The sequence below is a fragment of the Dipodomys spectabilis genome, unplaced genomic scaffold (assembly GCF_019054845.1).
Source record: "Dipodomys spectabilis isolate Male_0828 unplaced genomic scaffold, ASM1905484v1 ptg000227l, whole genome shotgun sequence".
NCBI lineage: Eukaryota > Metazoa > Chordata > Mammalia > Rodentia > Heteromyidae > Dipodomys > Dipodomys spectabilis.
The window spans coordinates 2,988,479-3,060,567 of record NW_024870904.1 but is presented as its reverse complement, the minus strand read 5'-3'; the positions used below and the strand labels follow the sequence as shown (position 1 = coordinate 3,060,567).

The 72,089-nt window shown below is 39.0% G+C and overlaps 1 protein-coding gene across 1 annotated transcript; it reads left to right on the top strand.

The window, feature by feature from the left end:
• Positions 1 to 37,841: 37,841 nt before the first annotated feature.
• Positions 37,842 to 58,810, top strand: LOC122123278 (zinc finger protein OZF-like; the record flags this gene model as incomplete). The annotated part of the gene is made up of 3 exons (XM_042697642.1): positions 37,842 to 39,208; positions 57,907 to 58,076; positions 58,677 to 58,810. Coding segments are annotated over 3 exons (1,671 nt in total), but the record flags the coding sequence as incomplete, so codon positions are not given.
• Between the last annotated feature and the right edge of the window lie 13,279 nt (positions 58,811 to 72,089).

Here is a 72,089-nt window from a genome sequence, read left to right as displayed (position 1 = left end):
CCTAGAAGTTCCTGTCAGCAAGTCTAGGTCACATATCTAGGGGACCTAAGACTTGTCTTCCCAGACTGTATCCATTACACTGTGCAATAAATCTTTTGCCTCCCTACCTCATATAAGACATGCTAAGCTTGTCTCTTAAGGGTTTGTTGTGATTGTTGATGATCCTTTCCCCACATCATGACTGGGAAGGATTGTGTAGGAAAGTTTCATGCCTGATATTCAGTCCTCCAATGTAAGGTTTTTTTTATCCCTCTTTTAGTGGACTTTAGCTATTCCTCATGAAAATGGAGATCCTGAGGCACGTTTGGATGGATAGACGGCAACATGGGAGCACCTATAAAATATGAAGGAAAAATAATTCTTCCTTTCTGTAAAAGTTAAAAGTAAGTTCCTGAGAGGCAAGGACATAAGGATCAGGTAAAAATGGCTGCTTCCTAGACTAGCTGTGTCCCATAGTTGTCATTGTTCTTGGTTACATTTTTCAAACATTCATTTCTAAGTATTAGGTTTATTGTACTTGTATAAATAGAATTTACTTACTACATTATGTTTGAATTGTTCATTGCTCACAGATGTAAGTCTCATTATTATACAAATATCCTCTTACTTATATCCTCTTACTTCATTGATCACAGATATTGACTATTGCAGATCCTGAGCTCAAAGGTACAGAAGTATGGTAAAGTATTCAGGGATAGATTATGGTTCTGACTTCCTCTGGAGGAAAAGGTGAACCAATGGAAAAAGATGGAGCTTAAGCATAACACTTGTAGAATTCCTTTAGCAGGAGATGTGGTGCATCCCTCTTGGCTTCCACTATGCCCAGCGATTCCCATGGTTGTGATGATCCATCGCCCTGAGGGCCTGTGGATTTCACACCTTTTCCACAGTTCTGGTGGTAGGAGTCTCCCAGTATGTAAGGCAGGACTGGTCTCAGAGGAGTGACATGATCAGTGGTACCTTGCTTGCTCCCATGTTTGTCAGTTTGTGTGGACAAGCTCACCCTGACATCTTGAGCCTGGCTGCTGCCATGAGGCCTATTTGAACTAATGCCTCTCACCATCCCATACCTCTGTTTCAGAGACCTGTCCTGTTTCACCGTTTTGTATCATTTACTGTGCAAGCTTGTTTTATGTATCCATACATGCTAGTACTTGGGCTGGGTATGGTTTTCAAGGGTGGGGTGGTGTTTCATGCCTCTTGCAGGAACAATTGTGTTCTCACTAACTGCATGAGTAATCCTAGCTTACTATGCAATCCCCTTAACTTACATTGCATGTTCAGTTGATAGAACCATGGTATAATAAGTTTCGGTCTCGGTTTGCTATTGAGGTTCAGAGGACTCTTAGCCATTGGTGCAGATTTTGGGGAATATTGGTTGCCATCATTATTGCTATCCTGACTCTTTTGCTAGGGCTCCTGCTTCTCCTGTGATCATTGTAGAAACCATATATACAGAACAACATGTTAATACTTTAGTTTGAAATGTTTCTGGTTCCCTTGATATGCAGGTGGTTGTAGATAAAATGATTGTGATATGTTTTATGATTTGGAAACAGCAATAATGTATGTTGATAATCACATAGACCTGCTAAAGACACAGTTAAAAATAATGTGTCATGCTAATTGTCAGTACATCTGTGTTATCCCTCTTGAATATGATGGAAATATGATTTGGACCCATATCCAGTGACATATTTGAAGAATCTTGCCCTCTGATAATATAAGCTTAGATATTATGCATCTTCAGGGTCAGATATCTGGTATTGGTCACTCTACCATGCAGGCTTAGTTGTATCAGTTCTCCATTACCTGAAGGGATTCACCTGGGGAAATAGCACTCTTTTTGTTATTTCTTAGGCATTTTCCTGTTTATTGTTTTGGTATTTCTTTTTTCTTCCATTCTTCCTGAGATGTATGATCTGCTGATTTTCCAGGTTCAGGCTGATAGACACTTGCTCAATTTACAAAATGAAAAAGGGAGAAGTGGTGCAGACCCTGAGGTGCCAGGAGCTGGCAAGGTGTGAGCAAAAGCTCCACAACCACAGACTCCAACCCTCAGGGCTATAAGTACTTGCCCTTTTTGTAGGAGGGAGTGTTCCTTTTAGCTTCTGGGCCTAGGGGCTTACCTCTAGGTGTTTGTTGGACAAAGGTTGAACTAGAATGAGGAAAGATGCATATGGTATGCACTTGTTGACTCAGTGAGTACTAGAACAATGTGATGCAAGCACTGGACCGATCTAGAAAGTGTCTATAGCTAAGGTTATTGCTGGAATAAAGAGAGATTCATCATTGGCCTTCTCTCAGTCTGTTCCATTATCATCCCATTGCCCTTCCAAAACACTGTTGGTGTTGTGGCTGTCCCGCAACAGTGGTAGAGTACTTACCTAACATGTATGAAGCTCTGGTTCAAGTCCTCAGTACCACATACATAGAAAAAGCCGAATGTGGAATTGTGGCTCCAGTACTAGGGTGCTAGTTTGGAGCAAAAATTTAGGGACAGTATCCACGCACTGAGTTCAAGCCCCAAGGCTGGGACATAAAAGAAAAGAAATGCAAGCTGGGTGCTGGTACCTCATGTCTTTAATCCTAGCTATTCAAAAGGCTGAAACCTGAGGATTGCAGTCCAAAGTCAGCCTGGGCAGCAATGTCTGTGAGACACTTATCTCCAATAAAAACCAGAAAACCAGAATTGGTGCTTTAGCTCACAATGTAGAGCACTTGGCTTGAGCTGAAGGGCTAAGGGATGGTTCCTAGGCTCACAGTTCAAGTAGCATAACCAAAAATAAAACCAAACAAAACAAAAGGATAAAGGAATAAAGAAATTCATCACAAATGTAGGCTTGAACAATGAAAACTATATTTCAGGGATGGGAAGATGGTTCAGGGGTAGAGTGCTTGCCTTGCATGCATGAGGCCCTGGGTTCGATTCTTCAGCAGCACATAAGCAGAATAAGCCAGAAGTGGCACTGTGGCTTAAGTGGTAGAGCACTAGCCTTGAGCTGAAGAGCCGAGGAACAGTACCTAGGCCCAGAGTTCAGGCCCCATGACCAACAAAAAGAAAAGAAAAGAAAAGAAAACTACATTTCAAGGTACTGTTGGAAGCACCCCAGTTTTATCTCTTTGTCTCTCAGGAATTTAGTTTTAGGGAGGATTTTTTTTTTGGTTGTGGGGCTTGAATTCTGGGCCTGAGCACTTATCCCTCAGCTCTTCAGCTCAAGGCGAGCGCTCCACATCTTGAGCCACAGTGCCACTTCCCAGGAATTTAGTTTTAAAGAATGAAATTATTTTTTCTTTATATTGTTAGAGGTGCTTTTAAGTTGAAGTCTATACATTCAAATATGCTCTTTGATTCCCATTTTCATGAGGAATAGTTCTGGTCCACAATAGAGACATGTTGAACCCATACACTGGAGAACTAAAATCAAAAGTGAAAGTTTCCAATCCAATCTTGCCCAATTATTTTTGATGGAAGGGATTACAAAAAATCACAATAAACATGTAAGAGACAAGGGTAGGTTCTTTGATAAGAGAGAGGGAGACTGTTGTAGACCCTAGGGTGCCTGCCAGGAGCAGACCAAATGTGAGCAAAGGCTTCAGGGCCATTGACTCCCACCCTCAGCACTGCAAGTCCTTGCCCTTTATTGGTTTGAGGAAGTGTGTGTTCTAGCTTTTTGGCCTGGGGCTTTAACTGTCTGGAGGCTTGGGTGGAAAAGATGTATTGAAATAGAATAAGGAAAGATGTGTGCTGCTTGCAATTTTGGGCACAGTGGGTCTAGACCAATATTACTCAAGCATTTGAGAAATATAGCTGAACTGTGTCATCAGCCATCTCTCTGTCTCCTTAATTATCATCCCACTGGCTCTCAGAGCCTTGCTTGTGCTCTGATGGGATTGCGGCAGGAGACAAAAGATTTATTGCACATTTTAATGGATAAGGTCTGAGAAGACAAGTCTGAGGTCCCTTAGTTATGTAGCCTAAAGCTACTGAGAGGAACTGTTAGGATCAGAGAAGAGGTAAGAAGTCTAAAGAGATATTCACATGCAAAATGAAAAGACAAAAGCAGACTGGTTTGCAAGTGATTAAGCTTCACATCACCATAGCCTAGCCTAAACTTCACTGTTCTATCCCTCCTGCATTCATCTCTGACCCCCCTAACCACTATCTCTTTGAAGGGAAATGGAGGTGATGTGCCATGTTCATAAGAATCCCTGTAAGGAAACTTTTCACTACTTACTTGAACAAATTCTTAAAGGAAATGCAAATAGAGCAGAGCAAATGCTCACAGACAGTGCCCAAGTTCTGAGTTCAAGTCATAGGACCAACAACAAAACAAAACATAAAATCCTTAAATGAAATGCAAAATTCAGACAAAAACAAAAATTCATTTTATTTAATAGATAGAATTGGGGAGTTTCTGCAAAATTAATTGTTAGATTTTATGAAATCCAAATCACCAGAAGTATTATGCTGCATACTCACCTAACAATCTCATTGTGGGAATTGTAGTCTCCATGGAGGATATTTTCTTTGAAAGTCCTGGGTTGGTTTTGTTTTTTGGAGGGTGGAGGTGGGGCAGAAGATGCTCCTGCGCATGTGTCTCCCCGCCCACCACGGGCGTTTTAAGTCTGCCTCTTCCTGATTCTTTTCCTTTGCCTGGCTGCTGGAAGTGCCCTGAAGTACAGTTTGGCCTTCCGCAGGTGGGAGCCAGGAGTCTGGTGCCCAGCTCTGTGCAGTGGAGCTTGGGAGCTGTAACTTGAAGGAATCTCAGGCTTTGGAACTGATGTCAGGTAGGAACTGTGTGATTGCCGCGGGAGTCTCCCCTCCACTGGTTTCTGTTTGTTTTTCTGTTTCTGTTTCTTTGGTGGGGCGTGAACTTTGTGCCCCTAAGCAGCATTCCTGAGCTCCTCAGCACAGAGGGAGAGCTTTATACTTGAGCCAAAGCGCCTACTTCCCTCTCCACGCTTTTCTCCAGTCTGGGGTTGATAATTTGCATGAGGCTCAGGAGTTTGTACTGCCATTAGCCTCTGGACCTTCAGATGCAAGAACCTGGTTTCCAAATGTCTGAGAGCAAGGTGGGTCATTGTCCAGACGAGGAGAGCCCAAGAGCTGTGCATTTGTACTCCAAGACCAAGGGATACTTCTATTAACACATGTGATTTTATTTGCTTTTCCCAGGTGTAAGAGGAGTACAGGAAGAATTCTAGTGAAATTGTGAGATGTATGCCTGCCTTGAGTCCTCTTACATTGCACTTGTATTTGGGGCTTCTGTGTTGTTTCTCCTAGAGATAATTTGATCTGTTTGGCTTGAGTTTTTAATCTCCTGGGTTGAGCTCACAAGTATTTGTACATGACCCTGTTTCTAGAGACAGTTGTACATGGGATATTGGAGTAGTGAGTGCTAGTACTGTATTTTTAGGAATGAAGCCTAGCAATGTTTGAAGCAGAGCACCCTATGAATAGGAATCTCCATCCTAAATGGACAGACCTTGTCAATTCTGAGAGGCCCTAAAGGGAAGAAGAAGAAAAGCACAGCAAGGGGAAGATGTTGCTAGCTTCCCTTGCCTATTACAAAAATTGTTGCTACTTCCCTTAGCACCAGATTCACCTGGTACTCTTTCGTATACCACTGTCAATCACTTTGTGTTGTTGCAAGATTTAAACTAATTTCCAGGAATTGTGATGCGCTGGACTGAGGAATAAGCCAGAGCCATGTTATGAGAGGGTACCTGAGGCTGTAGTTTGGGATGGTGGGATAATTGTTATGACAAAGTATCTACTAATGTAGTAATCCCTAATCCTCTTCTTAATAGTTTATTCAGCCTGTTACCACTATGATTTTTAGTGTGCAAACTTATGTTAAATGTCCCATCTAAGGATTTGCTAATGCTAGCTCTTATTGGTTGGTTTTGCCTGGTAGTACAGAAAGTTTTGGTCAGGGAAATTTGGCCTTAAAAGAAAAATCACAGAAGAAAACTTGAGGTAATATGTCTTACTCAAGGTTGTATGCTTTGTAGGTGTTGCTTATCTTCAGGTGTGTCACTCCTATATGGAGTATTTTATATTGTATCTTTAGGATGGTCAAGGTTCTTTCCAAGACTGTTTAGGGAAATGAACATTAGGGACTTCTCAAACCTGGGTTTACCTCATCTTTACTCATGTCCCTTTGGCCAAAGCATGTTAAATGGAAATTGCAAGTCATTGCATAGGTGTGCAATGGGTACAGTGAAATGTGCCATTTGACAACCATTGTTGGAATATTATAACACAAGAAATATCTTCTGTAGACATTTTTTCTCTAAATTGTGTGAAAACTACATCATACATGCTTTCCCTGGTGTTAAAATATGTAAATGAATGAGGTAGAACACAAATTCCAGTGGATTCCTAGGATACCATTGCATTAAAAAAAAGCAGTTCCTACATACCGAAGTACATTCAGTAATAAATACTTTTAGTGGAAATGTGATATGTTTTTGCTTTCAAGTATTCAATAATATTTGTGGGAACATTCATTTTTTCGAACTTAGTGTACATAAACATAGAAAATAGTTGGTTTAATAATATCTATCTGTCAGGAAATGGACTGCATTTGTGTTTCTTGGAAACTTTAATGCTGTGCCTGAGACATTAAAGATTCTTCTAGGACAACTTTATGGTTTTGCAGCCCATGTATCATGTATGCAAGAGAAAATTCTGGACCCCAAATCTCACAGATTCATTTCTGAATGTGTGATTTGCTTTATATCCCAGCCGTGCTTCTAGAGTCTTCTGTTCATTGTCAGCAGCAAGACAGAATGAATGGATCTCTGGTGAGTTTTTTTTATTTCTCATTTGTTTTCCATTCCATTATATGAACCTAAAGATTTCCAAGAATTACAAACAATGCCAACGACACAGATTCAGCCTCAGGAATGTATTCATAAATCAGAAAAAGATGGCTTGTAAATTAGGAGATAAAGATTACTTGTAGGTTTAGCAGATTAAATGGTTATATTCTTTCTAAGTTGAATTCAGATTGGCTTCAGAATGTCTAGGTTTCTTCTTGTCATAACATGTAGTCATACCTGTTATATGATGTAGTGTCACCGAGCAGGTTACATCTCGTGGAAGGTGAAGGGTAGATTTCAACCAGATCTCATCCTCATGAGTAACATTAAACTATCTCAATGAAATTTTCCTGGAATTGCTGAAATAGTGTGGTCATACGCACCTTCGTGTGTTCTTAAGGAATGATTAACCTATATGTACTTAAATTACTCTCCATATATACTTCTTGGACTACTTCATGGTCTTGGTCTTACTTGAAGCTGAGGCTATATTTGTTGCTAAAGTTTATGTTCTTTTTTCAAAATCTTGTTTGTTTTCTAAAGTATCCTCACAAGATTTCTTTCCTCTATAATCTCTCTCTACTTTTGGTTTTCTACTCACTTGTGTTGGTTATTTTTCTCTTTCTCTCTCTTTGTATCTATCTTTGAATCATTTTTTCTTACTTTTCTCATTCTCTCTTTCCTCCATATGTCTCTCAGTTTTTTTTTTTTCTTCAATGATCTATCTGGGAGCTAGTTTTTCTTAGTGGTCAGCTTTATGTTGCTGACATGGCTCTTAAGATTGACATTTTTCTTACCCACTGTATAGGAAAATTGTTGCCTAGAGAGTTCTACAGGATTCCAGAAACAAAGAAAATTAGAGAAACACAAAAACATAAACAGATAGACTTAGGGGAAACCAGGGTTCTAAAGGCTCTCTGGCACTTGGTCTCTGGTTGCCAGCAAGCAAGCATAGTTCCTTGAGTTCACACAGGGAAGATTACCATTGATAAGATGCAAAATTGAAATATCTATATTAATATTACAATCTGAGCCACAACAGGTTGTGAGGAAAACATGTTTCCTTATTCTCCTGAGACAGAAGACTGGTGCCCAGAGAAAATGCAGACATGAAGTTCACCTTACCTAGCCTTCAAGGTGAACAGCAGCTCAGTTTCAGATGCTATCTTTCCAACAGTAAGGAAAAGGCCTGCCCTCCAGTCTCTTAACCATCTCCAGAATTCTCTTTTGCGCCTTCTGCAGCCAGCTCTCAGTGCTCTCAATGCTGTCAGGCTGGAATTCCAACCTTTCAAACCTTTCCCCCCTTCAGCTCAACTTCAGAGTTCCATACAGAAAAGGACATCCTTCCTCCAATTGATAAACTACAAGAAAATTTGATTTCACCTGATTCTGTTATCTTTGCTCTAACTTCATTTGTCGTGGTACTCAGTTTTCTTTTTCCATACCACTACTTTTAAATATTTTCATTCACTGCCAGTATAAGATAGGTAGTTTTGATAAAAAAAAAAAAATAATACAGTGATGAGATTTTCTCTATTAGAAATATCATTTGTTGAAAAATCTCACAGATGTTTGCTCAGGAATTGATTTTGATCTCTGAGGAATTTCACTATTAACTAACAAAAGTGGAAATATATCTTTAGGGATCTACTGGAGAAATGACTCAGGAATATTTAACACATTTGACCACTTGGTCATAGTTATCATTTTTGTCATCTTGAGTGTTCCTTTAGTCTCTATCAATTTGCCTTCACCTTCCATGAAGGCCTATTAAAATGAAAATCTTCTCAAGGAACATTTTATTCCCCTCCCACCTATATTTTGTATTGTAGAATGTAGAGAAAGTTTACAAAACTTCATGGTAGCAGTTCTTTTTTACATAGGAAGGAAATATCAGGGTATCTAAGACCACATTTCAATATTTAGTATTTAAACCAAACATGGATAACCTAGGATATTTTTATGTGGGAACCAAATCAAATCTTATAAGGGCCCAATAAATCATTAGCTACTTTCTGGAATACTGTTATTGTTTTATAATATTCATGTGGACACTGCTTTTCTTTGATCTAGTAATGTTCTATGTTCTGTATACCATGTGATATCCTGAATGTGTTCTGCTTGCTTATGAGAGTACTTGTTAATAGAAGGTCTAAATAGGATTTACAGTGAAGCAGTAAATGTAAATGAAGAGAAAATCTTTGTTTAATTCATTGTTATGCTTATATGTACTAAAATTTTATAAAAAATAATAATATAATTTTTTAGACACCACCTTAGACTTAATGTCATCATGCCAGATTATTGTCTCCTTAGAATTTTTATCTTGTCTCTATTGCTAGAAGCAGAAATGTGTTTGCATACATTAGGGAATCTGTAATTTTTATTGGTCTTGGGGCTTGAATTCTCGGCCTGGATATTGTCCCTCAGCTCTTCAGGTCAAGGTGAGTGCTCTACCACTTGAGTCACAGTGCTACTTTCAGTTTTCTGGTGGTTTACTGGAGATAAGTGTCTCATGGACTTTCCTGCCTGGGCTGGCCATGAAACTTGATCCTCAGACCTCAGCCTCCTCAATAGCTAGGATTACAGGCATAAGCCACCAATGCCCTGCAAATCTGTGTATTTTAATGGCCAGGTTTATGTATTGTCAAATATTTCTAATTTGCTATTTAATTTTCCCTGTGAAAAAATAACATAGCCAGCTGCAAACATTTAATGTAAGACAAAAGCATACCTGCAGCATAATGAAATTCCAGGTTGGAATTCTCATGACCCAGATCTAATTTCTTGATGGAAATGTGCCATTACAGAAGCTGATGTCATTTGATGATGTGGCTGTGGACTTCACCTGGAAGGAGTGGCAGGATCTCGATCCTGGTCAGAGGGCCCTTCATAGAGAAGTGATGCTGGAGACTTATAGCAACCTAATGTCCTTGGGTGAGCAAAGGTCACTTTTATTTGTAAGATCAAGTGTTTTTATTTTAGTAGACATTTGACTATGGTATTTAGGTATAAGATTCCAGTCCATTCCCAGGTAAAGAACTGCTAGTATAAAAGCCAGCCAAATTCAGGTTGGGGAGCTTGATGTTGTTTGCCTTTCACACTACTGCTTGAGACACAACTCCATTTTGGATTTTGTTTTGGGATATATTCTTAATTTCCATGCCCAGGATGGTTTCAAGCCTGCCTCTTCTAATCTTACCTCCTAAATGTAGGGTTACAAGTGTAAGCCTTTGGACCATTACATTTTGTTAAAAAAAAAAGATTCCAGTCCATGAGAAGTGTCATTTCTTTCTAAGGGAAACTTCAACTTCATTATATGTAACTCAAGAGCTAATTTTATTCTCATTAGTTATGAAGGCAAATTAGTAGTTGGACAAAAGTTCTAAACTATGATCCACTAACAGGAAACTGACTTCCCAGACTTGGGGTGATTATTATAGGTGGATCTACAGACTAGATAGAATATACATTACTACTGTCAGTATTATCTGGAAGTCAGTAGTTGAAAGGGTGAAAGTGTGTATTTGTAAGCCAAACCTGACATAGGTTTCATTGCTTCAAGCTTGAAATACTAGATACTCTGTAGGCTGAAATCTGAAGATTTTGGTTTGAAGCCAGCAACTGTAGAAAAGTAAACATGAGACTCTTATCTCCAATTAACCATTCAAAAACTAGAAATGTATCCAAGACACAAACTAGTAGAATGCTAGATTTGAGCAAAAGTGCTGAGTTCAAGCCACACATTGGGAAAATAAACCCAAAGCTGCGGGAAAGTACACCATGGAGATGTTAAGAATTGAGACACCATGGGCTGGGAAGGTGGCTCAGTGGTAGTGCCCTTGCCTTGCCTGCTTGTGGCCCTGTGTTCGATTCTTTAGCATGAAAAAAGCAGGAAAAAAAGCCAGAATTGGCATTGTGGCTCTAGTGGTAGAGTGCTAGCCTTGAGCTTAGGAGCTGTGATACAGCTCCCAGGCTCAGAGTTCAGGCCCCACAACCAATCCCACCTTTCCAAAAATAAAACAATTGAGATACCAGATTTAGGAGCAACCCAGTGAACAGGATGTCTGCAACATTACATTAATGATGACCCAGCAAGAGCAATAGTTCTCCACTATTTCTTAGTCACAGGGCACTGTGTTCCTAAACCTATATTGATTGTGAAGCTGGAGCAAGGTGCAGAACCATGGACAAGAGAAGGCTCAGAAGAGAATTTCACAGGTGAGTTAAAGCATCTTGAATAGTGATGTTGGGTCCAGAACCCAGTGGGTATGTTTATCTTGAGCTGTACAGAGCAATAGTATTCCTAGTGCCCTGAGTCATGTATGGAAAAGAAATTGGTGATCCTTTGTCTCAAGGAATTGTCAATCCAGAATTCTCGTGGAGACAAACTGAATTTGATGTTCCACGTAGTTAATGTTAGCAATTCTCTTTATCTGTAGAGAAGTTATTCATAAAGTGAAGAAGACAATAAGAAATGTAGTAAGGAGATCTCATTTTATTTTAAACTAGTATTTTGCAGGTAGGAGGAAAATAGGATCAGGACAATTTCTCATCAGTGGTGCTGGGCATAGAGGGAGATTCAGAATGGAAGCATTAAGAGTATGGAGATGAATAATTTGAGTAAATATTTCCTTGAGAAAAATATAAAAATCTGAAATACAGAAAAACATTATTTTCCATTGTAAAATGTCAGTACTACTTTCTTAATTACTACATTGCAGAGAAAAGTATATATTCTGTATAAAGCAATGCTTTGATATTTGAAAATCTAGTAGCAGAATTTGAGGAAATATCATTATAGTAAGGAATTTGTGGGTCTTATTTATGTTTTTGTCTATTTTTCTATTATTCATTTTAGATGCCCCAGAAATGGAGGATGTGATTAGCACCTGCCAGGAAAGTCACAAGAAGTTTCTCTCTGAAGTAGCAATCCTGAATAGTAACCAAGGGGAGGAAAAAGTGAGACTTATAAGAAGTTTTCATTTGAGCTCCATACAGAAGTCAGAACTGATTAAGAATAATGGGAACTCCCTAGGGATAAGGATAGAAAAGTCACTGGCTGTCAGAGCATGGGTATTTTCAGTGAACCCGGTAAGATGTGTGCTGCATATAGTACTCATGTGTCTTCTGTAGTTTACAAATGTAAACAGTGTTGAAAGTCTTTCACTGAGAAGAAACACCCTGTTGTCCCTCAGAGAACACACACAGGAGAGAAACTTTATGAATGTAACATGTGTCAAAAGTCTTTCACCCATAAATCAAAGCTTACTGTCCATCAGAGAACACATACTAGAGAGAAATCTTATGAATGTAACCTTTGTGGAAAGTCTTTCATCCATAAATCAAATCTTACTGTTCACCAGAGAACACACACAAAAGAGAAACCTTTTTTTTTTTTTTTTAATTTAATTTAATTTTATTTGTGAACATACTGTACAGAGGAGTTACAGTTACATGGGCAGGATAATGTGTACATTTCTTACCAAGCATTGCAGCCTCCTCCTTTGTTTACCCTTCACATCCCTTCCCAGCCTCCCCCCTCCCCCACTAATCCCAATCCTTCTCCTTCCTCCCCCCCCAGCTTTTGAATGTAACATTTGTGGAAAATCTTTCTCCTGGAAGGCATATGTTACTAGACACCAGAGAACACAGACAGGAGAGAAACCTTATGAATGTAACAACTGTGGAAAGTCTTTCCCCTGGAAGACACACCTTACTCGCCACCAGAGAACACACACAAAAGAAAAACCTTTTGAATGTAACATTTGTGGAAAGTCTTTCTCCTGGACGCCATATCTTACTCTCCACCAGAGAACACACACAGGAGAGAAACCTTATGAATGTAACAACTGTGGAAAGTCTTTCACCAAGAAATAAAACATTACTCGCCACCAGAGAACACATACTAGAGAGACATCTTATGAATGTAACGTGTGTTGAAAGTCTTTCACCGAGAAATCAAAGCTTACTCGCCACCAGAGGAGACACACAAAACAGAAACCTTTTGAATGTAACATTTGTGAAAAGTCTTTCTCCTGCAAGGCATATCTTACTCTGCACCAGAGAACACACACAGGAGAGAAACCTTATGAATGTAAGATGTGTGGAAATTCTTTCATCAAGAAATCAAATCTTAATGTTCACCAGAGAACACACACCAGAGAGAAACCTTATGAATGTAACTTGTGTAGAAAGTCTTTCACCCATAAAAGAAACCTTACTGTGAACCAGAAAACACACACATTAGAGAGACCTTATGAATGTAACATGTGTGGAAAGTCCTTGTCTTGGAAGTCAAGCATCAATGTCCATCAGATAATACACACAGGAAAGAAACCTTATGAATGTCATATTTGGGAAAGATTTTCAGCCAAAAGCTACAACTTTCTATCCACCAGAGAGCACACACAGGAGAGAAATTTTATGATTGTTACCTATGTCGAAAGTCTTTCATCCAGAACATACACCTTTCTGTCCATCAGAAAAAAAAACCCACCTGAGAGAAATGTTATGTATGTAGCAGGCATGGAAATTCTTTCACCTGGAAGGCACACCTTAACATCCATCAAAGAACACATGGAGAGAAACCTTATGAATGCAAACAGTGTGGAAAGACCTGGAGGTCACAGCTTAACACACATAAGTTGCTTCACATAAATGAAATAACTTAGGATTGTACCAAATGGGGAAAGTCTTTGATCTGTAAGAAAATTGAAATTGCAATACAGAACCAATACAGGATAGAGACCTTATGATATAGCAGATGTGGAGTCCTCGAACTACAAGACACAGCTCAGGGTTCATCATAGAACACATAAAATACACAGACACACACACACCCTCACACACAAAGAGGAGAAAAATCGTATGTAGAAAAAATGGAAAGGTTTTCTAGAAAAAGTCATAACAGTAGTAAAGTCTTTCTTGGAGGGGTAACAATGCTCAATAGAAAATGTATTCATGACCTAACTCATATAATGGTATAACCAATCTATACTGTATCTTTAGAATAAAATATATATTTAAAAAATATGATGGATTAATAAAGACTAGAATCTCTGCATTTTTTCTTGGGGGAGAACCCCAAAGTGTGTTCAGTGCTTGCACTTTTCTTTAATTAATCACTGGTGATGAAAAACTTGTGATTGATTCACTCTTAGCCCATTTATTTGTTCTGCTGAGTGAGCTATAATAAAAGACCAGTGTGGACGATGTGTCGCACCTGTGTTATCTCATAGAGGGCCAAAGTAGATATGACATTAGGGGAAATAATCAAGCACACAAAGATATTGATCAATCTCTCACAAAAATTGAAGTTAACAAAGAAATAAAACCATCTGCCACTTGAGCTACAGCATCTCTTCTAGACCCTGAGAGGAAGGAAGGAAGGAGTAGGGAAGTGAGAGAAAGAAAGAGGAAGGGAAGGAATGAGGAAGAAGGAAGAAATAAACTATTCAAAAGAAGAATGTTTAATTATTGGTGAATGTGAGAATTATTGTTTCAGAGGTGGAGCTCAAGAAATATGGCTTTTACAAAAAGAAAATTTTTGAATGTTTACAAAATGATAAAGAGGATGTAACATTTTATAAATTGATTTACTAATTCAGTAATATTAAGTAAGGAGGTCAGGTGTGGCTCATGCACTATTGGCCACATGGTAGATGGTGGGGTCTGGCACCTTGTTTTCATGCAGGGGAAGGAAATGACCCATCCATCACTTGCCTCCCAACTGATGGGTGTGGCTGGATCCCTGCAAGCAGGCATGGGCCTTTGGCTGATATGTTACTCAAACTGATAGTCCAGTGCCTGGGACTGGGAATTTCCTGTAGACCTGCCTCCTGCTTAGGCCCTATTTAGGCTGGCCCAGCAGTGGCACCAGATGCCATGCCACATGTCTCTTTAATCCTGTCCTGTGTGCCGTCTCCTGGCTTGTCTCTGGTCATCTTAGTGTCCCAATTCAGCACTCTCTTGGTGCTGATTGGTTTCTTCGTGTTGTTTTTATTCCCCCGACCCCTTTCTGTCCTGTTTCCAAGCTGTCTAAGTGTATTTGTGGACTGCATGTCTTTGTTACAACAGGCTGCTTGCAGACTGCTAGCTGTGTAATAGACTCCAGTATTCCATCTAAAATAATGTGGCTGCCAACAAATATACTGTTTTCTTTTACAGAAACACAAAGTTTGATCTAACATTAGAATTTCTAGAGCCAAGATAGATGCCACTGTATAGTTATGTAATTAAAGATATCCTGGAAACATTTAGAAAAAAATGTTTGTTACATCAGAAAGTGCTCAATTAATAAACCAAGTCCAAGACTCCAGATCCTATATAAGCCAATCATTCTAGATATGTCCAGAGCTGTTTGGTTACATGAAGAGCTCTACTTTCACACTTTCATGAAGGAATGTTATTGTGCCAATATGAGGTGTTGAATTCAGGAACTGAGTTGAAGCCATCCAGAGCTGGCTTCAAAGGAGATTCTCTCATCTTGGCCTCCATAAAAGCTTTTTCTTTTTGCTTATGTGGTGCTGGGGTATTGAACCCAGGACCTCATGCATGCATGGCAAGTGCTCTAACACAGAACCACCTTCCCAGGCATAACCTTCTGCTTATTTACAGAGGCCTAGTAAAAAAAAATGAGATTGGGAGGCACCTGTGCTCTTGGCCTCCCTATTTGTACCACACACACACACACACACACACACACACACACACACACACACACACACACACACACACACTCTATCCATTTGGAAATCGCTCATTCTCCCATGTTTACAAACTGTATGCTTTCTGAGAAGGGATGGTTCACAGACTGGAGTCCTACCTAGACCTGTTATATACCTCAAATTATGAACCAACATACCACATTCATTAAAAGTATGCCTGATGATAACATATTTTATTAATGTTTTGTATTATTTTTGTTATTATCATTTGGCCAACACTTTGCTTGAATTCACAATTAAAGGGACTTAATGCTCACTGAATTGGTAAAGTACCCTTTCCTCTTTTAATTTCAGACCAGCAATTAAAAATGAGCTATTACACTCCCTCATGTGTGGAATCCTAACTACTCTGGAAGCTGAAATTAGATAGTTTTGTAGGCCATCCCATGCAAAAGCTCCATGAAAATGGTATCTTAGCCAATAAAAGCATGGCTCTGGGTATATGTGCCTATCTTTTTTGCTACTTGTGATATGTAATTATAAAATTAGTGTGTTGAAAGGCCCAGGCAGAGATGCAAGACCCTAATGTGAAAAATCAGTGATGCAAAAGGGCACCTGGCATAGAAGGTAAAGGAAGCCTCACAAATTTTTGCCCCTGAATTCAACCTGAGGACCAATAATAAGATACGTGTAACCAATACATTCTTCCAAATATTTAGTGGAAGAATTTGGGTGTGGTTTACCCAATGATAGGTAAACAGTCCTTTACCAAGTGATTGCAAAAGGACCTTTGCATATGGCTATATATATGATGTTATGAATTTTATATCCTGTTATGTGGACACCATGAGTCCTGTTTGGATCAAGTAATTAAGATCTCCTGATCTAACAGGGCACTGGTGCTTCACATCGGGATTCTTACTTGCTCAAGAGTATGAGGTTTAAAGATCACAATTGAAAGGCAAACTAGGTAGGAATTGCTGTAAAAGTGTTATGGCCAATTATCACCAAATTTCCCACAAGTTGTGCTGTGAATGAAGTTGATAGACTGTCAACACTTTTGTTCCTTTATTACCAAAGCTCAGGGACAGTACCCAGTCCCTGAGTAGAAAGAACTCCAAGGCCAGGGAAGATATTTTGTAAAATAGGTTTTAGGCCCTCATGCAGAAAAGTTACCATTCTTGTTTAAGCCTAAAGTCATCCATAGAGTATAGTCATTATCCTCAATTGAGGATGATATTGAAATGTCTTATAAGCCAGGGGAATGATAGATTGTATGAATATTTTGGTTTCTTTTGTCAAGTGAATCCACATACACAGACCTTTATGTTTCTGACTAGTTCATAAGTCCTTGTAGAGGTTCAAGATACTATGCAGGACAATGTGGTTCACGTCTGTAAAGTGCGGAATGAGACCTTCAAAGAGAGATCTCAACATATAAAATGTGGCCAAATATTTCAGTATACTTGAAACAGCATCATAAGAAAAGAGGTATCAAGTAGTGATGGTTTAAGGTCCCAGAATACCAATATATTTGAACGAGAAGACTGTGATCTTGTGCTGTGTGCACATAGATGTAGGAGAAAACCTCTTTTCAATCTGAGCTGTTCAGATGTGTTTAAGCATTTTTGTTGTTTTTCCCTTTCTGATTGCACTCTATTTCAAGGCCACTCCCAGGGGTGAATGACAGGATATCTAATTTCAGCTCATTCTAAAAGCTGTCTTCAGAAGAGAAGTGGTGAACCATGACTTAGGTACATATTCACCCTAGACACAATCACGAAGAGTGGGTTAAGTTGCATAAGTTTTCAGAATGTCAAGGTTCCTACCACATGGTTCATCCTGTAGCCCTTTTCAAAATTAGGCTTTAGAAGAGTTCTGCTTTTGTATGAAGATTTCAGCTCTAAATTAGATTATTTTCAATAGCCATTCAGTGACTGTTACTGGATAAAATAAACTCATTTATTTTAGAGAAAATTCTGATATCATCAGCAGGGGCAGTTAATATGATTCAAAGTCAGGACCCTGAAGAGTCTGCTTTCCAGAGTTCTAAGTATTTAACCAAGAACCTCCAATTCCCAATCAATCTTGATCCCAATGAGAGAACAAGATGTTAGGTGAAACCTTGTTTCTTCCTCAGGTTAACCTGGAATGATACACCATAGAGTGACTGTAAGGGAAAGAAGCTGGGATACTAAGCACAGTGGGAACTGAACAAAGCTATCATAGGATTTTCACTAGACCCTCAGGGACCACCCAAGGCCCCCTCCCATTAAGTTGAGTACTTATATCTATAAGTTTTTCCAGCTCTAGGTCATTTTTCCTCTCATAATTAGCTTAACATTAAGTGTACATTTTTTCTGTTCCCTCAATGAATTGAGAAGTTCTTTGAAAATTGTCTTTCATTTTTCTGGATCACTTAAACCCTTGTATGAAGTCCCTGTTGTAGAGGTCTCAGTACTTTGAGCAGATGACTACCTGGAGCATCCACAGCCAACCATCTTTTGCCTCACTTGTATATGGAGTCTGAACAAAACCAGCCAAAACTTTATATGTATATTTTAACTTAAATATTTGTTACCAAAAGTTTGATGTGGAGACTTCATCTGGTGTAGTGAAAGTTGGTTGGGCTCATGGTCTATGCCAGAACTCAAAATGGAAGGTACACAATAGAAAAGTTTGGTAAGAAGCCAGCTGAGGAGAGGAGGGCAGTGCCAAAATCTTTATGCAACAGCAAACCATGCAAGCCCCATGGGACAGGAGTGAGCTGCCCAGAGCAGGGTATGTGCTCCCCATCAGTCCACCACCAACACAGCATGGCCCCTGCACCATGGGCCAAGGTGTGCAGGTGTTTCCTGCAGGGTGACTGTTGACACAGAGACCTGTAAGAGAAGTCAGTGGCCTAATGTAATAGTCTTGTCCTAGGAAGATGATACAATTGCTTGTGGATAAGAAGAATTGGTAATAAAACAATTGTTAGATGACCTAGTAAAAATTCTTGAGCATGTGTGTGTATGTGTATGTCCTAAGAAGAAAACAATTTGAAAAGTAGTTCAGAGAGAACTCAAATGACAAGTGTGGGACTTGAGTGTAAAACAAGATATATCCATGAGAATCACAAAAAATAAGTGAAAAGGAAGGGTTTCCTTCACTAATTTTTACCTAACCTTACAAATTCCATTATGTTCAAAATAATAAGGGCAGAAATGTATCTTTTGATTCTTACTGTTGTACAACAGCTAGTTTATAAGTGACAGCAGAGGCATAAGGTCTGTTCTGTGTGTGGCCCCTGCACTCACTGGAAAGGAAGACAATACTGTTGAAAGTGATCTGAAGTGATTGGAAATAATATCTTTTAGATTGCAAAGGAAGCATTGACTAATTTATATGTGCAGACTTTTTGTTTTGCAGGTCTTTGGGCTTGATCTCAGGGCTCAGGTGCTGTCCCTGAGTTGCTTTTGCTTAAGGGTAGCACTCTACCACTTGAGCCACAGCACCACTTCTGGCTTTTTCTGTGTATGTGGACCTAAGGAATAGAACCCAGCTCCTCATTCATGGGATGCAAGCACTGTACCACTTAGCCAACTTCCCTGTCCTATAAGCAGACTTTTTTTATGTTAAAAGAAGAAACAATAGGTTGGTATGTAGCATCCACCTTCCATGTGCAAGTCCCAAGGTTCAACCCCCAATGTGAAAGAAAGTTGAAAATGGAATGACATGAAGTATTCAGTTACAAATAGAAAGAAAAAGAGGAACAAAGGCCATGAGTAAGTAATGAGGTTTTTATTTGTTTGGGATTGTTTCTTTTTCCTTTTAATTGTTGGCTGTGGGGTTTGAACTCAGGGAGGGCCTGGCATATTCCCTAAGCTTTTCACTAAAGGCTAGCATGCTACCACTTCCAGCCAGAATGTCACTTCTAGTTTTCTGCCATTTAATTGGTGATAAGTCACAATGCATTTTCTGCTGAAGTGTTGCTGAGAAATGGAACTCAGTGCCTCATGTATGCAAGGCAAGCAATGTACCACTGAGCCACCTTGCAGCCCCTGTACTAGCATTTTCATAGGAGTTTATTAGGCCTTACCTATTTGTTTGTTTCACAGATTCAACAAACCATAGAACCAAAATACTTGAAAAATATGCCACCTATAGTAAACATGCAGTCTTTGAAAAAACTGGCATTATCCTAATAACAATGCAGTGTAACAACTATTTAGTAGGATTTAAATTGTAGTAGGTATCAGAAGTGATTTAGAGTGTATAGAAGATTGCCTGGAGATTATATAACAGGTGATTTGCACTGTATCGTAGGCTGTGTGCAGGTTACATGAAAGCAAACTGAGAAAGAAGTATCAGATGAGACAAACAAAAAAATAGCAAAGTAATTACTAAAATGAAACCATGTTTATATTGTAATGTAAAAATAGTAAATATATCAGGTTCTATCTGATTTGAACAGAAGAAAATACACTCATAAATCTCAATAAGCTATTCAAGGAGATATACATTAATTATCAAGAAATCAAAATGAATCAATATAAGGATACCCTAAGCAAAAATCAATAATGAAAAATACAAATACTGATAATATGAGAGGAAATAAACATCAGCACAAACTGTGTTACCACAGATACAGAGCATTGGTAATAACAGGTATATCATAAATCTGTATAATAAAAATTTTATGCTGAAAAGTAAAGTCTACAAAGACATGGTTAAAAGGCCAAAGAATGATGATTTCTTTAATCTATCATTATGATTGGAGAACTGGTACTCCACTTTTATTTTGTCGGCCGTGGGGCTTGAACTTGGGGCTTGGGTACTATCCCTCAGCTCTTGAGATCAAGGCGAGTGATCTACCCCCTAAGACACAGCGACACCTCCGGTTTTCTAGTGCTTTATTGGAAACAAGTGTCTCATGGACTTCCTGCCCATGCTGGCTTTGAAGTGTGATCCTCATATCTCAGCCTCCTGAGTAGCTAGGATTACAGGTGGTAGCCATTGGTGCCCGGCCTCTAATACTCCTCTTAATGACTAAAAAAACAGACAAGATGTGGAAGGCATTATCTTTACCTAAATGCTCTTTATAAAGCACAATGGTGTTATATTTACCAAGACAGACACACTGAGAATAGATCTGAAGACAAATTGTCCAGAAATCAGTATGAGAAAGGAATCTGTTATAAACACAATAAAATTCAATAATATATTTCTCATAAGCTAGCAGTAAAACAGATGGAAACTAGAATAGATCTGTATCAAATGTATGCTATTACTATAATGTATAGAATATTAAAGGGAGCAACTGTCTTAGGTCAGTTGTAAAATCATAAAAAGTGCTTTGAATTATGTATGGTGTATTCACTTGAATATCTTCTGGAGGGTGTGGTAGAGCCATAGAATTTGAGGGAAATAGGGTGATGAGAATATAGTATACAAGTCAGGAGTAGAGACAGGAGGGAGGGATTGGGAGAGAGTGAAGGAATGGAAGATACTATATGAAAAGAATTTATTAATTTCTGTATGCATCATCTCCATAATAATATTATATTACATTAATAATAAAACAATACCTCCAGCATAAACGATTTGCTTGGTGATGAAAATCTACCAGAGTTAGAAGAACAGTTGCAATTTTTAGAAATGTAACACAGCACTCAATTTGCAAGATAAACTATTTCAGTTTAGGTTGAATATTAACTCTACATAAACCAGTAACAATAATCCTTTCATTGTGGTATCCAATTAAGTGTTAATGTTAAATGTTGAGGTAATAAAAACACAAGACAAGCACTTCTGGCTCAAGACTGTCATTTTACCCTAACTATTAAGGAGGAAACTGAGGTCTGGAAGTCAGCCTAGATAGACAACTCAAATTAAGCAGCTAATGAACAGGTTAGAGGTAAGGCTCAAGTGATAGTGCCAACAGTGAGTGAGGAAGCTGACTGTCTGAGACCTGAAGTTCAAGCTCCAATAGTAGCTCTAGAAAGCCATGGTGGAGTCTGAGGTATGTGTATTACATGTGTTTCTAAATTAGAAAACTAATTGTTGTGAAAACTGGCAAGTCTTCATCTCAGACATAAAGAGAAAAGAAAATGAGTGGAGGAGGGAGAGAAGGGAAGCCAAAGGTCAGGAAAAAGATGGAAGAAGAGGAGACAAGAGAGTAGTGGAGAGAAAGGAAAAAGAGGGAAAGGGAAAGGAGGAGGAGAAGACAGGAGAGGAAGAAAGCCTTATGGCATTAGATTTGACAGTAAATCTTAAAAAATAAGACACCAAAAGTGACTCATGCAACAAAGAGACAAACAAACAAATGCCAGGCTCTGGTGGCTCACACCTGTAATCCTAACTACTCAGGAGAGCCAGATCTGAGGATCATGGTTCAGAGCCAGCCTGGGCAGGAAAACCTGTGAAATCTTATCTCCAATGAAACACCAGAAAGCCAGAAGTGGTGCAGTGGCCCATGTGGTAGAGTGCTAGGCTTGAACTGATGGGCTGAGGCACAAGCTCAGACCCAGATTTCAAGCCCCATGACTGACAATAAATAAATTAATGAATGAGGGTTGGGATGGTGGCCCTGGGTTCCATTACTCAGCACCACATAAGTAGAAAATGTCGGAAGTGGGGGCTGTGGCTTAAGTGGTAGAGTGCTAGCCTTGAGCTGAATAGCTGAGGGATAGCACCCAGGCCCAGAGTTCAGGACCCAGAACTGACCAAAAAATAAAACAAAAGAAAGCCAAGAAAATAAATCATAAGTAAAAATTAAAAAATAAATACAAAACCAAAAAAAAAAAACAAAAAAGATTAAGTGCACATAATCAAAATCTTGTATAATGAAAAGAACTATCAATGAAGAAGCAAAAGCATGGTAGGAGAAAATATTTGCATATGTCTTTAAATAGATTCCTAACAAATCTGAATTAGAAAATATAAAGAAAATCCTACAAGTAACCCCACACAACAAAATCTAATTTTAAAATAGGAAAAAGATTGAAGAGATGTTTCTAAAATGGACATACACAAATAGCTGATTAAAATATAAAAGTAGTATCAATGGTCATGAGAATAATCCAAATCAAAATTACAATAAAATAACTATTTTACACATGTTAGTATGGCCGTAGTTATTAACCAAACACTAAAAATCCTTCCAAACTCCAACAAAGCTAGGAAAGTTGTGACAACAATGTGAACCTTGATGCATTTCTCTCAGGTATGTAAAAGTATCAAAGATGGCACAAAGAGTCCTAAAAAGAACTAAATATACAATTACATAGAAATATGGTCCAGCACTTCTACACTTGTACGTACCTTAGAGAAAAACAGAGATTTCTATAAATACCATCAAAAATACAGCCTAAGTTTCAAAAAAGAAAAATACTACAAGGCAGTCCAAGAGTATTTACAGAGACAATTGAAGTACTTATAACACACTCGGGCCTGTACAGCAATCAAAGTTATGTTTGAACACACTATTTCAGCAAATCCAGTAAAACTTCATTAGGATAGTCTAATGTTGTGTATGAGAATGTGATGTCTGACCAGTTTCTAGCCAACCTTTACTTCCATGAGAAGTTACCTCCTAGGTGTCATTGAATCACATAACAAGTGGAACGACTTTGTCCTGACATTCAAAAATGAGAAACAAACTAAAGCAAACCTGCACTTAACTTAGAAGGCAAGTTTTGATAATCTGCTAAATCTCCAAGCCATCTTTAGCTTTTTTAGAAACATGTTTCTGAAGCTGAATCTTTTTCTTCTGTTCTTCAATCTTGGACACCCTTAGGTTCATAAAATGGAATGTCAAACAGTGAGAAGTAAAAGAATCTCATCAGAGATCCTTCCATTCTTTCTTGCTGTTGACAATGAATAAAGATTCTGGAACCATGGCTAGGAGAGAAGACAAATGAGAGCGTCAGAAAAGAACCTGTGTGATTTTACCCTAGAAGTTCCTGGTCAGACCATGATAGGTGGGTTGGAAAAGCATAAGGCCTTCTTTTGGGAGAAGAAACATTCCTGAATCAAGTAGAATATTAAAGTATCCAGTAATGACAAATCCACAGAAGATTAAAGCCTTATGTGTTACTAAACACTATTAACAGAAAATACACCCCAAAATGTAGATCCATAAAATGGAAAAAAACCACAACTTATTTAGGTATGTGCTTTTGCTTATACTTGTTGGTTGATGAAACAGGAAATTTTATTATCCAGCGTTCAGTTTATTTTTCCCATTTACCCAGAATAGTAATTGTTAATATAAAATACATGAACTTTGCAGTGACATTTACAAAAAGCGAAAATTTATTCTGTTTACTTCAGTGAGGTTGTTTTTGATAGGAAACACAATATGAATCTTTTAAAAGCAGTGTTTGCACATTAGTACTGGGTTTTTCTACATCATAAGAATATTTTCTTTCTTTGAAAAATTAAAGTGGAGCTGGGAAGGTGGCTCAGTGGTAAAGCGCTAGTCTTGCATGCCTGAGGCCCTGGGTTGGATACCTCAGCACCACATAAGCAAAAAGAAAAAGCCGGAAGTGGTACTGTGTCTTAAGTAGTAGAGGGCTAGCCTTGAGCTGAAGAACTGAGGGACAGCACCCAGGCCCAGAGTTCAGGCCCCACGACTAGACCCCAAAAAAGAAGAGAAAAATGTAAAGTGAATTTATTATAGCCTAAGTGTTGATATTCACAATACTTAAGATGAGGAGTGTTCCAAATTTCAAAGTGGGATATTTTCTGTGTGTTTTGGGATTTGGACTGTCCTCATCCACATTAGTGACTGAACAATCTGCCTTAAAACTGGCAAGTTTTCTATTTCATCTTATTTCTATTTCATCTTATAGAATATAATCTGAATTTAAAACAGGACATTGTAACTAGGCTCTCATGTCTAATGGCTGTAATCTTAGCTTCTCAGAAGGCTGAGATCTGAGGAAAGTTAATATTATCCCCACCTTTGCTCTTCAGCTCCACCCAGACCTGAGCTCTTCCCAGACCTAGAGTTCCCTCCATACTGCTGACCACTCCCTCCTTCTACCCACACCTACCTGAGCATGTACCTGCCTAACTTCCTGCCCCCAGCTCCTGTTGCTACCTGAAGACAGACACGTGCATGTGCTCCCTCTCCTAGGAAATATGGTCCTTCTACTAAACCTTATAATAATCTTTCTCCTGTGCCTGCTTGTAGTACCCTGGGATGCACATGATGGATCTCTACATGGATCACAAAATGAAGCCATTGGTAAAACAATGTCTGAGAGACTAATCTCCAATAAAATAGCCAAAGTAGCTGGAAGGGGAGGTGTGGCTTAAGTGGTACAATATTATCATTGAACCAAATAATTTCATGGTTATTTTCCAGACCTTGAGTTCAAGTATCAGGACAAGGGCACACATATCAAGGTCATTGTATTGTATTCAAATTATATTTTAACAATTAAATTGGAATACATAGATAGGAAGTCTCTCTCTCTCTCTCTCTCTCCTTTTTTGTTGGTTGTGGGGCCTGAACTCTGAGCCTGGGAACTGTTCCTCAGCTCCAAACTCAAAGCTAGCACTCTACTACTTGAGCCACAGTGCACTGCCAGCTTTTCCTGCTTCTGTGGTTCTGAGGAATCAAACACAGGGTCTGATTCATGCAAAGCAAGCACTCTACCACTGAACCACCTGCCCAGCCAGTCTCTCTCATTTTAAGTGATGTAAAATAGACTAATTATATTAATGGAGAAATTGTAATTTGTCAAGAAAGGACACAATAATTGGAGTATATCTGTGCCAGGTGCATTTTGAAAGTTTCAAACACCATAGGAAGTGCAGAGGGTGAAAAGAAGATCACTATGTTTATATAAGACATATTCAAGGAATGTTTTCCATTCATTGGCTTCAAATCACAAAAACCAAGTTTATAAAGCCACATGGGTGAGTACCAGAATCTCTAGGTTCAGTCTGTAGACTCTCCTTGTCTAGAGAGCCAGAGGATTCTCAGCCAGTTTCTTGCACCTGCAGGAACAAGTGCTAATGGCAGCACAATTCCATTAGGCCATAAAATATCATCAACCTCAGACTGGGGAAAGATGCGAAGGGCAGACTTTGGCTGGCAACTCAGATTGCTTCAAGTTACAGCTCCCAAGTTCCTCTGAAGAAGAGACACTGGGCTTCTTCCTTTTGGCTCTGACTATGGAATGCAAAGCTGTACTTCAGAGCACTTCCAGCAGCAAGGCAAAAGGAAAGAAACTTGAATTTACAAACTAAAAACACCAACAGTGGCCAAGTAGGTTCAAGAGCCTTACCCCGGCCCCCCTCCACTCTTTCAAAGGATCTGTACCTCAATAGAAACCACAATTCCCATAACATGATGCATTCAACTAGAGGAAGTAGGCTTGTTACAGGGTTTGGACTGGCACCAGACACTTTGTCCTAAGTGTGCATGGATGCATGGGGACCTTTCTCTCCCAACTGCGGGAACTAAGGTGAGTTTCTTCTTGAAAAAATCAGTTTACCTCCTGAATCATTGTGAGATCAACCAAAACAAAGAAATGTATTAGGATCATTAGATAATTTGGCTTTTTAATTCTTAGTTTTATTAATGTAATTGAGGTTATGAGACTCCATGCTTATTGATTTTGTTTTTGTTCAAAAGTATGTTCCTCTGAATATAAATTAGGTCACTGTTTTGCCTTAAAAATTTGAATATCTCCCCTCTCTCTTTAAAAAGGTATTTGTAGCTGGGTGCCAGTAGCTCATGCCTGTAATCCTATGTACTAAGGATGCTGAGATCTGAGGATGCTGGTCCAAAGCCAACTCGAGCAAGAACATTCATGAGCTTTCTCTCCAATTAACCACAAAAATACTAAAGTGGCCTTGTGGTTCAGGTGGTGTAGAGCTCACCATCAGCAGAACAGCTCACGGATACTGCTCAGGCCCAGAGTTCAAGCCACAAGATCAGGTATTTACATACACTTAGCTGATTGATTCTGGGATCATTTCCCCCTTCTCTAATATATATATATATATATATATATATATATATATATATATATATATATATATATAATATATATATATATATATATATTTATAATATATATTATATATATAATATATATATTTATAATATATATATATATATAAATGAATAAAATAGCAGAATTTTAAGGTAGACATACTTTATAATCTTAGAATTAAATAGATTGGTCAAACTCTACCCATTATTTTTCCAGAAACTCCCAAATTCCCTCTATGCAATTTTAAGGAGTTTTTGGTTATTTGCATATGAAATTTGCCTTTCCTTTAATATTTTTTCCCTCCTTTTGTTGTTGGTCCTATGGCTTGAACTCAGAGCATGGGCACTGTCTGTGAGCATTTGCTGTGCTCTACTTGCCTTTCTTTTCTTAATTGCTTGAGGAAACTAGTGAAAAGTTTCCTCCCAGGGGTTTCTTAGAAAATGGTACTCCTCCTCCAAGACTCTTCCAAAAATGGTGATCAGGGTGAATGTGGGTGGAGACAGAGTCCAGGGTAGGTCTATGTTCATGTGAAGCTTGATAACTTGATCCAAACCAGTCTGTTTTTGGTTTTCTGTTTTGCATATCCTGTTGTTTTGATTTTCTAACTGTTCTCTGATCCTAGAAGTTTCTGCCAGCTGCGGGTCCTCAAACTTGTTTTCCCAACTGTATCCATTACACTGTGGAATAAACCTTTTGCCTCCCTCCCTCATATCAGACATCCCAAGCTTTTCTCTTAAGGATTTGTTGTGATTGTTGATGATCCTTTCCCCACATCATGATTGGGAAGGATTGTGTAGGAAATATTCATGCCTGATATTCAGTACTCCAGTGCATGGGTTCTCCATGCCTCTTTTAGTGGACCTGAGCTATTCCTCATGAAAACGGAGATCATGAGGCACATTTGGCTATATAGACGTCAACTTTGGAGCAACTATAAAATATGAAGGAAAAACAATTCTTTCTTTCTATAAAAGTTAAAAGTAAGTTTCTGAGAGGCAAGGAGATAAGGATCAGGTATAAATGGGTGCTTCCTAGACTAGCTGTGTCACATAGTTTTCATTGTTCAAGGTTACATTTTTCAAACATTCATTTCTAAGTATTTTGTTCATTGTACTAGTATAAATAGAATTTACTTCCTACATTATTTTTGAATTGTTCAATGCTCACAGAGTAAGTCTCATTATTTGTTATACAAATATTATATCCTCTTCCTTCATTCATCTCAATGATTGACTGTTCCAGATGCTTAGGTAGAAGGTACAAGTATAGTATGGTATTCAGGGATAGATTATGGTTCTGACGTCCTCTGGAGGAAAAGGTGAATGAATGGAAAACATGGAGCTCATGCATAACACTTCTATAATTCCTTTGGCAAGAGATATGGTGCACCCCTCATGGGTTCCACTAGGCCTGGAGAATCCTGTGGTTGTGATGATCCACCCCCATGTAGGGCATGTGGATTATGGAGAGCCATAATTTCACATCCACGGTTGTACTGGTGGAAGTCTCCCAGTATGCACTGCATAACTGGGCTCAAGGAGTGACGTGATCAGTGGTAACTTGCTGGCCCCCATGTTTGTCAGCCTGTTTTGACAAGCTCACCCTGACATCTGCAACTGGCTGCTGCTGAGGCCTTTGGACTAATGCCTCTCTCTAACCCATACCTCTGTATCGGAGACGTGTCCTGTTTCATGGTTTTGTATCAGTTACTGTGCAATGTGGTGTTATGTATCCATACATGCTGATAGTAGAGCTAGGTGTGGTTTTCAAGGGTGGGGTAGTTTTTGATGCCTCTAGCAGGAACAATTGTGTTCTCACTAACTGCATAAATACTCTGAGATTACTATGCAATCACCTTAACTTATGTTGCTTGTTCAGTTGATATAACCATTATGGTATAATAAGTTTGGGTCCCTGTTTGCTATTGAGGATTATAGGCTCTTAGCCATTGCTGCAGATTTTTTGGAATATTGGTTGCCAGCATTTTTGCTACCCTAAATGTTCTTGCTAGTGCTACTGCTTCTGCTGTGAACCTTATACAAACCATATATACAACACAACATGTTAATAGTTTGGCTTGATATGTTTCTGGTGCCCTGGGATGCAGGTGGGCTTGGATAAGATTGTGATATGTTTTATGATTTGGAAACAGCAATGATGTATATTGATAATCAAGTAGATGTGCTAAAGACTCAGTTAAAAATGATGTGACATGCTAATGGTTAGTACGTCTGTGTTATCCCTCAATATGATATGGGCCAATATCCAGTGACATATTTGAGGAATCTGGACCTTTGATAATTTTTTGGGGGGGAGGATCTGGTCATAGGGTCTGAACTCTGGGCCTGGGCGCTCAAGGCTAGCGGGCTACCACTTGAGCGACAGTGCCATTCTTGCTTTTTTCTTTTTGCTTATGTGGTGCTGAGGAATCGAACTCAGGACCTCATGCATGCAAGGCAAGGGTTCTACCACTGAGCCACACTGAGCCACCTTCCCAGCCCTCCTTTGATAAATTAAGGTTAGACATTAGGCAGCTACAGGGTCAGAAATCTGATATTGGTCACTCCACCCTATAGGTAGCACACCCTGCAGACTTAGCTGCATCAGTTCTCCATTATCTGCAGGGATTCAGCCTAGGAAATAGCACTCCTTTTTCCATTTCTTAGGCATTTTCCTGTTTCTTGTTTTCGTATTCCTTTTTCTTCCATTCTTATTGAGATGTATGATCTGCTGCATTTTCTAGGCTCCAGCTGATAGACACTTGCTCAATTTACAAAATAAAAAGGAGGACTTGTTGCAGACTCAGAGGTGCAAGGACTGTCAAGGTGTGAGCAAAAGTTCCACAACCATGGACTGCAACCTTCAGGGCTGTAAGTACTTGCCATTTTCATAGGAGGGAGTGTTCCTTTTAGCTTCTGGGCCTGGGGCCTTACCTGTAGGAGTTTGGTGGACAAAGGTTGAACTAGAATGAGGAAGGATGCATATGATCTGCAGTTGTTGCCACATTGAGTCCTAGAACAATGTGATGCAAGAACTGGACAGATATAGAAAGTGTCTATAGCTAAGGATATTGCAGAAATAAAGAGAGATTCATCATTGGCCTGGTCTCTGTCTCTTCCATTATCATCCCCTTGTTCTTCTGGAGCACTGCTGGTGTTGTGGCTGGCCCAAGCAGTGGTAGTATGCTTACCTAGCATGCATGAAGCCCTGGTTCAAGTCCTCACTACCTCATACAAAGGAACGCAAAATGTGGAATTGTGGCTCAAGTAGTAGGATGCTAGTCTTGAGCAAAAGAAGTTCAGTGACAGTGTCCATGCACTGAGTTCAAGCCCCAGAGTTGGGAAATAAAACACAAGAAATCCAAGTTGGGTGCTGGTTCCTCATGTCTGCAATCCTTGCTGTTCAATAGGCTGAAACCTGAGGATCCCAGTTCAAAGTCAGCCTGGCCACCAACATGTGTGAGACACTTATCTCCAGTGACCACTAGAAATCCAGAAGTGTGTTGTGGCTCACATGGTAGAGTACTTGAGCTCAGAGATCGTTCCCAGGTTCAGAGTACAAGTGCCATAAACGACCAAAAAAAAAAAGTATAAAAATATAAGTAAATGCATCAGAAATACAGGCTTGAACAATGAAAACAACACTTCACATGTAGTCTTGGAAGTACTCCAATTCTTTCTGATCCTTTTCTCCTTGCCCATCAGGAATTTACATTTTTTGAATGAAATTAAATTTTCTTTATATTATTAGAGGTGCTTTTAAGTTGAAGTCTATAAATCCAAATATGCCCTTTGATTTCCATTTTCCTGAGGAATAATTCAGGTCCAAAAAGGAGATATAGAAAACCTATACACTGGAGACCTAAAACCAGGCATGAAACTTTCCAATCCAAACCATCTCAATTATATTGTATGTAAAGGATCACCAAAAATCACAATAAATATTTAAGAGACAAGTATCGGATCTCTGAATATGAGAGAGGGAGACTGTTGCAGACCCTGGGGTGCCTGCCAGGAGCAGGCAAACTGTGAACAAAGGCTTCAGGGCCATTGACTCCCACCCTCAGGGTTGCAAGTCCTTGCCCTTTCTTGGTTTGAGGAAGTGTGTGTTCTAGCTGTTTGGCCTGGGGCTTTAAGTGAAGGGAGGCTTTGGTGGAAAAGATTGATTGAAGTAGAATGAGGAAAGGTGTGTGCTGTTTGCACTTTTTGGCACAGTGGGCGTAGACCAATATTACACAAGCATTTGAGAAGTATAGCAGAATTGTGCCATCAGCCATCTCTCTGTCTCCTTAATTATTATCCCGTTGGCCCACAGAAGTCTTACTTGTGCTCTGTACGACTGTGGCAGAAGGCAAAGATTTATTCCACAGCTTAATGGATAAGGTCTGAGAAGACAAGTCAGAGGTCCCCTAGATATGTAGCCTAAAGCTACTGAGAGGAACTGTTAGGATCAGAGAAGAGGTAAGGATTCTAAAGAGATTTTCACATGCAAAATGAGAAGACAAAAGCAGACTGGTTTGTAAATGATTAAGATTCACATCAACATAGCCTAGCCTAAACTTCACTCTTCTACTCACCTGCATTCATTCTGACCCCCAAACCACTCTCTTTGTAGGAAAATCAGGGAAATGTGCCATGCTCTTAAGAATCCCTGTGAGGAAACTTTTCACTAGTTACCTGAAGAAATTATTAAAGGAAATCCAAGTAGAGCACAGCAAATGCTCACAGACAGTGACCAAGCTCTGAGTTGAAGCCTCAGGATGAACAGACAAAGAAAAAACATAAAACCCTTAAATGAAAAGCAAAATTCAGAAACAGCCAAAAACTCATTTTCATTTAATAGATAGATTGGGGATTTTCTGGAAAAAGTAATTGTTTGATTTTGCAAAATTTAAATCAACACAAGGATTATGATGCATATCCACATAACCATCTTCTTATTCTATGCCAGTGTGTAAAATTACACTAATGGAAAATGACCCGTTATAAGTTCAGTGTCTATGAGTATGTTTGTAAGATGAGAGGGGAGGTATTAAACAATGTAAAGCAAAACTGAGATATAATTTACACTCAGCAGAACACAGGAATAGAACAAAAAGAAAGGTATGAGAAACACAGTCTCATAACTTCAATTTCATTATTAGAACTAAGTACCAAAAAGTCAATGCATCCAATTCTCCCCATATATATCCATTTTCTGGTTGGTCTTACAATATTTTACAAAGGAAGCAGTGGTTTTGAAGAAGAAACTCACCTTAGCTCCCACAGCAGGGAGAGAAAAGTCCCAATGCATCCAAGCACTCTTCTGACCAGAGGTGAAGCAAGGTGGCACCGAGCATTATGGGAATTGTAGTCTCCTTGGAGGGCTTTTGGTTTGAAAGTCCTGAGTTGTTTTTGTTTTTGGAGGGCGGAAGTGGCTCAGAGATCCTTTTGGGCATGCGTCTCCCCGCCCACCTTGGGCATATTAAGTGGGCCCCTGCTGGATTTTTTCTCTTTGCCTTGCTGCTGGAAGTGCCCTGAAGTAAAGTTCGGCCTGCCATAGGTGGGAGCCAGGAGGCAAGCGCCCAGCTCTGCGCAATGGAGCTTGGGAGCTGTAACTTGAAGGAATCTCAAGCTTTGGAACTGATGTTAGGTAGGAACTGTGGGATTGCTGCTGGAGTCTATCCTCCACGGGTTTCTTTTTCTGGTTCTGTTTTTTTTGGTCATTGGTGGGGCTTGAACTCTGGGTCTGCAAGCAATGTTCCTCACAGATTCATTTCTGAATACGTCATTTTTCTTGTATCCCAGCCATGCTTCCAGAATCTTCTGCTCATTGTCAGCAGCAAGACAGAATGAATGGATCTCTGGTGAGTTGTTTTTTTATTTCTCATTTGGTTTTATTCCATTATATGAACCTAAAGATGTTCAAGAATTTAAAACAATTCCAACCACACAGATTCAGCCTCAGGAACATATTCATATGGCTTATAGATTAGCAGATTAAGATTGCTTGTAGGTTTAGCAGATTAAATGGTTATATTCTTTCTAAGTTGAATGCAGATTGGCTTCAGAATGTCTAGGTTTCATCTTCTCATAAAATGTCATCAAATCTGTTATTTGATGTAATGACTCTAAGCAGGTTTCTTCTCATGGAAGGTGAAGGATAGCTTGCAAACAGATCACATCCTCATGAGCAACATTAAACTATTTCAATGAAATTTTCTTGGAATTGCTGAAATAGTGTTATGGACAGACACAAATTCATGTGTTGTTATGGAATGATTAACCTATATGTACTTAAATTACTCTCCATATATAGTACTTGGTCGACTTCATGTTCTTCGTCTTACTTGAAACTTAGGATATATTTGTTGCTAAACTTTATGGTCTTTCTACAAATTCCTGTTTGTTTTCTAAAGAATCCTCACAAAATTTCTTTCCTCTATTTTCTCTCTCTATTTTTGATTTTCTACTCACTAGTGTTGGTTATTTTTCTCTTTCTCTCTCTTTGTATCTATCTTTCTATCATTTTTTTCTTACTTTTCTCATTCCCTCTTTCCTCCATATGTGTCTCAGTTGTTTCTTTTCTTCAAATGATCTATCTGGGAACTATTTTTTCTTAGTGATCAGTTTTACTTTGCTGACATGGCTCTTAGGTTTGACATTTTTCTTACCCATTGTATAGGAAAATTGTTCCCTAGAGAGTTCTACAGGATTCCAGAAACAAAATTAGAAAATCACAAAAACATAAACAGATAGACTTAGGGAAAACCAGGGTTCGGAAGGCTCTCTGGCACTTGGTCCCTTGGTGCCAGCAAGCAAGCATAGTTCCTTGAGTGCACACAGGGAAGATTATCATTGATAACATGCAAAAATGAAGTATCTATATTAGTAGTACATTCAGAGCCACAACAGGTTGTGAGGAAAACATGTTTCCTAATCTCCTGAGACAGAAGACTGGCTCCCAGATAAAATGCAGACATGAAGTTCACCTTACCTAGCCTTGAAGGTGAACAGCAGCTCAGTTTCAGATGCTATCTTTCTATCTTTCCAACAGTAAGGAAAAGGCCTGCCCTCCAGTCTCTTAACCCTCTCCAGAATTCTCTTTTAACCCTTCTGTGGCCAGCCCTCAGTGTTCTCATTGTGGTCAGGCTGGAATTCCAACCTCTCAAACCTTTTCCCCCTTCAGCTCAACTTCAGAGTTCCCCACAGAAAAGTATTTTCTTCGCCCAACTTATAAACTACAAGAAAATCAGTTTTCTCCTGATTCTGTTATCTTTGGTCTAACTTCATTTGATGTGGTATTTGTTTTGTCTTTCCTTCCCACTACTTTTGAATATTTTAATTCACTGCCAGTATATGATAGGAACTGGTTTTGATAAAAAAAAAATACAGTGACAAGGTGTTCTTTATTAGAAATATCACTTGTTGCAAAATCTCACGGATTTCTCAGGAAATGATTTGGATCTCTGAGGAATTTTGCGATTAACTAACACAAGTGGAAATATATCCTTAGGGATCTACTGGAGAAATGACTCAGAAATATGTGACACATTGGAGCATTTGTTCATATTCATCATTTTTGTCATATTGAGTATTCCTTGAGCTTGTATACATTTTCCTCCACCTTCCATGAAGTCTATTAAAATGAAAATATTGTAAAGAATATTTTATTCCCCTCCCACATATATTTTGTATTGTAGAATGTAGGCAAAGTTTTCAAAACTTCATGGTAGCAGTTCTTTTTTACATAGGATGGAAATATCAGGGTATCTGTGACCACTTTTCAATATTTAGTATTTAAACCAAACATGGTTCACCTAGGGTATTTTAATGTGTGAACTCAATGAAATCTTATATGGGCAAAATAAATCATTAGCTACTTTCTGGAGTACTGTTAGTATTTTTGAATATTCATGTGGACACTGCTTCTCATAGGTCTAGTAATATTCTATGTTCTGTATTCCATGTCATATCCTGAATGTGTTCTGCTTGCTTATGAGAGTACCTGTTAATAGAAAGTCAAAATAGGATTTAGGGTGAAGCAGTATATGTAAATGCAGAAAAAATATTTGTTTAATTCATTGTTACCCTTATATGTACTAAAATTTTATCAAAAAATGATAATACAATTTTTCAGACACCTCCTTAGACTTATTGTTGTCATGCCACATTATTGTCTCCTTAGAGTTTTTATCTTGTCTCTATTGCTAGCAGCAGAAATGTGTTTGCATGCAATAGGGAAACTGTAATTTTTTATTGGTCTTGGGGCTTAAATTCTGGGCCTGGTTCTTGTCCCTCAGCTCTTCAGGTCAAGGTGAGTACTCTACCACTTGAGTGACAGTGCTACTTTCTGTTTTCTGGTGGTTTATTGGAGATAAGTGTCTCATGGACTTTCCTGCCTGGGCTGGCCTTGAACCTAGATCCTCAGACCTCAGCCTCCTCAATAGCTAGGAGGATAAGCCACCAGTGCCCTGCCAATCTGTGTGTTTTAATGACCAGGTTTATATATTGTCCAATATTTCTAATTTGCTATTTAATTTTCCCAGTGAATAGATAACACAGCAAGCTGCAAACATTTAATGTAAGACAAAAGCATACCTGCAGCATAATGAAATTCCTGATTGGAATTCTCATGACCCAGGTCTAATTTCTTGATGGAAATGTGCCATTACAGAAGCTGATGTCATTTGATGATGTGGCTGTGTATTTCACATGGAAGGAGTGGCAGGATCTGGATCCTGGTCAGCGGACCCTTTACAGAGATGTAATGCTGGAGACCTATAGCAACCTAATGTCCTTGGGTGAGCAAAGGTCACTTTTTCTTGGAAGATCAAGTGCTTTTATTTTAGTAGACATTTGACTGTTTATGTTATCTACGTATAAGATTCCAGTCCATTCCCAGCTAAAAAACTGCTAGTATAAAAGCCAGCCAAATTCAGGTCTGGGAGCTTGTTGTTGTTTGCCTTGCACTACTGCAGAAACCACAACTCCATTTTGGTTTTAGTTTTGGGGTATATTCTGGGTTTCCATGCCCATGTTGGTTTCAAGCCTGCCACTTCAGATCTCATCTCTTCAATGAAGGATTACAGTTTTAAGCCTTTGAACCATAACATTTTCTAAAAACAAACAAACAAACAAAAAAACTAAAAATGATTCCAGTCCATGGGAAGTGTCATTTCTTTGTAAGGGAAACTTCAACTTCATTATATGTAACTCAAGAGCTAATTTTATTTTCAGTCTTTAAGATTTCTAATCAATTTTGTACAAAAGTTCTAAACGATGATCCAATAATAGGAGATTGACTTCTCAGACTTGGGATAATTATTATAGGTGGATCTACAGTCTAGATAAAATATACATTACTACTGACAGTATGATCTGGAAATCAGTAGGTGAAAGTGTGTATTTGTAAGCCAAACTTGACACAGAGTTTAGTGCATCAAGATTGGAATTCTAGATACTCTGGAGGCTGAAATCTGAAGATTTTGGTTTGAAGCCCGCAACTGTGGAAAAGTGACCATGAAACTCTTATCTCCAATTAACCATTCAAAAACTAGAATCGTAGGCAAGACTCAAACTAGTAGAATGCTAGCTTTGAGCAAAAGAGCTGAGTTCAAGCCACACAATGGACACAATAAACTCAAAGCTGGGGGAAACTCCACCATGGAGTTATTAAGAATAGAGAAACCATGGGCTGGGAAGATGTCTCAGGGGTAGACCAATTCCCTTGCATGCTTGAGGCCCTGTGTTCGATATCTCAGCACACATAAGCAGGGAAATAAAGCTAGAATTGGTGTTGTGGCTCAAGTGATAGAGTGCTAGACTTGTGCTTAAGAGCTGAGAGACAGCTCCCAGGCCCAGAGTTCACGCCCCACAACTCGACGGCCCCCCACAAAAACAATTGAGAAACCAGATTTAGGAGCAACCTTGCGAACAGGATGTCTGCGACCTTACATTAATGATGACCCAGCAAGAGCAATTGTTCTCCACTATTTCTTATTCACAGGGCACTGTGTTCCTAAACCTGAATTGATTGTGAAGCTGGAGCAAGGTGCAGAACCATGGATAAGAGAAACCTCAGACAAGAATTTTACAGGTTGGTTAAAGCATCTTGAATGGTGATGATGGATCCAGAGCCCAGTGGGTCTGTTTATATTGAGCTGTACAGAGCAATAGTATTCCTAGTGCCCCTGAGTCATGTGTGGCAGAGAACTAGGTGATCCTTTGTCTCAAGGAATTGTCAATCCAGAATTCACATGGAGACACACTGAATTTGGTGTGCCAGTGTAGGCAGTGTTAGCAATTCCCTTTTTCTGTAAAGAAGTCATTCATAAAGAGAAAAAGAGAATAAGAAATGTAGAAAGGAAGATCTCATTTTCTTTTAAACTAGTATTATGCAGGTAGGAGGAAAATAGGAGTATGCTAGGGCTGCTATCCTCTGATGGGGACAATTTCTTATCAGTGGTGCTGGGCATAGAGGGCGATCCAGAATGGAAGCCTTAAGAGTATGGAGATGAATAATTTCAGGAAATATTTCCTGGGAAAACATATAATAATCTGAAATACAGAAAAACATTATTTTGCATTGTAAAATGTCAGTACTACTTCCTTAATTACTACATTGCAGAGAAATGTATATATTCTGCAAAAAGCAATGCTTTGATAATTGAAAATCTAGTACCAAAATGTGAGGAAATATCGTTATCGTAAGGAATTTGTGGGTCTCATTTATGTTTTTGTCTATTTTTCTATTATTCATTTTAGATGTCCCAGAAATGGAGGATGTGATTAGCACCTGTCAGGAAAGTCACAGTAAATATCTCTCTGAAGTAGCAGTCATGAATACTAACCCAGGGGAGGAAAAAGTGAGACTGATAAAAAGTTTTCATTTGAGCTCCATACAGAAGTCAGAACTGATTAAGAATAATGGGAACTCCTTAGGGATGAGGATAGAAAAGGTCACTGGGTGTCAGAAAATGGGTGTTTTCAGTGAACCTGGTAAGATGAGTGCTGCCTATAGTCCTCATGTGTCTTCTGTAGTTGAAGAATATAAACAATGTGAAAAGTCACACACTGTTGTCCCTCAGAGAACACACACAAGAGAGAAACCTCATGAATGTAACGTGTGTCGAAAGTCTTTCACTAAGAAATCAAAGCTTACTGTCCACCAGAGAACACACACAAATGAGAAACCTTTTCAATGCAACATTTGTGGAAAATCTTTCACCTGCAAGGCATATCTTACTAGACACCAGAGAACACACACTGGAAAGAAAATTTATGAATGTAACTTATGTGGAAAGTCCTTCTCCTGGAAGTCAACTCTCACTGTCCATCAGATAACACACACAGGAAAGAAACCTTTTGAATGTAACGTGTGTGGGAAGTATTTCATCCAGAAATCAAAGCTTACTGTTCACCTGAGAACACACACAAAAGAGAAACCTTTTGAATGTAACATTTGTGGAATGTCTTTCTCCTGCAAGGCATATCTTACTAGCCACCAGAGAACACACAAAGGAGAGAAATCTTATGAATGTAACATGTGTGGAAAGTCTTTTACCAAGAAATCACAGCTTACTTTCCACCACAGAACATACACAGGAGAGAGACCATATGAATGTAACCTGTGTGGAAAGTGTTTCACCCAGAAATCAAATCTTACGGTCCACCAGAGAACACACACAAAAGAGAAACCTTTTGAATGTAAGATTTGCGGAAAGTTTTTCACCCACAAGGAATATCTTTCTACCCACCAGAGAACACACACAGGAGAGAAAATTTATGAATGTAACTTGTGTGGAAAGTCCTTTACCAGGAAGTCAACCCTCACTGTCCATCAGATAATAGACATGGGAAAGAAACCTTATGAATGTAATGTGTGTGGAAAGTCTTTCACCAAGAAATCAAAGCTTACTGTCCACCAGAGAACACACACAAAAGAGAAACCTTTTCAATGCAACATTTGTGGAAAGTCTTTCACCTGCAAGGCATATCTTACTAGCCACCAGAGAACACACAAAGGAGAGAAACCTTATGAATGTAACATGTGTGGAAAGTCTTTCGCCAGGATGGCATACCTTACTGTCCACCAGAGAACACATACTAGAGAGAAACCTTATGAATGTAACATGTGTGGAAAGTCTTTCACCAAGAATTCAAAGCTTACTGTCCACCACAGAACACACACAGGAGAGAGACCATATGAATGTAACCTGTGTGGAAAGTGTTTCACCCAGAAATCAAATCTTACTGTCCACCAGAGAACACACACAAAAGAGAAACATTTTGAATGTAAGATTTGTGGAAAGTGTTTCACCCACAAGGAATATCTTTCTACCCACCAGAGAACACACACAGGAGAGAAAATTTATGAATGTAACTTGTGTGGAAAGTCCTTTACCTGGAAGTCAACCCTCACTGTCCATCAGATAACACACACAGGAAAGAAACCTTATGAATGTAATGTGTGTGGAAAGTCTTTCACCAAGAAATCAAAGCTTACTGTTCACCAGAGAACACACACAAAAGAGTATCCTTTTGAATGTAACATTTGTGTAAAGTCTTTCACCTGCAAGGCATATCTTACTAGCCACCAGAGAATACACACAGGAGAGAAACTTCATGAATGTAATGTGTGTGAAAAATCTTTCACCCAAAAGGGTAACCTTACTGCCCACCACAGAACACACACAGGAGAGAGACCTTATGAATGTAACCTGTGTGGAAAGTGTTTCATCCAGAAATCAAGGCTTACTTGCCACCAGAGAACACACACACAGGAGAGAAACCTTATGAATGTAACACGTATGGAAAGTCTTTCACCAAGAAGTCATACCTTATTTGCACCAGACAACACACACAAGAGAGAAACCTTATTAATGTAACATGTGTGGAAAGGCTTTCACCTGGAAGTAAAACTTCACTGTCCATCAGAAAACACACATGAAAGAAACCTTATGAATGTCATATGTGTGGAAAGATTTTCAGCTAGAAGCTACACCTTACTTTCTACCAGAGAGCACACACAGGAGAGAAATCTTATGAATGTAACCTATGTGGAAATTCTTTCACCCAGAACATACACCTTTCTGTCCATCAGAAAAAATCCCACCAGAGAGAAATGTTATGTATGTAGTAGGCATGGAAATTCTTTCATCTGGAAGGCAAACCTTAACATCCATCACAGAACACAAGGAGAGAAACCTTATGAATGCAACCAGTGTGGAAAGACCTGGAGTTCACAGTTTAACACACATAAGTTGATTCACACAAATGAAATAACTTAGGATTGTACCAAATGGGGAAAGTCTTTGATCTGTAAGAAAATTGAAATTGCAATACAGAACCAATACAGGATAGAGACCTTATGATATAGCAGAGGTGGAGTCCTCCAACTACAAGACACAGCTCAGAGTGCATCACAGAACACCCAAAACACACAGAAACACAGACACATACTCTTACACACAAAGAGGAGAGAAATCATATGTAGGAAAAAATGGAAAGGTTTTCAAGAAAAAGTCCTAACTCAGTTTCCATCAGAGAACAGACACAGATGAGAGAAAATACAAATATATCAAATGTGGAAAGTCCTTTACTAAGTATTCATAGATCCAAGTTCATATAACACCCAGCAGAGAAATCTCAAAAATATTACAAATGTGGAAGGTCTTTGACCTGAAAGGAATATCTCAGTGTTCATGAGAGAACTGACTCACATAGGAGAAAAGAAAGTAGTGCATAGAACATATGTGAAATGACTTTCAATCAGAACTGAGTCCTCAGCATATGTGAGATCATACACAGGAGAGAAATTATGAGTATAGAAAACATTTTGCCAGAAATCTTATCTGTACAGGTATCAGAGACCTGGACACATGACAGAACTTCTGTAAATATAAACATGAGAGGAAGTCTTTCAACCAGAAGCCAACCTTCAGCAATTATTAAAATATTCACCCAGGAAAGAAACCCAATGTAGGAAAATCTTTGTCAGAAAACCTCTGTAAATTATACAGAGAAATTCTTCATGGCAGAGGTAAGTTAGGGGTGATGGAAACCATTCTTCACTCTTCAGCTCTCTTTGAGCCAACATTTGTCATTATGTTGAGTGTGGATGGTGTCCTTCAATATTATCCAAAGCATGTAGAAACAACCAGTCTCGACAAGGAATTAAGAAATTGAAATAATTCACTTGTGTCTTTTATACTAAGGAATGGTGTGTCAAGGTAATTTGTAAACTCCTCTTAGAAATATGAGTTCTAGCCCTTTGGGACTGGATTCAGATCATCTCCAACATGCTTATGGGAACAATAGATGAGTAAATACTGTTATGATTGGAGGCAAGAACATGAGAACAACCATATTTCTACTGCTCCCTTAAGTCTCCCTCTGTATGTGTGATCCATGCGTTATAGTACAAATGACTTACTTATTCCAGTTCAGTTTTTGAATGGAAGATCTAAAGGAAGATATTAGTCCTTATTTCAGTACATACATAGTAGTAAAGTCTTTCTCAGAGGGGTAACAATGCTCAAAAGGAAATGTATTCATGACCTAACTCATAATAGTATAACCAATCTGTACAGTATGTTTACAATAAAATATATATTTAAAAATATGATAGATTAATAAAGCCTAGAATCTGTATTGTGCCTTGGGGGAGAACCCCAAAGTGTCTTCAGTGCTTGCTCTTTTCTTTAATTAATCATTGGTGATGAGCAACTTGTGATTGATTCACTCTTAGCCTATTTAGTTGTTCTGCTGAGCAAGCTATTACAAAACACCAGTGTGGATGATGTGTCGCACCTGTGTTATCTCATAGAGGGCCAAAGTGGATAGGATATTAGGGGAAATAATCAAGCACACAAAGATATTGATCAACCTCTCACAAAAATTGAAGTTAACAAAAAAATAAAACCATCTGCCACTTGAGTTACAGCATCACTTCTAGGCCCTGAGAGGAAGGAAGGAAAGAAGGAAGGAAAGAAAGAAGGAAGGAAGGAAGGCAGGAAGGAATGATGTGAGAGAGGGAAAGAGGAAGGGAAGGAATGAGGAAGAAGGAAGAAATAAACTATTCAAAAGAAGAATGTTTAATTTTTGGTGAATGTGAGAATTATTGTTTCAGAGGTGGGGCTCAAGAAAAATGGCTTTTACAAAAGTTAATTCTTGAACTGTTTACAAAATTATAAGGAGGCTGTAACATTTTATAAATTGACTTAATATTTCAAGAATATTAAGTAAGGAGGTCAGGTGTGGCTGGTGCCCTATTGGGCACATGGTGGATGGTGGGGTCTGGCATCTTGTCTTCATGCAGGGGCAAGGAATACCCCCTTCATCACTTGCCACCCAACTGATAGGTGTCGCTGGTTCCCTGAAAGCAGGGGTGAGAATTTGGTTGATATGTTACTCAATCTCTTAGTCCAGTGACTGGGACTGGAATTTCCTGTAGACCTCCCTCCTGCTTAGGCCCTATTTAGGCTGGACCAGCAGTGGCACTAGATGCTATGGTACATGTCTCTGTGATCATGTCCTGTGTCCTGTCTCCTGGCTTGTCTCTGGTCATCATAGTGTGCCAATTCAGCACTCTTTTCCTGCTGATTGGTTTCTTGGTGTTGTTTTAATTCTTTTTTTTTTTTTCCTTTCTGTCCTGTTAGCAAGCTGTCTGTTTGTGGACTGCAAGTCCTTGTTACAACAGGCTGCTTGCAGACTGCTAGCTGTGTAATAAACACTGCAGTATTCCATCTTCCATAATGTGGCTTCCAACAAATGTACTGTCTTCTTTTACAGAAACACAAAGGTTGACCTAAATTTAGAATTTCTAGAGCCAAGGTAGATGCCACTCTATAGTTATGTAATTAAAGATATCCGGGAGGCATTCAGAAAAAATGTGTGTTACATCAGAAATTGCTTAATTAGTAAACCAAGACCAAGACTCCATATCCTATAGAAGCCAGTCATTCTACATATGTCCACAGCTGTTTTGTTACATGAAGGGCTCTATTTTCACACTTTCATGAAGAAATGTTTTTGTGCCAATATGAGGTCTTCAACTCAGGAACTGAGTTGAAGCCAACGAGAGCTCCTAGGAATCTAAAAAGCTAGGAATCAAAGCATGAGCCCTGTGGGCTGTTCTGAAGAAATCTTTCTCTGCGAATAAGAGGTTTCATTTAGTGCTTCACCTCAGGCTTCCTGTGCCTTCAACAATTTTAATTGTTCAAAGAGAATTCTTAAATCCTGGCCAGGATTCCATTTACAAGATAAGGACAGTGGACTTCACATTGCCAGATTTAGCTAGGTTGGTAGCTTACCCCCTCCCCTCACACTGTTCACCCATCTGCTTATCTACTGAGGCCTAGTAAAGAAGAAAAAAATAGGGGGATTAGGAGGCCCTTGGCCTTTCTACTTGTACCATACACACACACATACACAAACACCAGCTATTTGGATATAGTTCATTCTCCCATTTTTACAAACTGGATGCTTTCCGATAAAGGATGGTTCATGGACCGGAGTCCCTTCTACCTAGGCCTGTCATATAGCTGTCATTAAAACTCATGAACCAACATACCACATTCAAAGTAGCCCTGAGGATAACATTTTATTTTTGATTTTATCACTTTTGTTATTATCATTTGGCTAATACTTTTGCTGGAGCTCAAAATTTAAGGGACTTGCTGCTCACTGAATTGGTAAAATACCTTTTCCTTCTTTTAGTTTAAAATCAGCAATTAAAAATGAGCAATTACAGTCCCTCGTGTGGAATCTTAGCTACTCAGGAAGCTGAAATTACAAAGGTAGTATTTGTAGGCCATCCCATGCAAAAGCTTCATGAATATGGTATCTTAGCCAAGAAAAGAATGGATCTGGTCATATGTGCCTATCTTGTTTGCTACTTGTGATATGTAATTATTACAATTAGTGTGTTGAAAGGCCCAGACAAAGAAACAAGACCCTAAGGTGAAAAATCAGAGATACAAAAGGGCATCTGGTATAGAAGGTAAAGGAAGCCTCACAAATTTTTGCCTCTGAATTCAACCTGAGGACCACTAATATGATCTGTGAAAACAATGCATTCTTCCAAATATTTTGTGGAAGAATTTGGATGTGGTTTACAGAATGATAGGTAAACAGACCTTTACTGAGATTGCAAAAGGACCTTTGCATATGTCTATATGATGTTATGAATTTTATATCCTATTCTGTGGAAACCATGAGTCCTGCTTGGATCAAGTAGTTAAGATCTCCTGATCTAATGGGGCACTGGTGCTTCACATCAGAATTCTTAGTTGCTCAAAAATATGAGGTTTAAAATCACAATTGAAAGGCCAACTAGGTAGTAAAGGCTGTGAGACTGTTATTGCCAATTATCATGAAATTTCCCACAATTAGTGCTGTGAATCATGCTGATAGGTTGTCATCACATTTGTTCCTTTATTACAAAATCTGAGGGACAGTACCCAGACCCTGAGTAGAAAGAACTCCAAGGCCAGGGAAGATATTTTGTAAAAATGGGTTCTTTGGCCTTCATGCAGGAAAGTTTCCAATCCTATAGAAACCTAAAATACTCCATAGGATATAGTCATTGTCCCTCAATTGAAGTTGATATTGAAATGTCTTATAAGTGTGGGTAATGATAAATTGTCACAAATAATTTGATACCTTTTGTCATGTGAATGCACATGCACATACCTTTATGTTTCTGACTAGTTCATAGTTCCTTGCAGAGGTTCAAGTTACTATGTAGGACAATGTGGTCCACATCTGTAAGGTGTGGAATTAGACATTCTAAGAGAGATCTCAACATCTAAACTGTGGCCAAATATTTCAGTATACTTGAAACAGGATCATAAGAAAAGGGGTCAAGTAGTGATCATTTAAGATCCCAGAATACCAATATATTTGAACGAGAAGACGATGGTGTTCTACTGTGTGCACACAAATGTAAGAGAAATACTCTTTTCAGTCTGTTCTGTCCAGATGTGCAGAAGCACTTTTGCTGTTCTTCCCTTATGGACTGCAATTTATTTCAAGGCCACTCCCAGGAGTGAATGACAGGATATTTAGTTTCAGCTCATTCTAAAAGCTCCTATGTCCTGAGAAGAGAAGTGGTGAACCATGACTTGGCTACATATCCACCCTAGACCTAATCACTAAGAGTGGGTTAAGTTATATAATTTTTCAGAATGTCAACGGTCCTACCACAAGGTTCATCCTGTAGCAATATCCAAAGTTAGGCTTTAGAAAATTCTGCCTTTGTTCAAAGATTTCAACTCTAAATTAGATTATTTTCAATAGCCATTCATTGAATGTTACTGGATAAAGTATACAAACATAGTCACATCTATGTTACAGAACATTGTGATATCATCAGCAGGGGCAGTTCATACGAGCCAAAGTCATGACCCTGAAGAGTCTGCTCTCCAGAGATCTAAGTATTTAACCAAAACCCTCCAGTTCCCAAGCAACCGTGACCCCAATGAGAGAGCAGGATGTTAGGTGAATCCTTGTTTCTTCTTGAGGTTAACCTGGAATGATGCACTTCAGAATGGCTGGAAATGACAGAAGCTGGGATACTGAACACAGTGGGTACTGAACAAGGCTATCATAGGATTTTCATTAGAACCTCAGGGACCACACAAGGCCTCCTTCCATTACCTTGAGCACTTATATCTTTATTGTTGTCCACCTCTAGGCCATTTTTCCTCCCATAATTAGCATAGTATTAGGTGTACATTTTTCTTGCTCCTTTGAGAAACATCTTACCCTAACCTCTCTTTTCGTTTTCCTCAATGAATTGTGAAGATCTTTTAAATATTATTTTGTTCAGGTTTCTTGATCAGAAACATCCTTGTATGAAGTCCCTGTTATAGAGTTGTCAGTACTTTGAGAAGTACTAACAGCTAACCATCTTTTTTTCACTTGTCAATGGGGTTGAGCAAAACCAAGCCAAATCTTCATATGTGCATTCTAACTTAAATGTTTGTTACCAAAAGTTTGATGTGGAGACTTCATCAGGTGTGTTGGAAATTGGTTGGGCTCATAGTCTAAGCCAGAACTCAAAATGGAAGGTACAGGAAAGAAAAGATTGGTAAGGAGCCAGCCGAGGAGAGGAGCACAGTGCCAAAGTCTTCATGCAATATGCAAACCTGGCAAGCCCCTTGGGACAGGAGTAAGGAGCCCAGATCAGGGCCTGTGCTACCCATCAGTACACCACCAGCACCACATGGCACCTCTAGCATGGGACATGGTGTGCCCAGGTTTCAGGAGGGCTGACTGTTGACACAGGGACCTGTTAGTCAAGTTAAGCCAGTGGCCTAATGTAATTGTCTTGTCTTATGTAGATGATACAATTGCTGTGGACAAGAAGAATTGGTAGTAAAACTATTGTCTGATGAACTAGTTAAAATTCTTCAGGATATTTGTGTGTGTGTGTGTGTGTGTGTGTGTGTGTGTGTGTGTGTCTGTGTGTGTGTCCTAAGAAGAAAACAAATTGAAAAGTAGTTCAGAGAGAACTAAAATGACAGGAGTGTCAGACTTAAGTCCTCACCAAGATAGATCCATTACAATCACAACCAATAAATGACCTGTGGGACAGTGCCCAGGCCCAGAGTTCAAGCCCTACGACCAGCCCCCCCCAAAAAAAAATTACTCTAAAGGTGATATATACACATACACATCTGTACATCTATGTATATATACATATATACATCTATGTATATATACATTATTTGTGTGTATATATATATATATATATATATATATATATATATATATACACATAGATGTATATATGTATGTCAAAGTTACATAAGCCAGGTATTGAATTCATTACTTGATTGATTACTCGATTGATTTCATTGATTTCATTACTTATTGAACAATATGCATTTTTGCACAATTCCAACCACTTTTGAAAAGTGGCATTTATTTCCATATAAGCCAGTATAATATACCAATATTAGGTATTGATCTTATTGTCTGGGTACTGTCCCTGGCCATTTTATCTTAAGGATCTATCACTGGAGCCATCTATTAATTTCTACCCCTGGATTTTTAGGTGATTAATTGTAGATAAGAGTTTCATTGACTTTTCTGAAAGGGCTGGATGAAATCTCAATCCTCAGGTCTCAGGTTTACTACCATGAGACACTTGTGTCCAGCACCTTTAAATATTATTATATGCACTATGTTATTTGTGGTATGTTTTTTTTTCATTATTCATGCAGCTTGATCTCTGGGCCTGGGCTCTGTCCCTCAGCTCTTCAGCTCAAGGCTAATGCTCTACTACTGAACCCAAATCACCACTTTCAGATTCTTCTGTTTATGTGGTGCTGAGCAACCTAACCCAGGGCCTCATGCATGCAAGGCAAGCACTCTCCACTGAGCCAACTTTCCAGCCCCTAGAGTAGCATTTTCAAAGGAATATATTAGGCCTTACATATTTGTTTGTTGCACAGATTCAACAAACCATAGAACGCAAAGACTTGCCAAAGTAGGGCACCTATAGTAAACATGCAATCTTTGAAAAAACTGGCATTATCCTATGAACAATGCATTGTAACAACTATTTAGTAGGATTTAAGTTGTAATAGGTATCAGAGGTGATTTACAGTGTATAGAAGATTGTCTGGAGATTATATTAGAGGTGATTTGCATGGTATAGAACGATGTGTGCAGGTTACATGAAAGCAAACTAAGAAATACATGTCAGATGAGACAAACATAATAAATAGCAAAGTAATCACTAAAATGAAACCATGTTAATATTGTAATATAAAAATAGTAAATATATCAGGTACTGTCTGATTTGAACAGAAGAAAACATACTCAAAAAACTCAATAAGCCAAACAGACATACATTAATTATCAAGAAATAAAATTAAATCAATATAAACATACCATATGCAACAATCATTATTGAAAAATACAAGTAGTCATAATATGAAAGGAAAGGAACCTCAGCACAAATTGTGTTACCACAGATACGGAGCATTGATAATAACAAGCAAATTATAAATCTGTATAACAAAAGTTCTATTCTGAAAAGTAAAGTCTACAAAGACATGATTAAAAGGACAAAGAGTGATAATTTCTTTAATCTATCATTATGATTGGAGAAGTAATATTCCTCTTAATGACTGTATAACTAGACAAATGGTCAGTAGAAACACAAACAGGGATAGCATTATCTTTACTAAATGCTGTTTATAAAGCACTATGCACTTATATTTACCAAGACAGACACACTGACAATAGATCTGAAGACAAATTGTCTAGAAATCAGTATGACAAATAGATCTATGATAAGAATACAAAAAAATCCAACAATATGTTTCTAATAATCTAACAGTAAAACAAACAGAAGGAAACCAGAATGAATATGTAAAAATATATGTATGCTATCATTGTGATTTATTAAAGAGAGCTACTTTCTTACTTCACTTGTGAAATAAAAACAATTGCTTTCAATTATGTATGGTGTATTCACATGTATATCTTCTGGTGTGTGTGGCAGAGTCATAGAATTTGAGGGAAATAGGGTGATGAAAATAAAATATACAACTCAAGAGTAGAGATAAGAGGGAGAGATTGGGAGAGAATGAAGGCATGGAAGACACTGTATGAAAGGAAGGGTATTTTTTACCTCACTCATGACATATCTCTCTATACATCACCTCCATAATAAGATTAAATTACATTAATTATAAAACAATACCTCCAGCATAAACGATCTCCTTAGTGAAGAAAATCTACCACAGGTAGAACAGGTCCAGTTGTTAGAAAAACAATACAACACTTAATTTGAAAGATAAACTATTTCAGTTTAGGTTGCAAAATAACTCTACATAAACCAGAAACAATAAACTATTTCATTGTAGTATCCAATTAAGTATTAATGTTAAATGTTGAAGTAAGAAAAATCAAGGGAAGTACTTCTTGCTCAGACTGTCATTTTAGCCTAGCTACTAAGGAGGAAACTGAGGTCTGCAAGCCAGCCTGGATAGACAACTCAAACTAAGCAGCTAATGAACAGGTTAGAGGTATGGCTCAAGTGATAGTGCCAACAGTGAGTGAGGAAGTTGACTGACTGTGAGACCTGCAGTTCAAGCTCCAATAGTAGCTCAAGAAAACCATGGGGTATGTTTATTACTGTGTTTCTAAGTTAGAAAGTCTTCATCTCAGATATAAAGGGAAAAGAAGATGAGTGGAGGAGGGCGAGAAGGGAAGCAAAAGGTCAGGAAAAAGAAGGAAGAAGAGAGGACAAGAGAGTAGTGGAGTGGAGGGGAAAAGAGGAAAAGGGAAAAGAAGAGAAGAGAGATGGGGAGGAAAGTTTCATGGCATCAGATTTGACAGTAAGTGGTCTGGGAAGATTGCTCAGTGGTAGAGTGCTTGCTTATCATGCATAAGGCCCTGGGTTTAATTCCTCAGCACCACATAAACAAAATGTTGGAAGTGTTCCTTTGGTTCAATCTATAATGTACTCACCTTGAGCTGAAGAGCTGAGTGACAGCACCCAGGCCTACAGTTCAAGACTCACTGCTGAGAAAAAAGAAAAGAAAAGAAAAAAAAAATAAAGCAAGATTTGACAGTAACCCCATAAATAAAACTCCAAAACTACCTCTTGGAAAAAACAAACAAAAAAACAAACAATGTGAGTCTCTGGTGGATCACACCTGTAATATTAGGTACTCAAGAGGGTGAGATCTGAAGATCGGGTCTCAAAGTCAGCCTGGGCAGGTATAGCTATGAAACTCTTACTTCCAGTAAATCACCAGAAAACAAGAAGTGGTGCTGTGGTCAAAGTGGTAGAGTGTTAGTCTTGAATTTAAGAGCTGAGGGACAGTGTTCAGGCCCAGAGTTCAAACCCCATGACCTACAATATATAAATAAATAACTAATAAATAAATACAAATGAAAACCTTGTATATTGAAAAGCACTACCAATAAAGGAAAAAAAGCATGTATGTGAGAAATATTTGCATATATCTCTAAATGGATTGCTAACCAATATGAATTAGAAAATATAAAGAAAATCCTTCAAGTAACCCAGACAACAAAATCTAATTTTAAAGTTGCAAAAAGATTGAAGAGATTTTTCTAAAAATGACATACACATGTAGTACATTAAAATATAAAAGTAGTTTAATATCAGTAGTCATGAGAAAAATTCAAATGAAAATTCCAATAAAATAACATTTGATACATGCTAGTATGGACATAGTTTTAAATAAAAACAACAAAAATACTCCCAAAGTCTCAAAAAAGCTAGGAAAGATGTGAAAAGGATGTGAACCTTGGTGCATTTCTGTCATGTATATAAAAATATCAAAGATGAAGCCAGGTACCCGTGGTTCACACCTGTAATCATATCTACTCAGAAGGCTGAGATTTGAGGATCACGGTTCAAAGCCAGCATGGGCAGGAAAATCCGTGAAACTCTTATCTCCAATAAAACCACCAGAAAACCAGAAGTGGTGCTGTGGCTCCAGTGGTAGAGCGCTAGCCTTGAGCTAAAGAGCTGAGGGAGTACGGCTCAGGCCCAGAGTTCAAGCCCCTTGATCGATCTAACAAACAAACAAACAAATAATCTATCAAAGATGGTACGAAGAGTCCTAAAAAGAGCTAAAACATAGAATTATATAGGAATATGGTCCAGCATTTCTATGCTTGTGTGCAACAGCAGATAAAGCAGGGAGTACAACACATGCTTGGAGAATCACTTCTCAACATCTACTCACAATAAGCAAAACATTGAAGCATGTAAAAACAATAAATGTGTTCAAAGGAGAAAACTTTACTACATTTTATGGCAGGGATGAACTTTAAGTAAAATAAGCTAAATAAAACACACCAATCATAAAGGTACAGCCAAGGTATAATTTCCCTTACTGAGCTTTCAAGGATCAACAAACTTGTGGAGCCCAAATGTAGGATGATTCCAGAGACTGGGATAGAGAGGAACAGGAGCTGCCTATTAAATGATCAAATAGCTTCACAGATGGAAGATGAAAAGTGTTGTAGATGGATGGATGGAATGGCCTCACAACAGTGTGGCCCAGTGTTTTATCAATGAACTGTACACATAAGAATGGCTAATGTAGCCACACACAGTCTGAAACACAACTATTCTCCCTGGACTTGGGAAACTCAAGAAAGATTATTTGCCAGCCTAGGCTACATAAAAAGATGAAGAGCTTGCTTGGAGGTGGATGGGGGAGTGTAGTCCAGGAGATGGGAGGGCTGGGATGGTAGGGGAAAAACAAAGGAGAGGCAACAATGCTTAATAAGAAAGGTACTCATTATCTTGCTCATGTAAGTGTAACCCCTCTGTATGGTATTTTCACAATAAATAAACTTATTTAACAAATAAAAGCTTGCTGCACTACATAGACCTGTCATCACAAGGAACATGGAAAAATAAAATTTTGGATTCTATGAAGACATATGGGTGACAAACATATCTATTTTACCTCCTAAAATAACAAACAAACTGAAAGTGTTTGAACACATGCTCAAACAGTGTTTAGTTGGAAATACACACTACAAATAGCATTAATAACAAACAAACATGGACAAAAAGTACAAATTATTATAATCTGTGTAGGTTTTGCAGATGATTTCACTGACTATTGCTCAAATGTGTCACATATTCCTGAACCATTTCTTCCACTAGATTCCCAAGGATACATTGCCACACATGCTATTTAGTATTGAAGTTCCTGAGATTAAAGTTTACTACATAGCAAATGTATGTCAGAATTTGCCATTAGTGATATTTCAAATATGAAAACCATAGTCACTATTGTTTATTTTCACAAGCAGCTTCTATCTTATAATGTCAGTGAATACAAATATGTAAGCAGAACAACAAGAAAAAGGAAAACTGCAGGAACCACATCAAATGAGGTTAAGCCAGAGAAAGATAATAGAATCTGGGAAACTCAAATTATTTTATGTTTAGCAACAATTTTCCTTTAAAATGAGTGAGAAAAATGTCAATTTTAAGAGCCATGTCACCAAAAGAAAACTGATCAGTAAGAAAATCTACTTCCCAGATAAACCATTTGAAGAAAAGTAAAATTAAGAGAAAAATGGAGGAAAAAGAAGCAGAGAGAATGGAAGAGAAAAAGAGACAGAGAGAGAAATAGACAATGAGAGAAGAAAGAGAGAAATAAAACTAGTGAAGCCACATGGTGGTGGCTCATGCCTGTAATCCTAGCTACTCAGGAGGCTGAGATCTGAGCATAGAGGTTCAAAGCCAGCCCAGGCAGGACCATCTGTGAGACGCTTATCTCCAATTAACCACTAGAAAATTGGAAGTGGTGATGTGGCACCAGTGGTAGAGTACTAGCCTTGAGCTGCAGAGTTTAAGTATAGCGCCTAGGCCCAGAGTTCCAGAACCACGACTGAAAAAAAAAAAAAGAAATTAGGGATGGTAAAGGGAAACAAAGGAGGAGGCAACAATGTGTGATAAGAAATGTACTCACTATCTTGAACAAGTAATTGTAACCTCTCTGTATGGTATTTTCACAATAAATTAATGTAATGCAAAAGAAAGAAAGCTAAAAACATGAAAAATAGAATGAATTGGGAAAATAGGTAAGAGAACTCCTATGAGAGCACCATAGAGAAAAACAGAGATTTCTATAAATACCATCAAACTCAGCCTAAGTTTCAAGTAAAACAAAGACCACAAAACAGTCCAAGAGTATTTACAGAGATTAATTGAAGTACTTAAAGCTCACTCAGTCCTGTAGAATATTTGAAGTTATGTTTGACCACACTATTTCAGCAAATCCAGTAAAATTTCATTAGGATAGTTTACTATTCCATATGAGGATGTGATGTCTGAGCAGTTGCTAGCCATCCTTCACCCTCCATGAGAAGTCATCTCCTAGGTGTCACTGAACCACATAACTAGTGGGACAACTTTCTCTCACACTAGAAAATGTAGAAACAAACAAGCATAACTGCACTTAACTTGGAATGTCAGATTTTATAATCTGCTAAATCTCCAAGCCATCTTTAGTTGTTTTTTTTTTGTTTTTTTTTTTTGTCCGTTGTGGGGCTTGAACTCTGGGCTTGGGTGCTGTCCCTGTGCTCTTCAGTTCAAGGTGAGCGCTCTACAGCTTGAGCCACAGCGCCACTTCCCTTTTTCTAGTAGTTTATTGGATAAAAGACTCTCACAGACTTTCCTGCTCGGGTTGGCTCTGAACCCTGATCCTCAGCTCTCACCTCCTGAATAGCTTGGATTACAGGTGTGAGCCACCCGCACCTGGCTACAACTTTAGCATTTTTAGAAACACGTTCCTGAAGCTGAATCTTTTTTTTTTCTCTTCATCCATCTTGGACACCCTTAGGTTCATAATGCAATGTCAAACAAAGTGAAAAATAGAAGAATCTCACTAGAGATCCTTTCATGCTTTCTTGCTGTTGACAATGAATAAAGATTCTGGAACCATGGCTTGGAGCGAAGGCAAATAAGGGAGTCAGAAAAGAACCTGTGTGATTTTACCCTAGATGTTCCTGTACAAAACATGATATGTGGGCTGGAAGAGCCTTCCTATGGGAGAAGAATCATTCCTGTCTTAAGAAGAGCATTAAAGTGTCCACTAAAGACATATGCACGGGGGCTCGGAAGGTGGCTCAGTGGTAGAGCACTTGCCTTGCATGACTGAGGCCCTGGGTTCGATTCCTCAGCACCACATAAGAAAAAAGAAAAAAGCTGCAAGTGGCACTGTGGCTCAAGTAGTAGAGTGCTAGCCTTGAGCTGAAGAGCTAAGGTACAGGGCCCAGGCCCAGAGTTCAGGCCCCAAGACCAGACCCTCCCCCAAAAAAAGAACAGAAAAAAAAATCTAAAGCTCCTACAAAAGATTGTTGAAAAATTGAACCCAAAAAAGGAAAACATGTCACTTGTTCACTAAAAGTAATTATCAGTGAAATACACCTAGGGATATATAAACTATTTTTCTATTAATGTAAAGATATCTTAGAACTCCATTGATTATTTGTACTCTACCTCATTTATTTACATATTCAAACACATGTATGTTATGAACAGTATTTTCACACAAAGTTATAGAGATAAAATATATACAACACATATTTTTGTTTTATAATATTTCAGTAATGGTTGTCATATGGCACATTACCCTTTATGCAAATAATTAGCATACCTTGTACAATGACTTGCAATTTGAGTTTGAACCTGCTTTGGCCAAAGGTACATCAGGAATGATGATATAAACACAGACTGAGAAGTCCCTCACTTTCCTAAGTAGTCATATTAAGAATCATGTCCATTCTGCTGGAGATACAGGGCCTAATAAAGATGCAAGATAAAATGCTGGTCAGAGGAGTGACAAAATCCCAGTCAACCATCCCCAGCCAAGGCACCAGTAGATTGAAGTCTTATGTGTTACTACACAATCTTAACAGAAAATACACCCCAAAATATAGATCCATCAAAAATAAAACCAACAAATTTTATCCCTATGTGCTTTTGCTTGTACTTATTGGTTGATTACACAGGATATTCTGTTATCGAGTAGTGATGTAGTTTTTACAATTACTTAGAAAGGTAATTGTTAATATAAAATACATGACCTTTACAGTGACATATACAAAAAGTGAAAATCTATTCTGTATACATCATTGAGGTTGTTTTTGCTCAGAAAGACACTATGAATCCTTTAAAAGCAATACTTGCTCATTACTACTGGGTTTTTCTGTCACAAGAATGTTTTCTTACTTTGAAAAACTTAAAAGAATTTAGTATAGGCTAAGTGTTCACATTCACAGTACTTAAGATCAGGAGTGTTACAGATTTCAAGGTGGGGGCATTTTCTGTGTGTTTTGGGATTTGGACTGTCCTCATACACCTTAGTGACTGAACATTGTGCCTTAAAACTTTCAAATTTTCTATTTCATATTATTTCATTAGAATATAATCTGAATTTTAAAAAGAGCATTGTAACTGGGCTATCATGTCTAATAGCTGTAAACTTAGGTATTCAGAAGGCTGAGATCTGAGGAAAGTTAGTATTATCCTCACTTTTAGTCCTCAGCTCCACCCAGACCTGAGCTCCTCCCAGACCTAGAGTTCCCTCCACACAGCTGGCCACTCCCTCTCTCATCTCAGACTCACCTGAGCATGTACTTAACTCACTTCCTGCCCCCCAGATCCTGTTGCAACCAGAAGAGGGACAAATGCTTGTGCTCCTTCTCCTGGGAAATATGGGCCTTCTAATAAACCTTATAATAATCTTTTTCCTGTGCCTGCTTGTGGTCCCCTGGGATGGACATGAAAAAACCCTACAAGGATCACAGATTGAAGCCAGGGGGATAGGAAAGTCTGAGAGACTTATTTCCAATAAACTACCAAAGTAGTGGGAAGTGGGAATGTGGCTTAAGTGGTAGAATATTATCATTGAACCAAATAATTTCGAGGTCAGTTTCCAGACCTTGAGTTCAAGAATCAGGACAGGCAGACACATATCAAGGGCATTGTATTGTATTCAAATTATATTTTAACAATTGTTTTTGGTATACATGTGTAGGAAATCTCTTTCATTTTTTTTGTCCGTGTGGGGTCTGAACTCTGACCCTGGGCACTGTCCCTCTGACCTTAAGCTCAAAGCTAGCACTCTACTACTTGAGCCACAGTGCACTGCTGGCCTTTTCTGCTTATGTGGTTCTGAGGAATCAAACACAGGGCTTCATTCATGCAAGGCAAGCATTCTACCACTGAACCACCTTCCCAGCCAGTCTCTCTCATTTTAAGTGATGTAAAATAGGCTAATTAAATTAGTGGAGAAATTGTAATTTGTCAAAACAGACACATCAATTGGAGTATATCTGTGCCAGCAGCATTTTGAAAGTTTCTAAAGTCATTGCAAGTGCAGAGGATGAAAAGAGGATCAATATGTTTATATAAGACATTTTCAAGGAATGTTTACCATTCACTGGCTACAATGCACAAAATGGAAGCTCATAAAGTCACATGGGTGAGTACCAGAATCTCTAGGTTCAGAAGTATAAACGCACAACTCCTGACTGTCCTTGTCAAGTAGAACAGAGGTTTGTAGCCACTTTCTGGCACCTGGAGGAACAAGTGCTAATGGCAGCACAAACCTATGAGCCCATAAAATATCATCCACCCCAGAATGGGGAAAGATGGGAAGGGTAGACTCTGGCTCAGATTGCTTCCAGTTACAGGTCCCAAGTTCCCCTGAAAAACAGAAGCTGGGCTTCTACCTCTTGACTCTGACTATGGAGTGCAAAGCGGTACTTCAGAGCACTTCCAGCAGCAAGGGAAAAGCAAAGTAACCCAAATTTGCAAACTAAAAACACGAACAGTGGGCAAAGAGGCACTGGTGCCTCTTCCCCTCACCCCCACCTCTCCTGATTTACCCCCTGCGACCCCCCCCCCACACTTGCAAAGGTCTATGCCAAGATAGAAACTACAATTCCCAGAATGCATGCACCATTCACCTAGAGGAAGTGGGCTTGTTACAAGGTTTTGACTGGCACAAGGCACTTGGTCCTAAGTGTGCAAGGATGCATGGGGACCTTTCTCTCCCAGCTGGGGAAACTTAGGTAAGTTTCTTGAAAATTCAGTTTACCAACGTAAATATTGTGAGACCATTGAAAAACACAAATGTATTAGGAGCATTGCATAATTTGGCTCTTTAATTCTTAGTTATTTTAATATAATTAAGTTTATGAAATACGAAGTTTTTTTTTGTTTCTGTTCAAAAAGTACGTTCTGCTGAATGTAAATTATGTCTCTGTTTTTCCTTAAAGTTTTGAATATCTCCCCCCTCACTTTACAAAGGTATTTGCAGCTAGGTGCCAATGGCTCATGTCTGTAATCCTAGGTACTAAGGAAGCTGAGATATGAGGATCCCTGTTAAAAGCCAGCCTGGGCAGGAAAGTTCATAAGTCCTATCTCCATGTAACTACCAAAACAATGGAAGTGGCCTTGTGGCTCAAGTGGTAGAGAGCTCACTTTGAGCTGAAAAACGAAGGGACAGTGCTCAGGCTGGTTTCAAGCCACAAGATCGACCAAAAAAAAAAAAAAGTTCTTGCAGACAGTAAAATGATTGATTCTGGCATCATCTTCCCCTGTTCTAATATATATATTGGAATAAAATAACAGAATTTAAAGACAGATATACTTTATAATGTTTGAATTAAATTGAGTTGTCAAATTCTACTCATTACTTTCCCAGAAACTCCCAAATTCCATCTATGAAATTTTAAGGAGTGTTTGGTTATTTGTGTCTGAAATTTGTCTTTCCTTATAAAGAATATCCCTCATTTTGTTGTTGGTCCTGTGGCTTGAACTCAGAGCTTGGGCACTGTCTGTGAGCATTTGCTGTAATGTACTTGCCTTTCTTTTATTAATTGCTTCAGGGGAGTAGTGAAAAGTTTCCCCCCAGGGGTGTTTTAGAAAATGTTACTCCTCCTCCAAGACTCTTAAAAAAAATAGTTTTCTAGGTAGATCAGAATGAATGTGGGAGGAGGTAGTGTTCAGGGCAGGTCCATGTTCATGTGAAGCTTGATTACTTGCTCCAAACCAGTCTGTTTTTACTTTTCTGTTTTGCATATCCTATTTTGTTTTGATTTTCTACCTCTTCTCTGAACCTAGAAGTTCCTGTCAGCTAGTCTAGGCCACATATCTAGGGGTCCTCAGACTTGTCTTCCCAGACTGTATCCATTACACTGTGGAATAAATCTTTTGCCTCCCTCCCTCATATCAGACATCCTAAGCTTGTCTCTGAATGATTTGTTGTGATTGTTGATGATCCTTTCCCCACATCATGACTGGGAAGGATTGTGTAGGAAATTTTCATGCCTGATATTCAGTCCTCCAGTGTAAGGGTTTTCCATCCCTCTTTTAGTGGACCTTAGCTATTCCTCATGAAAATGGAGATCGTGAGGCACATTTGGATGTATAGACTGCAACATTGCAGCACCTATAAAATATGAAGGAAGAATAATTCTTTCTTTCTGTAAAAGTTAAAAGTACGTTCCTGAGAGGCAAGGACATAAGGATCAGGTAAAAATGGGTGCTTCCTAGACTAGCTGTGTCCCATAGTTGTCCTTGTTCTTGGTTACATTTTTCAAACATTCATTTCTAAGTATTATGTTTATTATACTAGTATAAACAGAATTTACTTCCAACATTATTTTTGAATTGTTCTTTGCTCACAGACGTAAGTCTCATTATTATACAAATATTATATCCTCTTATTTTATTGATTACAGTTATTGACTATTGCAGATGCTGAGGTAGAAGGTACAAGTATGGTAAGGTATTCAGGAATAGATTATGGTTCTGACTTCCTCTGGAGGAAAAGGTGAACCAATGGAAAAAGATGGAGCTTAAGCATAACACTTGTAAAATTCCTTTTTCAGGAGATGTGGTGCATCCCTCTTGGCTTCCCCAATGCCCAGCGATTCCCATGGTTGCGATGATCCATCGCCCTGGAGGGCCTGTGAATTTCACATCTTATCCACAGTTCTGGTGGTAGGAGTCCCCCAGTATGAAAGGCAGGACTGGTCTCAGAGGAGTGACATGATCAGTGGTACCTTGCTGGCTCTCATGTTTGTCAGTTTGTGTGGACAAGCTCACCCTGACATCTTGAGCCTGGCTGCTGCCATGAGGCCTATTTGAACTAATGCCTCTCACCATCCCATACCTCTGTTTCAGAGACCTGTCCTGTTACATGGTTTTGTATCATTTACTGTGCAAGCTTGTGTTATATATCCATATATGCTAGTAGTTGGGCTGGGTATGGTTTTCCAGGATGGGGTGGTATTTTATGCCTCTTGCAGGAACAATTGTGTTCTCACTAACTGCATGAGTACTCCTAGTTTACTATGCAATCCCCATAATTTACATTACATGATCAGTTGATAGAACCATGGTATAATAAGTTTGGGTCTCTGTGTGCTATTGAGGTTCAGAGGACTCAGCCATTGCTGCAGAATTTGGGGAATATTGGTTGCCCTCATTATTGCTACCCCAACTCTTCTTGCTAGGGCTACTGCTTCTCCTGTGATCCTTGTAAACCATATTTACAACACAACATGCTAATACTTTAGTTTGAAATGTTTCTGGTACCCTTGATATTCAGGTGGGAGTAGATAAAATGATTGTGATATGTTTTATGATTTGGAAACAGCAATGATATATGTTGATAATCACATAGACCTGCTAAAGACACAGTTAAAAATGATGTGTCATGCTAATTGTCAGTACATCTGTGTTATCCCTCTTGAATATGATGGAAATATGACTTGTACCAGTATCCAGTGACATATTTGAGGAATGTCGCCCTGTGATCATTTAAGCTTAGGCATTATGTAGCTTCAGGGTCAGATATCTGGTATTGGTCACTCCACCATGCAGACTTAGCTGTATCACTTCTCAATTACCTTCAGGGATTCACCTGGGGTATTAGCACTCTTTTTGCTATTTCTCAGGCATTTTCCTTTTTTTATGTTTTGGTATTTCTTTTTTCTTCCATTCTTCCTGAGATGGATGATCTGCTGATTTTCCAGGTTCAGGCTGATAGACACTTGCTCAATTTACAAAATGAAAAAGGGGGAAGTGGTGCAGACCCTGAGGTGCCAGGAGCTGGCAAGGTGTGAGCAAAAGCTCCACAACCATGGACTCCAACCTTCAGGGCTATAAGTACTTGCCCTTTTTGTAGGAGGGAGTGTTCCTTGTAGCTTCTGGGCCTGGGGGCTTACCTCTAGGTGTTTGTTGGACAAAGGTTGAACTAGAATGAGGAAAGATGCATATGGTCTGCACTTGTCGACTCAGTGAGTACTAGAACAATGTGATACAAGCACTGGACAGATCTAGAAAGTGTCTATAGCTAAGGTTATTGCTGGAATAAAGAGAGATTCATCATTGACCTTCTCTCAGTCTGTTCCATTATCATCCCATTGCCCTTCCAGAGCACTGTTGGTGTTGTGGCTGTCCAGCAACAGTGGTAGAGTGCTTACCTAACCTGCATGAAGCCCTAGTTCAAGTCCTCAGTACCACATGCATAGAAAAAGCCGAATGTGGAATTGTGGCTCCAGTAATAGGGTGCTAGTTTGGAGCAAAACTTTAGGGACGGTGTCCAGACACTGAGTTCAAGCCCCAAGGCTGGGACATAAAAGAGAAGAAATGCAAGCTGGGTGCTGGTACCTCATGTCTTTAATCCTAGCTATTCAAAAGGCTGAAACCTGAGGATTGCAGTCCAAAGTCAGCCTGGGCAGCAATGTCTGTGAGACACTTATCTCCAATAAAACCCAGAAAATCAGAATTGGTGCTTTAGCTCACAATGTAGAGCACTTGGCTTGAGCTGAAGGACTAAGGGTTGGTTCCTAGGCTCACAGTTCAAGTGGCATGACCAAAAACCAAAACAAACAAAACAAAAGGATAACGGAATAAAGAAATTCATCACAAATGTAGGCTTGAACCATGAAAACTATATTTCAGGGATGGGAAGATGGTTCAGTGGTAGAGTGCTTGCCTTGCATGCATGAGGCCCTGGGTTCGATTCCTCAGCACTACATAAGCAGAATAAGCCAGAAGTGGCACTGTGGCTCAAGTGGTAGAGCACTAGCCTTGAGCTGAAGAGCCAAGGACCAGTACCTAGTCCCAGAATTCAGGCCCAATGACTAACAAAAAAAAAAAAAAAAAAGGGCTGGGAAGGTGACTCAGTGGTATTGCACTTTCCTTGCATGCATGGGGCCCTGGGTTTGATTCCTCAGCTCCACATAAACAAAAAGAAAAAAGCCGGAAGTGGTGCTATGGTTCAAGTGGTAAAGCGCCAGCCTTGAGCTGAAGAGCTGAGGGACAGCACCAAGGTCAAGTTGAGGCCCAAAGACTGGACCCCCTCCCCCCAAAAAAAAGAAAAAGAAAAGAAAACTACATTTCACAGGTACTCTTGGTAGCACCCCAGCTTTTACCTGATCCTTAACTCTTTGTGTCTCAGGAATTTAGTTTTAGGGAGGATTTTTTTGTTGTTGTTGTGGGGCTTGAACTCTGGGCCTGAGCACTTTTCCCTCAGCTCTTCAGCTCAAGGAGAGTGATCTACCACTTGAGCCACAGTGCCACTTCCCTGGAATTTAGTTTTAAAGAATGAAATTACTTTTTCTTTGTATTGTTAGAGGTGCTTTTAAGTTGAAGTCTATACATTCAAATACGCTCTTTGATTCCCATTTTCATGGAGAATAGTTCTGGTCCACAAAAGAGACATGGAGAACCCATACATTGAAGAACTAAAATCAAACGTGAAAGTTTCCAATCCAATCTTTCCCAATTATTTTTTATGGAAGGGATTACAAAAAATCACAATAAACATCTCAGAGACAAGTGTAGGTTCTCTGATAAGAGAGAGGGAGACTGTTGTAGACCCTGGGGTGCCTGCCAGGAGCAGACAAAATGTGAGCAAAGGCCTCAGGGCCATCGGCTCCCACCCTCAGGACTACAAGTCCTTGTCCTTTCTTGGTTTGAGGAAGTGTGTGTTCTAGCTTTTTGGCCTGGGATTTAACTGACAGGAGGATTGGGTGGAAAGCATGTATTGAAATAAAATGAGGAAAGGTGTGTGCTGTTTGCACTTTTGGGCCGACGGGGTCTAGACCAATATTACCCAAGCATTTGAAAAATATAGCAGAATTGTGCCATCAGCCATCTCTCTGTCTCCTTAATTATCATCCCATTGGCTCTCAGAGCCTTGCAAGTGCTCTGATGGGACTGTGGCAGGAGACAAAAGATTTATTCCACAGTTTAATGGATAAGGTCTAACAAGACAAGTCTGAGGGCCCTTAGATATGTAGTCTAAAGCTACTGAGAGGAACTGTGAGGATCAGAGAAGAGGTAAGAATTCTAAAGAGATTTTCACATGCAAAATGAAAAGACAAAAGCAGACTGGTTTGCAAGTGATTAAGCTTCACATCAACATAGTCTAGCCTAAACTTCACTCTTCTATCCCTCCTGCATTCATCCCTGACACCCCAAACCACTATATCTTTGAAGGGAAATGGAGGTGATGTGCCATGTTCATAAGAATCCCTGTGAGGAAACTTTTCACTTGATACCTGAAGAAATTTTTAAAGGAAATGCAAATAGAGTACAGCAAATGCTCACAGAGAGTGCCCAAGCTCTGAGTTCAAGCCATAGGACCAACAACAAAACAAAACATAAAATCCTTAAATGAAATGCAAAATTCAGAAAAAAACAAAAATTTATTTTATTAAATAGATAGAATTGGGGAGTTTCTGGAAAACTAATTGTTAGATTTGTGAAATCCAAATCACCAGAGGTATTATGGTGCATATTTACCTAACAATCTCACTATTTTATGCCAGTGTATACATTACAGCAATGGCAAATGACCCAGGTATAAGTTTAGTGGCTGCGAGTACCTTTGTAAAGTAAGAGGGGATGTATTAAAAATTTTAAGACAAAACAGAGATATAATTTACATTCAGCAGAAGGCAGGCATTGAATAAACAGAAAGGTATAAGCAACGCAGTCTCATAACCTCAATTTCATTTTTAGAAGTAAGAATCAAAAAGCCAATGTATCCAATTCTCCCCATATATATCCCTTTTCTGGGTGGTCTTATGTATTTCAAGAGGAAACAGGGGTTTTCAAGAAGAAACTGAGCTTAACTGCCACAGCAGGGAGAGAAAAGTCCCAATGCACCCAAGCCACTTGTTCCCAGGTATGTAGCAGGGTGGCACCGAGCATTGTGGGAATTGTAGTCTCCATGGAGGATATTTTCTTTGAAAGACCTGGGTTGTTTTTGTTTTTTGGAGGGTGGAGGTGGGGCAGAAGATGCTTTTGCGCTTGTGTCTCCCGGCCCACCACGGGCGTTTTAAGTCTGCCTCTTCCGGATTCTTTTCTTTGCCTTGCTGCTGGAAGTGCCCTGAAGTACAGTTTGGCCTGAGGGAGCCAGGAGGCCGGCGCCCAGCTCTGTGCAGTGGAGCTTGGGAGCTGTAACTTGAACGAATCTCAGGCTTTGGAACTTATGTCAGGTAGGAACTGTGTAATTGCTGGGGGAGTCTCCCCACCATGGGTTTCTGTTTCTTTTTCTGTTCGTATTAGTTTGGTGGGGTGTTAACTCTGGGCCTGCAAGCAGCATTGCTGAGCTCCTCAGCTCAGAGGGAGAGCTTTATACTTGAGCCAAAGCACCTACTTCCCTCTCCATGCTTTTCTCCAGTCTGGGGTTGATAATTTGCTTGAGGTTCAGGAGTTTGTGCTGCCATTAGTTTCTGGGCCTTCACATGCAAGAACCTGATTCCCAAATGTCGGAGAGGAAGCTGGGTGATTGGCCAGACTAGGAGAGCCGGAGAGCTGTGCATTTGGACTCCAAGGCCAAGGGATTCTTCTCTTAACTCATGTGACTTTATTTGCTTTGCCCAGGTGTAAGAGTACAGGAAGGATTGTAGTGAAATTGTGAGGTGTGTGCCTGCCTGAGTCCTCTTACACTGCAGTTGTATTTGGGGCTTCTGTTTTGTTTCTCTTAGAGATGTTTTAATCTGTTTGGCTTGACTTTTTATTTTCCTGGCTTGAGTTCCCAAGCGTTTGTACACGATCCTGTTTCTAGAGACAGTTTTACATGGGATATTGGAGTAGCGAGTACTGGGCCTGTATATTTAGCAATGTTTGAAGCAGAGCACCCTATGAATAGGAATCTCCATCTTAAATGAACAGACCTTGTCAGTTCTGGGTAGCCATATAGAGCACAGGAAAAGCAGAAAAGCACAGGAAGGGGAAGATGTTGCTAGCTTCCATTGCCTTATGCAAAAATTGTTGCCACTTCCCTAAGCACCAGATTCAGGTGGTACTCTTTCCTACACCACTCTCAATCACTTTTTGCTGTTGCAACATTTAAACTAATTTCTGGGAGTTGTGATGTGCTGGATTGAGGAAAAAACCAGAGCGTAGTTATCACAAGATACCTGAGGCAGTGGTTTGAGATGTTGGGGCAATTATTTTGACTGAAAGTATTTATTTATGTACTAATCCCTAATCATCTCGCTAATTTTTGCAGCCTGTTTCCACTAAGACTTTTAGTATGTAATCATTGAAACTTATCTTAAAGGTGCCATCTGTGGATTTGCTAATGCTAGCTCTAATCAGTTGGTTGTGCCTGGTAGTTCAGAAAGTGTTGGTTAGGGACCTTTGGTCTTATAAGAAAAATCACAGAAGAGACCTTGAGGTAATATGTCTTCTCAAGGTTGTATGCTTTGTAGATGTTGCCTATCATCAGTTGTGTCACTCCTATATTGTGTATTTTATGTTGTACATTTTTTTGCCCTGTATCTCCAGTAGGATGGCCAAGGTTCTTCCCATGACTCTTTAGGAAAGTGACCAGTAGGAACTTCTCAAACCAGGGTTTACATCATCGTTACTCATGTTCCTGTGGCCAAAGCATGCTAAATGTCAAATTACAAGTCATTGCATAGGGGTGCAATGGGTACAGAGAAACTTGCCATTTGACAATCATTAATGAAATAATATCACACCAGAAATATGTTCTGTATATATTTTCCTTTATAATATTTGATAAAAAACTACTGAGTTACATCAGACATGCATTCCATGGACTTTAAATATGTACATCAATAGGTGGAACATAAATTCCAATGGATTCCTAGGATACCTTTGCATTAAAAGAAAGCAGTTCATACATCCTGAAGTACATTCAGTAATAACTACTTTTAGTGGAAATGTGATATGTTTTTGCTTTCAATTATTCATTTTTTGGGGGGGAAACTTTCATATTTACAAATGTAGTGAGTACATAAACATGGAAATTAGTTGCTTTAATGATATCTATATACCAGGAAATGGGCTGGATTTGTGTTTATAGGAGACATTAATGTTCTTGAGACATTAAAGATTCTTCACTTATTAGAAAGGTTTATGCTTTTCCAGACCATGTATCATGTTTGCAAAAGGAAATTTTGGGGCAAAATACTCACAGATTCTTTTGTGAATATGTCATTTGCCTTATATCTCAGCCATCCTTCCAGAAACTTCTGTTCATTGTCAGCAGCAAGAAAGAATGAAAGGATCTCTGGTGAGTTTTTTTTTTTTTTTTTCCAATTTTTATTTCTCATTTGTTTTCCATTCCATTATATAAACCTAAAGGTGTTCAAGAATTAAAAAACAAGGGGGTGGGAAGGTGGCTCAGTGGTAGAGTGCTTGCCTTGCATGCATGAGAACCTGGGTTCCAATCCTCAGCACCACATAAGGAAAAAGAAAAAAGCTGGAAGTTGTGGCTCAAGTGGTAGAATGCTAGCCTTGAGCTGAAGAGCTGGGGGACAGTGCCCAGGCCAAGAGTTGAGGCCCTCCGACTGGACCCAAAAAAAAAAAAAAAGAATTGAAAACAATACTAGCCACACAGATTCAGCCTCAGGAATATATTCTTAAATCAGATAAAGATGGCTTGTAGATTTAGCAGATTAAATGGTTATATTCTTTCTAAGTTGAATGCAGATTTGCTTCAGAATGTCTATGTTTTGTGTTGTCATAAAGTTGATTCACACTTGTTATGTGATGTAATGACACCAAGGAGGTTATATCTCATGAAAGGTGAAGGATAGATTGCAACCAGATCACATCCTCATGAGTAACATTAAACTATCTCAATGAAACTTTCCTGGAATTGCTGAAATAGTCTGGTCACACAGAACTTCATGTGTTCTTAAGGAATGATTAACTTATATGTACTTAAATTAATCTCCATATCTACTTCTTGGGCTACTTCATGGTCTTGGTCTTACTTGAAACTATATTTGTTGCTAAACTTTATGGTCTTTCTACAAAACCCTGTTTGCTTTCTAAAGTATCCTCACAAGATTCCTTTCCTCTGTATTTTCCAATTCTTGATTTTCTACTCACTAGTGTTGGTTATTTTTCTCTTCCTCACTCTTTGTATCTCTCTTTGAATCATTTTTTTTTACTTTTTGCATTCCATCTTTCCTCCATATGTGTCTCAGTTGTTCCTTTTCTTCAAATGATCTGTCTGGGAGCTAGTTTTTCTTAGTGATCAGTTTTACTCTGCTGACGTGCCTCTTATGATTAGCATTTTTCTTACTCATTGTATAGGAAAATTGTTTCCTAGAGAGTTCTACAGGATTCCAGAACCAAAGACAATTAGAGAAACACAAAAACATAAACAGATAGACTTAGTGGAAATTAGGGTTTTAAAGACTCTCTGGCACTTGGTCCCTGGGTGCCAGCAAGCAAGAATATTTCCTTGAGTGCACATAGGGAAGATTACTATTGATAAGAGGTAAAAATGAAGTATCTATATTAATGTTACAATCAGAGCCACAACAGGTTGTGAGGGAAACATATTTCCTTATTCTCCTGAGACAGAAGACTGGTGCGCAGAGAAAATGCAGACACGGAGTTCACCTTACCTAGCCTTTAAGGTCAACAGCACCTCAGTTTCAGCTGCTATCTTTCCAAAACTAAGGAAAAGGCCTGCACTCCAGTTTCTGAACCCTCTCCAGAATTCTCTTTTAAGCCTTCTGTAGCCAACTCTCAGTGCTCTCAATGCTGTCAGGCTGGAATTCCAACCTCTCAATCCTTTTCCCCCTGCAGCTCAACTTCAGAGTTCCATACAGAAAAGTAGTTCCTTCCCCCAATTGATACACTACAAGAAAATCTGATTTCTCCTGCTTCTGTTATCTGTGGTCTAACTTCATTTGATGTGGTATTCAATTTTGTTTTTCCTTCCCACTACTTTTGAATATTTTAATTCACTGCCAGTTTAAGATTTGAACTACTTTTGATTAAAAAAAAAATAATACTGTGATGAGGTTTTCTCTATTAGAAATATCAATTGTTGCAAAATCTCACAGATGTTTGCTCAGGAATTTATTTTGGTCTCTGAGGAATTTCACTATTAACTAACAAAAGTGGAAATACATCCTTAGCGATCTACTGTTGAAATGACTCAGGAATATGTGCCACATTTGATCTTTTGGTCATATTTATAATTTTTGTCATCTTGAGTGTTCCTTGACCCTGCATAAATTTGCCTCCACCTTCCATGAAGGCCTATTAAAATGAAAATCATGTCAAGGAACATTTTATTCCCCTCCTACCTATATTTTGTATTGTAGAATGTAGGCAAACTTTACAAAACTTCATGGTAGCAGTTCTTTTTTACGTAGGAAGGAAATACCAGGGTATCTATGACCACATTTCAATATTTAGTATTTAAACCAAACATGGTTAACCTAGGATATTTTTTTCTTTTTTGGGGGGTGGGTCCAGTCATGGGGTCTGAACTCTGGGCCTGGGCGCTGTCCCTTACCTCTTCAGCTCAAGGCTAGCACTCTACCACTTGAGCCACAGTGCCACTTCTGGCTTTTTCTTTTTGCTTATGTGGTGCTAAGGAATCAAACCCAGGACCTCATGCATGCAAAGCAAGCGCTCTACCACTGAGCCACCTTCCCAGCCCAACCTAGGATATTTTTATATAGGAACTAAATCAAATCTTATAAGGGCCCCAAAAATCATTAGCTTCTTTCTGAAGTACTGCTACTGTGTTTTAACATTCATGTGGACACTGCTTTTCATAGATCTGGTCATGTTCTATGTTCTGTATTCCATGTGATATTCTGAATATGTTCTGTTTGCTTATTATAGTACTTGTTAATAGAAGATCTAAATAGGATGTATGGTGATGTACTACATGTAAATGCAGGAAAAATATTTGTGTAATTCATTGTTACCCTGATATGTACTAAAATTTTATCAAAAAATGATAATATAATTTTTAAGATACCCCCTTAGACTTATTGTTGTCATGACAGATTATTGTCTGCTTAGAATTTTTTTTTTTGGCGGGGGGTCTGGTCCTGGGGCTGAACTCTGGGCCTGGGCGCTGTCCCTCAGCTCTTCAGCTCAAGGCTATTGCTCTACCACCTGTGCCATAGCGCCACTTCTGGCTTTTTTCTTTTTGCTTATGTGGTGCTGAGGAGTAGAACCCAGGGCCTCATGCATGCAAGGGAAGTGTTCTACCACTGAGCCACCTTCCCAGCCGTCTGTAGAATTTTTACCTTGTCTCTATTGCTAGCAGCAGAAATGTGTTTGCATGCATTAGGGAAACTGTAATTTTTTATTGGTCTTGGGCTTCAATTCTGGGCCTGGCTGTTGTCAATCAGCTCTTCGGGTCAAGGTGAGTGCTCTACCCCTTGAGTTACAGTGCTAATTTCAGTTTTCTGGTGGTTTATTGGAGATAAGTGTCTCATGGACTTTCCTGCCTGGACTGTCCTTGAACCATGATCCTCAGAACTCAGCCTCCTGAGTAGCATGGATTACACGCATAAGCCACCAGGGCCCTACAAATCTGTGTATTTTAATGACCAGGTTTATATATTGTCAAATATTTCTAATTTGTTATTTAATTCTCCCAGTGAATAGATAACACAGCAAGCTACAAACATTTTTTGTAAGACAAAAGCATACCTGCAGCATAATGAAATTCCAGATTGGAGTTCTCATAACCCAGGTCTGATTTCTTGATGGACATGTGCCATTACAGAATTTGATATCATTTGAGGATGTGGCTGTGGACTTCACCTGGACGGAGTGGCAGGATCTGGATACTGGTCAGAGAACCCTTCATAGAGATGTGATGCTGGAGACCTATAGCAACCTCATGTCCTTGGGTGAGCAAAGGTCATTTTTACTTGGAAGATCAAGTGTTTTTATTTTATTAGACATTAGACTGTTTAGGTTATTTAGGGATAAGATTCCAGTCCATTGGAAGTTTTATTTCTTTCTAAGGGAAACTTCAACTTGATTATATGTAACTCAAGAGCTAATTTTATTCTCACTCTTTAACAAAGCAAATCAGTAATTGGAAAAAAATCCTAAACTATGTTCCACTAATACGAGACTGACTTCCCAGACTTGGAATGATTATTGAGGTGGATCTGCAGTCTAGATAGAATATACATTACTACTGATTATGATGTGGAAATCAGTAGTTGAAAGTGTGTATTTGTACACCAAACCCGATATAGAGTTTAGTGCTTCAAGCTTTGAATTCTAGATACTCTGGAGGCTGAAATCTGAAGATTTTGGTTTGAAGCCAGCAACTGTAGAAAAATGACCGTGAGACTCTTATCTTCAATTAACCATTCAAAAACTAGAAATGTAGCTATGATTCAAACTTGTAGAATGCTATCTTTGAGCAAAAGAGCTGAGTTCAAGCCACACAATTGGCACAATAAACCAAAGCTGGGGAAACTCCACAATTGGGCTGTTAAGAATTGAGAAACTGCTACTCAGAAGGCTGAGATCTGAGGATCGCGGTTCAAAGCCAGCCCGGGCAGGAAAGACCGTGAGACTCCTATCTCCAATAAACCACCAGAAAACCGGAAGTGGCCCTGTAGCTCAAGTGGTAGAGCCCTCGCCTTGAGCTGAAGAGCTGAGGGACAGCGCCCAGGCCCAGAGTTCAAGCCCCATGACCGACAAAAAAAAAAAAAAAAAGAATTGAGAAACCATGGGCTGGGAAGGTGGCTCAGTGGTAGAGTGCTTGCCTTGCATGCTTGAGGCCCTGTGCTTTGATTCCTCAGCACCATATAAGCAGAAAAAAAAGCTGGAAGTGACGCTGTGGCTCAAGTGGTAGAATGATACCAAGACAGGGATTCTGATCAAGCTGCCAATTTTTATTTTTCACACAAGGGTATTTATATGCTTGGAATAAGTAAGCTTTTTCATTGGCCGAAGCAGCTGCAGGGTGCTTGCTTAGGGCAAGGTGAAAAGGTGGTTGTTAGTAGCTGCAGGGTGTTTACTTAGGGCCGGGTGAAAAGGTGGGATTCTGTAAACTCAGCCTCAAGATGTTCCAGTGAGATAGTTCAGCCTATTATGTTGAGAGACTTAACTTTTGGCTCCCAACACTCCCCCCCCCCCAAAAAAAAAATAACAATTGAGAAATAAGATTTAGTAGCAACCTTGGAAACAGGATGTCTGTGACCTTACACTAATGATGACCCTGCAAGAGCAATAGTTCTCCACTATTTCTTAATCACAGGGCTCTGTGTTCCTAAACCTAAATTGATTGTCAAGCTGGAGCAAGGTGCAGAACCATGGATAAGAGAAGGCTCAGAAGAGAATTTCACAGGTGAGTTAAAGCATCTTGAATGGTAATGATGGGTCCAGAGCCCAGTTGGTCTGTTTAACTTGAGCTGTACAGAGCAATAGTATTCCTAGTGCTGCTGAGTCATGTATGGCAGAGAAGTAGGTGATCCTTTGTCTCAAGGAATTGTCAATCCAGAATTCACATGGAGACAAACTGAATTTTGTGTGCCAGTGTAGTTAATGTTAGCAATTCTCTTGTCTTTAGAGAAGTCATTCTTGAAGAAAGAAACACAATGAGAAATGTAGAAAAGGAGAACTCATTTTCCTTTAAACTAGTATGATGCAGGTAGGAGGAAAATAGGAGTATGCTAGGGCTGCTATCCTCTGATTGGTACAATTTCTTATCAGTGGTGCTGGGCATAGAGTAAGATTCAGAATGGAAGCATTAAGAGTACGTAGATGAATAATTTCAGTAAATATTTCCTGGAGAAAAAAAGAAAAATCTGAAAAACCGAAAACATTGTTTTCTATTGTAAAATATCAGTACTACTTTCTTAATTACTACATTGGGTAGAAAAGTATATATTCTGCATAAAACTGTGCTTTGATATTTGAAAATCTTGTAACAGAAAGTGAGGAAATATCTTTACATTAAGGAATTTATGGATCTCATTTATGTTTTTCTCTATTTTTCTATTATTCATTTTAGATGTCCCAGAATTGGAGGATGTGATTAGCACCTGCCAGGAACGTCACAATAAGGATCTCTCTGAAGTAGCAGTCATGAGTAGTAACCAAGGGAAGGAAAAAGTGAGACTTATAAGAAGTTTTCATTTGAGCTCAACACAGAAGTCAGAACTGATTAAGAATAATGGGAACTCCTTAGGGATGAGGACAGAAAAGTTCACTGTGTGTCAGAACATGGATGCTTTCAGTGAACCTGGTAAGATATGTGCTGCATATAGACCTCATGTGTCTTCTGTAGTTGAAGAATATAAACAGTGTGAAAGGTCTTTCACTGAGAAGACACACCTTATTCTCCCTCAGAGAACACAAACAGGAGAGAATCCTTATGAATGTAATATGTGTGAAAAGATTTTCACATGTAAGGCATATCTTACTGTCCACCAGAGAATCCACACAGGAGATAAACCATATGAATGTAATGTGTGTGGAACGTCTTTCGCTCAGAATTCACACCTTACTGTCCACCAGAGAAGACACACAAGAGAGAAACCTTTTGAATGTAACATTTGTGAAATGTCTTTCACCTGTAAGTCAAGCCTTACTATCCACCAGAGGACACACACAGAAGAGAAACCTTATGAATGTAATGTGTGTGGAAAGTCTTTCACCCGGAAGCGAAACCTTACTGGCCACCAGAGAACACACACAAGAGAGAAACCTTATGAATGTAACATGTGTGGAAAGTCTTTTTCTGGCAAGCCAGGCCTTACTGGCCACCAGCGAACACACATAGGAGATAAACCTTATGAGTGTAACATGTGTGAAAAGTCTTTCACCTGGAAGTCAAACTTCATTGTCCACCAGAGAACACACACAGGAGAGAAACCTTATGAATGTAACACGTGGAAAGTCTTTCACCCGGAAGGCATACCTTACTTTCCACCAGAGAACACACAGTGGAGAGAAACCTTATGAATGTAACTTGTGTGGAAAGTCTTTCTCCAAGAAGGTACAATTTACTGTCCACCAGAGTACACACACAGGAGAGAGACCTTATGAATGTAACTTGTGCGGAAAGTCTTTTACCTGGAAGTCATCGTTCACTGCCCATCAGAGAACACACACAGGAAAGAAACCTTATGAATGTCATATGTGTGGAAAGTCTTTTAGACAGCAGGTATACTTTACTCTCCACCAGAGAACACACACAGGAGAAAAACCTTATGAATGTACCATTTGTGGAAATTCTTTCACCCAGAAGTCAAACCTTACTTGCCACCAGAGAACACACACAAGAGAGAAACCTTATGAATGTAACATGTGTGGAAAGTGTTTCACCTGGAAGTCAAACCTTACTGTCCATCAGAAAACACACAGGAAAGAAAACTTATGAATGTCATATGTGTGGAAAGTCTTTCAGCCAGAAGCCAGACCTTACTGTCCACCAGAGAGCACACGCAGGAGAGAAATTTAATGAATGTAACTTATGTGGAAATTCTTTCACCCAGAACATACACCTTTCTGTCCATCAGAAAAAACCCCACCAGAGAGAAATGTTATGTATGTAGCAGGCATGGAAATTCTTTCACCTGGTAGGCACACCTTAACATCCATCACATAACATAAAGGCAGAAACCTTATAAATGCAACAGAGTTCACAGCTAAATACACATAAGTTGATTCACACAAATGAAATAACTTAGGATTGTACCAAGTGGGGAAAGTCTTTCATCTGTAAGAAAATTGAAATTGCAACACAGGACCCACACGGCATAGAAACCTTATGGTATAG